Below are 56,530 nucleotides of genomic sequence, written 5' to 3' on the forward strand. Positions count from 1 at the left end.
CCGGGGGCTGCTGTGGCCAGGCTGCGGATCAGCTGGGGAGCAGGATGTGCTCCAGAAAGTAGGTGATGGAGTCCCAGTGCTTCCAGAGGAAGAAGAGGAAGAGGACGAGCAGGGCGGTGCTGAGGATGCGCATGCGGGTCTTCATGAGCGGGGTGATGAAGTTGGCGATGGTGGAGACGAAGACGAGCAGCACGGCCATCAGGGCCAGGATGACGTTGATGAACTTGCCCAGCAGCGCCCGGGCGTTGGCGTTCTCCACCCCTTCCAGCTGCACCACTTGCTGCTGCTGCTGCTGCAGCTCCAGCTTGGTCACCCGTGTCAGGCAGGACTCCACCGCCTCCTGCAAGGGACAAGCACATCAGGGCTGGCCAGTGGCTCCAAGGGATGTCCTACAAGAGCTTTCAGTGCTCGGAGACCTCACTGCTCCAAAATCTTGCTTGCCCAGCCCCAACAGGCAACTGCTTCAGCTGGGAAGGGGTTTCCCTCTACAAACCCTTGGCCCATGCCACGTGCACAGCATGTCCCGTCCCGCTTGTGCTGGGGTGCTGGGAGTACCTACTGACCCAAACTGGGACAGCGGGGACTACATGTTGGCCCAACCGTGGCTCGTAACAGCCCAGCACTGTAGCCATCTACCCAGAGCTTTCCCTGCCCTGAGCACCTGGGGACGTGCTGGGGCACTGGCAGGGTTTTTGGGACATGGATTAGTTACCTGCTTCTTGCTGTGACAGCATCAAAGAGAGGTGCTACTTCATCTGCAAGGTGCCTGAGAAAGGCATCCACCTTGCCCACCCACCCTCCCAGCCTAGGGGCCCTCCCTCACCCCATAGGATGAAGGGTGCAGTGGGGCAGGGGGGGGTTGAAGCCCTTGTGCCCTGTACCTGGATGTCCCGTGCCCTCTCGTAGGACTGGTAGGCCACCTTCTCCTCCATGCTGGCCAGCTCCTGCTTCAGGTTGGTCATTTCATTCTGGTGAAGCTCGGTGAGGTCATTCAGCTGCTCCTCCAGACGCTCGTACCTGTGCATGTGGGGTGGAGGGGCGCTGGGGTAGGCAGGTCCCCCCGTGCACCCCCCCTGCCCTCCTCCTGACACTGGAGAAACCGCCCGGGCCCTCCAACCCCTCCCCAGCACGGGGCTGAGGTTCGTTATGGCTGACTCTCCAGGGGTCTGGTGGCAGGGATGGCAGCTCCCCATGTCCCTGGCAAGCAAGGCTTAGCTGGACAAGCCCAAGATGGTGGCCTCACGGTCCCCAAAGAGCCACCCTGGGTTGACATGTGCTGCCACCCGCCTGTCCCTACCTGTACCGCTCCTCTTGCAAGCACTGCGTCATGTAGGTGTAGTCCCGTTGAAGTTGGGCCTTGAGGTCCTCCATGGAGTCCTCCAGGTGTGACTGGCTGTCCTTGATCTCCCGGAGCTCCTCCAGGATGGTGTCGAAGTTATTGTGGTGGCTGTCCAGAGTGTTGGACTTGGGGCTCCCTAAGCCACCGGGTCCTGCCCCTGAGTTGCTGCCACCAGCCGAGCCGGAGGTGGCACTGGAGCACTCGTCATCGCTGCCGTACTTGGGGCTGGAGACCAGGGTGGCACTGCCGCTGAGAGCCCGCGAAGCCTCCTCCGGGTGCCCGTCATCCAACGTGTCCTTCAGGTGGGCAATGTTGTCTGCACTGCCAAACTTGTTCCGGATAAGGCTTGCAAACTCCCGGGGCTTGGAGACCACAGCAGTGTGGGTGGCCTGGGACAGCCCCGAGAGCCCTCCCTTGACACCCTCCACCACGCCGCCGCCGAAGCCGCTGATGCTGGAGCGAACGTTGGCACCCACATCCTTAAGACCCTGGTGCATGTCCCGAAAGACATCCTTGGGCTGCCGGGAAGGGCCGTTCTGCTCGATCTCCTTCAGCTTCTTGTGGTAGTGCTCCAGCTTCTTGTGCAGCTGCGCGATGGTCTGCGCCGACTTCTGGTTCTTCTTCTCGAAAACCTGCTTGATACGGGAGGCCTGCTGCTTGTCCGCGTTGTTGGCCAGCTTCAGGTACTCGGCCACGTTGTCATCTCGAGCCTCCTGCTCAATCTTGATCTGCTCGGTGATCTTGAGGATCTTCTGGTGCAGGTGCTCGATGGCGGCTTTCGTCCTGTGAGGGTCAGGGGTGCCGTCGGGGACGTCCAGGCAGACGCTGCCGTCGGCATCGCCGTGCCCGGCGGTGGAGGGCAGGCTGAGAGCTGTCACGTCGCCCTTGTCCAGCTGTGAGCAAAGAGAGAGGATGGTGATGCTCAGTGGAGGGATGCTCAACTCCCAGGTGGCCCCTGGGGAAGGGGCAGGAGGGGAACGGGGTGGGGGCGGCCGCACGCAGAGGGGACACAGGGATGCAAGAGCTGGGCAGGGCCATAGTTGCTCAGAGCAATAGCAAGAAGAGGTTTTCTTTTCTGGCTGGTTAAGCATTACTGCTGGCATCCCTGGAGTAAACCAGTTGGAGGGTTTATCATCAGGGTTTAGGGGCTTGTTTTGGCCACTTGCTTTCAGCAGAAGCAGCCACACCAGGAGCCAGACCCTGACTTTCCACCCAGGCTCCAAGCCAGGCCCTGCCTCCTGCTCTCCAACCCAGGTCCTGCCTCGTGCTCTCCATCCCAGGCTCTGCCTCATGCTCTCCAACCCAGGCCCTGCCTCGTGCTCTCCATCCCAGGCTCTGCCTTGTGCTCTCCAACCCAGGTCCTGTCTCATGCTCTCCAACCCAGATCCTGTCTCATGTTCTCCATCCCAGGCTCTGCCTCATGTTCTCCATCCCAGGCTCTGCCTCATGTTCTCCATCCCAGGCTCTACCTCGTGCTCTCCATCCCAGGTCCTGCCTCATGCTCTCCATCCCAGGCCCTGCCTTGTCCTCTCCAACCCAGACATGCCATTTTGCCACTTGAAAAAGAAATATTTTTAAAAAAATCACAAAATCTATGCAGTTGCTGGGTTTTATACGCAGATCCTTATGCAAATCTCAGTGGTTGTATAAATGGCTCCTGGCTTCTAATTAAGAGCTGCTTGAAAGTTAAATACTGTTGGCAGACCTGAATAATTTCTAATTTCCATCCCACTTTCCCCGAATGACCCTTTAATAGGCCTAATGCTGCGAGATCATTACTTCAGAGTGTGTTATCACCAGGAAATGCCTTGTGTGAGGGAGGGAGGAATGTTCTCAAGATGCTGCTTATAAACACTCCCATCTGCAGCAGGTCCCGTGGGGGGCTCGGAGAGGCAGGGGCAGATGCTGCCCTCCTGTTATTTACTTGGATCTGCTTTTCCCCTGGTGCTGCCATCCTGCCAGGAGCCCGGGGGTGTTGGGGGCTAATTGGGGGTGGGTCTCAGCCACCTTGAGAGGCAAAAGTAGAGGACCACGAGCTCAGTGGGAGCATTCTCCATCCCCCTCTCCAGGTTTTCCTTCTCTTGCTGTTGCTGTGCTGTGGGGCAGGGGCTGGAGGATGGGAGCGAAGGGGAAACCAGCAGCCCCCCAGCCCCCCAGGTGAATGTGGGGCAGAGCTGGGAGATGGATCAGCAGATCAGCACTTAAAAAAAAAGACATAAAAAGTAACTCCACAGCTTCTTTGGGCATTTTTGGGCATTTTTAGGCCCTGCTGCCAGGCTGGCAGTGGCTGTGCAGCCCCTCTGGGCTCTGAGCCTTTACTGAAGGGCTTTACTGGGGTTTCTTATCACATCAGAAGCAGCAGGAAACAGTCTTTTCGCCCTGATGAACAACTCTCCATACCCTAAGGGACACACTGGCTATGGCAAAGGAAAAGGCAGCCCTGGGGACACCGAACTGGGAAACCCCAACTGGGCCAGCGAAGGGGAGAAGCTGCTCAAACTTTCTGCCCAACAGGGAAAGGTTTGGGAATCTCCCAGACTATTGGATTTATCTGTATGTTGGGAGGGCAGGATGGGTGCTGAGCAGCACGATCTGATGCTGCCCATCCCTGCTGATGGGGCTGGGGAAGAAATCCTCTCCCCTGCACCGCTGAAAGCTCTGTGCTCTCAGACACAGGGCACGCTGGAGGAAAGCTGCATCAGGTTATTGCTTCCAAAACAACAACGAAAATAAAAGACAATACTGATCTGCAGAGCATTACCAGACACTGCTAAACCCCAGCAAGCCTCAGCGACTGTGCGGCGGATTTAACCGGGGGATTAGTACAAGCCACACTTTCCCTACATGCTGAAACCACGAGCCATCAAAATGAGAGCACTGTTTTCCAGCACTTGTTTTCCAGGCAGGCTTGGAGGGCTGATGTGGGATGCAGGAGGAATGCAGGGCACAGGGAGAAAAATTATTCTTATCGAGTTCAACCCAGGAGAGCTGAGATATGCAAAAGGCTCAGGCTAATAAGCTGAGCAAACAGTACTTAGAGGGGCATGGCTGGGCACAATTATGCAACGCTGGTTTATATCCCACTGCAGGTTTGGTGGAAGGAAAGCCTGGGTGGCAGGTGAGGAGCTCAGGGCCCAGCAGCTCGCTCGTGTCCCCGGCGCAGGGCTGCGTCTCCCGGCACACCCAGCACTGGGAGGGATTTAAACCCCTTAGTAGGAATTACAGCAAAGTTCAGAATAAAACTCTTGAGACACTTACTCATGCCCTGAACTATGCTGCTCCCCGTGCCCTATAGCCTGAGAGGATGCGCAGTGGATGAGCTAATGTCGCAGACACCCCAAGCCAGGACTTGCGCTACGAAGGGTGACTGTGGTTCCCAGCTGAAACACAACATGGGGACAGAACAGCTCTGGGATGGGCTGTACACACCTTCTACCACGGAAAAAATAAGTCCCACTGAGCTGTTGAGGGATGCTGGCAGGTAGGATGGATGCTGGGGGGTAGGACAGATGCTGGCGGGTAGGACGGATGCTGGCGGGTAGGACAGATGCTGGCAGGTAGGATGGATGCAAGGAGCTGCTGCACTGATCTGGCAGCATGGTGAGCAACGTGCTCCAGGGCCTCAGTGGCTGTGGAAAGCCTCAGCCCGCAGAGCAATGGAGGTGGGCAGTGGGTGTGGGGAGGTTGCTTTTGGGGCAGTCACTGGGTGTGGGTGCTTCTGTGGCCCCGCTTTCTCAGAGCACTTCATCAGCATAGAGCATCCATCCTGTGAGCTGGGGACTGCATTTAGCCCAGCATCACAGGGGATGCTCTGGGTGTCCCCGGTCCCATCCCCATCCCCACGTGCGTTTGCAGCCCCGTGCCTCCCGGAGCGGAGCTGCTATTCCCACCAGACCTCGTTACCCACCCCAGGCGTTGAAAATAGATGCAGGAACCCTGACTCACAATTCCCACCCTCCTTTCAAGCCTGTAGCAGAGACGTGAAGCGGGCAGCCTCCCTGTGCCCCCCGACACCCTGCCTGCTGCCCCTGGATGGACAGACAGGGCTGGAAACAACCACCTCTGCTCATTTACCTGCCGGAGAACAGTTCTTACATAAGGCAGGGAAGCACACTCAGGGTTTCAGCTCACAGCAGAGCTTCCCACCCTGTGCGGGCACGGATCGCACCGATGGGGTTCATTCACCGAGCATCAGGAACAGAGGTACCAAAAGCCCATCATCCTCATCCTCCCCACGGTCTTATCCCAACCCCGATGACTGCTGATGGGACCTACCTCCATCGCGGGCAGGGCTCTGGTCCCTCAGGGCTACTTGGTGTGGGCTGCTCGGCCGTGTCCCCGCCGCGGCACGGAGCCCGGCAGCGCTGCGCGGGCAGCGCTGGCTGCCATGGCAGGGTGCCTGGCAGGGGAAAGCGGCAGCTGACAGCAGCGAAGTTTCGAGGGAGCCGCGGGGAGGGAGGGAGGGAAGGAAGGAGGGAGGAGGAGGAGGAGATCCTTCTGGCCTCCGGTACCTCCCAGGCGTGCAGGGACTGAGCGCAGCGTTGGGGACTGATGGGTGCAGAAGGGATTGTCGACTCAGGAAATCTGCCGGAGCTGTTTACAGCTCTCAGCGACTGGAGCTTTCAGGGATGTAATGCAACTCCCCCCCCACCCCCCCCTTGCCCGCCCCTCGTCCCCGTGGCGGGATATTCGCACGCCTCCAGCCCCACACGCTGCCTGTGCCCTGACACAGGGGGTCAGGGTGGGTCTTTGTCATCTGCTGTGTCACATACCAGGACATAAAGCCCAGGAGAGGCTGGGGAGGCACGTGTAAAGCAAAACCCTGGCTGGGCTGACACATGGCAGAAATACAGGAGCAGGGCACCCCAAGTGGGCTACAAGCTGGAACCTTGTGTCAGGACCAGATAGTGTCTGGGCTGCACCCTGGGACAGACCCAGGTCCAGCTAAAGGAGCTCACTCCATGGGGAGTGATGAGGAAGGTGGCACTGACCTGATCCCGCCACGCATGGCAATTGCATCCAGCTGACTGCCCAGAAACGAGTGTTTGGTACTTCACATGCAGTTAAAGGATACTAAATGGGAGAGCGAAAAGCAAGTGGGGGTGACAAACAGCTCTGGTTCTGCAGAAGCCAGTGGCAGTCTGGAATCACCCTTGGGTGCTGCATTTATGCTGGAGCCAGAGGAGCTGGTGAGGGGTCAAAGTCCTGGGTGAGGAAGGAGACCTGGAGCTTGTGGTTGCCTTCAGCCCAAACCTGAGGGGCTGCCCAGAGCAGGGTTGATGTGGCCAGCACTGCAGGAGCAGGTAAAAGCGATGGGGTGAAGCAAAACTGAAGCCTGCAGCCTCATGCTGTGCCAGTCCAAAGCCCCCGACGTGCCTGGCTGATGCCAGGGCTGTTTGACACCTCAGACCAACTGTGACTGTGGACCAGAGCATCTGTGAGCTGCAAACGACGGGCTTAACGAGAAAGGTTCCTTTGCAGCTCCATGGTTTAATTCTTTTTTTTGAAAAAGGCAGCAAGACATCAATGGCTTATGAAGTATTTGCAGCCCATTGAATTGTACAGGCTGGACCGATGAGCTGATCGTGACCTAGATGCATGTTTAATGGGGAGGACCGTGCTGCTCCCACAGCTGGGACATGCCAAGTGCTGCTCAGCCTCGTGCTTCCCATCATCTCTCAGGCTGTCCCTACATCCCTCTGTACCCTGGGGGTGTACCCTGGGTGCAGTGCTGCACCTCTGAGCTGCCCCCACAGCCAGCACCTCCTGGATTTGGCAGCACAAAACCAACCTGACATGGCGTGGATGGATTTGAACAGTTTGGTTTGAGAGCTCCATGAGAGCACCAGCCCCAGGGCTTGGACCCCTCTGTATTCTGCAACCATGAGCTCCCCTAAGCCTCGCCCTGCATAGTGCCTTTGCAGCAGCAGCGAAGCCTTCCCTGCAGGAATGCTTCTCTTCCAGGAGCCACTGGCTCTGAGAGGTCTGGGGCAGGGGCTGCCTGCACTGCTGGGCTCTGGGAACACACATGGATGCAGATAAGCTGACCGGTGCGATGAGAGGAAACGGGCAGAGAAGCATCAGAACCCCCAGGACAGCGCCGGTGCTCACAGCCCTCTGTGCAGCTCTGGGTGCTGGGAATGAGGAGGCAGCGGCAGAGGAGGCAGAGCAGGAGCATCCCACCTGTCCCCCAGTCTGTCCTTTTGGGAGGACAGGATCTTGTGGGCAAAGGTCTCCCCTCCCCACCTGGCTGTGAGTTTGCGTGAGCAACCTCTGTGCGTGCCAGTGCCGAGCCCCTTCCCTGTGCCCATGGTCTGCGGGCTCTGGCAGGGGGCTGGGGTACCATCCCTACAGAAAGGCTTGGAGAAGAGCAGATTCCCATGCAAGTCAACCCCCCCAGGAGCAGAAACCAGCTGTGCCTACCGTACGGTGCCCAACTGTGCCAGGGAAGAGACTGGGCTCCCACTGAGCTGCCCCAGCAAGGGTGGATTTTGCATCCTGGCCAAGAACGGGGCTGTGGATGCCTCCAGGCATGACAACAGAGCAGATCAGCAAGGGAGGTTCCTCTTTGATTTAACATCTCCCACAGCATCACTTCTCCTTTTGGCAGGGGAGCCTGAGGTCACTTCCCATCGCTCTTCCGCCACCGCTGCAGGGCAGGAAAATTCCCCAGCCACATGAGACACTCTGGAAAACACCCTCACTGCCCCGAGCTCTGCTCTCCATTCCCCTCACTGAAAGCCCTGAAACCCATCTGCTCCTCACTCCGCTTCGGTGCTCTGACTTGGTCCAGCCAGCCTGCAGTTAGTTAACTGCAAAGGCCTCCCCAGCTCCCACCAGCTCACAGCCCCCCACAAACCCTGCCTGACCTCCCAGACTGTCCCTGGCCTTGGGGAAGGATGGAGGAACATGGATTTCCAAGGAGGAGGCTGAAGAAGTGAAGACCTGACCAACACCAGGACGCTCAGGGTGAGGCTCTGCAGGCACCCCTGCTGCAATGGGACCTGGAGAGGGACTTTTTCTTATTTATCGGGGTTCTCCAACAGCTCAATTTATAGGAAACCACCAGCTCTCAGCTCCCCAGTGTGAGGGGAAGGTTGGGGTTAGCAAATAATTGCAGAAGCAAAAACATCACCTATCAACGCCCAGGCAAAGCGAGGTGGAGCAGCAGTGCAGCATCTCCCCTCCCCAGGGCACGGCCTCCCTTCCACATGATGCAAAAAGCCTTCCTGGAGCAGGAGAAGGGGTTTTTTTACATGGAAATCACCCCAGAGGTTGGTGGTGGACTCCCCTTAGTCCTTAGCTCTGCTCGAGGAGACTCAGTCAGGTGCTTAGAACACAGCAGATATATCTTTCAGGCCTGCCAGAGGCCAAGTTGAAAATAAATAAACCTCCATGCCCACACACAGGGAATTCCTGGATGGACACAAACCCACAGCAGGTTCAGTGTGTGCCACTGGGGCTGGGTGTAGTGGGAACCCACAGGGCCTGAGCTTAGCAAGGAGAACCCCACACTGAAATATGAAAAAGAGGAAGGCCAGCCAAGCTGGGAAAGCTGCATAGGGATTACTGGGAGCCAGGACACCAATACAAGTGAGGAGGCACAAAGTCCAACGCTCCTCAACCTCACGTTCCTGAGAGCGTTTGGTGTCCAAAGCAAGTGGCTCCTTGGCTAAGACCTCAACCCCTGCACGTGGTGGCCACACAGAGCCCAGCAGCAGCCTGATGTTCCCTTGCTCCTCACCCCCCATTCCCAGACATCCTGAGTCCCTGCCTTGCCGGTGCCTAGGGCTGGAAGGAGAGCAGGTGAAGGTACTTACAAAGACACCCAGCAGAGAATTTAAGAGCAATATCCTTTTCCCAGGACAGGAGTCGGGAGGATGAGGTTCTGGCATGAGGATGCCCTGGTCACTCCTGCAAAGCGCCTGGCTGGTGCTCCGTGAGGCAGCCGGATCCTCTCCCTCTGCCATGGTGGTTAAGGAGAGGGACAGAGGACACTGGGATGTGTGTTTGCAGCGGAGGCACTACGAGGCTCTGAGGCAGCCAAGAACAAGCAGCACAGGCTGGTGAGTGGGGAGGGAGCCTGGGGGAGCAGGAACAGGCTGGGTGCTGCAGGGGCCCGTCCTGCTCCTCCAACTGTGCTGGGAAGAACAAACAGCCCTGCCAAGCGCTGCCTGGCCAGGCTGCCTTCCCAGTGATGCAGAGGAGGAACCAGCAGCCGCCACGACACCACGGTTCCCTGTCCCCAAACTGAGTTGGGTGATGCCACCACCCCACAGGGCTCTGTGGGGCAGCAGGCAAGGAGTGTGTTCCTGTGTGGGTATGGACAGATGGATCCCTGAGGTGCCAGGGATCCGTCCCCACTGTCTGTCCTGGGCTCAGGGGGGTCCTTGTGCCACTGTACCCATCCCCATCCTGTGGATCCTGGTGTTTCCTAATTCAACACCACATCCTCTGGGATGGAGACCATTCCGTGGGCTTGCAGGTCATTGGGAGGGACCCCTCCCTGGAGATGGTTCAATAACCATCCCTCATGAGTAAAGCTATTCGGGGCCCTTCCTACACTTGGAGAATCTTTGGAAAAATCCCCCCTGCTGTACTTGCCAGAGGGAGCAACCCCAGGAACTCCAGCAGTGGTCCTGGAGTTTCACTTGCTGAGTGACACAGCATTACAACCCCCAGCAGCACCCCAGCCCATGCTGCAGCCGGGTTCTGACACCTCAAGCAGGATGCTTGTGGGGCAGGGGCAGATTTTTGGCAGCTCCTGTCAGAAGGGTTTGGGGGGGGGAAGACAAGGAAGGGCAGAGCTGCAGCCACAGCGGGCGAGGAGTCACAAGGCCAGACCCTGCTTCACTCACCCTGACTCAGGATCCAAATCCTGCTCCCCGCTCCCCCCCATCTGCCTGCCCATGGGAGAGACGGCGGGGTGGACACAGACCCTCACTCCCCAAGTCCTGCCCTGTCCTCCTTGGGCATCCACCCCACGCACCAGCCTCCTGCTCGACCCAAATGGCCCAGGGGCGGGTGGCAAGGCGGCGTTCGCGGTGTCGGGGAGCGGGAGCTGCTGGTGGGCTGGGAACAACAGCCATATGTCAAGGAAGGCTGAGGAACACGATGTCTTTTGCTAGAGGGTGAATCAGTACGAGAGTCTGATATTCTTCTTCTCCTGAATTAATTAAGAAGCAATCGTGAGGATCTTTGTCTTCACAGCTATTATCTGCTGCTTCCAAAGCTGCTCCTTGGAGCACCGTCCCGATGGGAGTGAGGGAGCGAGCTCCCACCACCACCACCCTGTGCTCACAGACTCTCACTGCCCTGCGACATGCTGGAGATGGAGGCAGAGAGGTGGGAGCCGACCTGGCCACAAGGATTCTCCCACCTCCAGTTTCGGGATGCCCGCTGGGGGCTCAGTTTGCAGCTGAGGTCAGAAGTAACCCCCAAAAACCCCTTGGCACTTGTAGGGTCTCCACACGCTGGTGCTCCCTGGCTTACCCCCTCAGGACCCTGCCTGGATACCCAGAAAATGCCCAGCCATGGGGCTGCATGGAGGGCAGCTCTACACCACCGCTCCCTCCTTTGCCATCACCACCAGCCTATTTTAGCTCCTTCCACTGGGATTTTAACACCAGCACTCACCCAGAGTCTGGGTGGGAGGGGAGCATGTGCTTTGCCTCTGACAGCAAGCCCTCCTGAAGAGGTGTGAGAGACTTCACAAACGTGTGGTAGTGTTTGCTCTGGTTTCCAGCTGGGGAAACTGAGGCAGAGAGTGTGGGGAAACCCCTTGCCCGGGTTAGATGGGGGGACAGCAACCGAAAGCATCAAGACTGGAAGGTCCTGTGTCCCCTTAGCTTGTACCAGCTCCTTGGGGGGCTCCCAAGTGCTCAGCACCTCCAAAGCACGCTGACTGCTCAGCTCAGGCTTTTGGGTTCAGGATTTCTGGCCCCAGCTCCACCTTTAGCTTCAAAGGCAGCAAAGCATCACCAGCACCCAGCCATCCGAGCCGCCCCAGCGTGCCCAGCCAGCTTCCCTTGCCCCCCACCACGTCCTCACCCACCGTAGGGAGAAAGGATACTCCAGAAGCTCAGTGGAGCAAACCCGGCTTCCTACCGGCAAGCCCCCAGCCCCGGGGCATCTCCCCTCGGCGGCGGAGCTGGGCTGGGGCTGCTCAGCAGCCCGACGGGCCACGCCGACCCTGAATCATCATGGCCAGCTTGTGCACAGCCCCCATCCCTGTCCCTGTCCCCGTCGCCGATGAGTTCTGGGTAACCGGAGCCGTAGGAGGCGAGTTTGGGGAGTGGAAGGGTGGGGGGGGGTGACGTCCCCGCCCTGAAACCGAAGGAGGTCAGATGCCGCGGGGCCAGAGGGAGCCAGGGCCAGGCTGGACACTCTGTGGCCACACAGCAGATGCCGGAGCCGGGGAGACGAACCTTTCCTGACAGCCCCGAGCTGGCGCGGGGAGCGCCGAGCTGCCCCGCAGCCTCCCGGCCCCAGCTCGCCCAAACCCCGCCGTGCCCAGGGACCGCAGCTGCCCCCGGGGTGATGCCGCTGGTTCCTCCCCGCTGCCGGTAAATCCCTCTCGCCCCGATATAGTCACTGACCCAGCAGGCAGCTAAATTTAGCGAGATGAAGCCCGGGCTGTGTGCGGCGGGCTGGTGCCCTTGAGGCAGCAGGGCTGTGAGGGGGGCTGTAAGCACAGGGTGTGGTGTCCCCCCCTCCGCAAGGCAGAGCCCTAGGACCACAGACTCCTGCAGAGTCTGGGCTGGCGGCTGGGGGGCAGAGATGGGCACAGGGAAATGGTGTGCTCGGGCTCTGCGGATAAGCCAGCCTGGCCTGCAAACCCAAAGCCAAGACACGGCATGAAGCCCCCCCCAGCTCCCCCCGTCCCTCCCCTGTGTCTCACGGGAGAAGCATCTGGCCTGGGCGGGGGCGGGGGGGGGTGGAGAAGGGGCACGGAGCGGGGTGCGGGCAGCGGCGGCAGCTGGTGCCGTCACTTGCCGAGGGATGCCGAGGGCAGGCGGACGGCCAGTCCGGGCAGGGGCCGCCCCCTCGGCCTCCTCGGCTGGGTGTCGCCCCCGGGGCTGAGCACTTGCACTCGTGACACTTGTGAGCGGATCCCTCTGCGATGCCGGGGCGAAGCCGGCGGGCGGCGCGGTAACGCTGCCCTCTAACGGCCGCCGGCCCCGCGTCCAGCCCGCTCGCACCGGCGCCCGTCCGCCCCCCCGCCGCGGCTCGGTGAGGGTCGCGGGGCTCACCTGGACATGGACCATCCCGCAGCCCCCGCAGGCGTCCGCGCAGCCCCCCGGCAGCACCAGGCACAGAACCCCGCGGCCGCCCCGGTCCAGCTCCGGCCGCCCCGGGGGGGACGAGGGTCCCCCCGGGATGCTCTGCTCAGCTGACCCCGCCGTCGCGGAGGATCGGGGTCCACGGGGAGACCCCCACAGCCGCTGCTGCTGGGGCCTGGGCGGCTGTGCCAGCCGGTAAAGCCCGTCTGCCCGCCTCTCCCTCGGGGTGCTGGCGGGTCACCAGGAGGAGATTAGGGAGATAAAGGAGAAGGATCTCCAGCAGCTCCATCGCCACGCGCGGTCCAGGCCCCATCCACGCCACTGCCACCACCACCACCATCACACGTGCTACCTCATGTGAAACACCGAGTGCTCCCTTGGACACACCGACACCAACGTCCACCCCAAACACAGCGCGTCGCTTCGGCTGAGCACCCACCCGAGCCACGCGCGACGGGACGCACGGGACAGCGGCTGCCTGAAATCCAGCAGCATTCCTGGCCACTGGTACTCACAGCCCTGGAGAAGCCACTCCCCAGACCACCCGATGGGCTCAGCAGCGAGCAGAGATCTGTGTTAGGGCAGGGCAGAGAGCACAGTCCTTCCCCAGGCAGCGCCAGGGCACCGCGCAGCACCGGGGCACACATCTGTCCTATTGCACCATGAGTCCCAGCCAGAACCAGTGCCGAACACCCCCACACCAGAGCCCCACTCGCCTCCTCCAGCCACCCTGTCTGCAGCACTCTGGCTCATGGGGGGACTTAGGGGGTACAGGGAGCGGGGTGAACTATGTGTCCCTGGCCTCAGTGGGGCTGAGGGTGCCCCAGTACCGGTGGGGACTGCTGGGCAAGGAACTGGTGCAGGTGATGGTGGGGAAGGGAAAACTGCAGGAACCTGAGTAAGAAAAAAAGAAAGGGGGGGAAAAAAATAATCAATAGTGTGAAATTTTTTGGGGAAGAATGGCTCTTTGGCAGGGGTCCTGTGCACCCCCTGCGTGGTGCCTTCTGAACTGAGGGTGAAATGGGGAGGGGGGAAAGGTGCTTCACCCTGGTGTGACAGGATGGAGATGATGGGGCCTTGGGCAACCTTGTGTAGCTCCAGGCCTGGAGGTTGGTGGCCCTGCCTGTGGCAGGGGGTTGGAGCTCTGTGATCCTTGGGGTCCCTTCCAACCCAGACCAGTCTGGGATTCTATGGCTGGCGCAAAGCCGCGGTGCAAACCCGCCTGCTGCGGCCCGGCAGAGCCGTGTCAGCTGCGCTCCAGGCCAGGGCATGGCAGGACCAGCCCTGCCTGCAGAAGAGGAGCTGCTGTGCTGTGGGCAGGAGGCCGGGTTTCCCGAGGGCTATGGAAAAATAATACGGCATGAGAATATGGCAGAGCTCTGGTTTCTCTAAACAGGTTACTTTTCCACTGCCCGACAAAGGCCCCGGTATCGCTTCTCTCCTTATTACTCTTTGTGTCATATGCAGTTAATTATTCATCCCCTTTCTGAGCTCTTTGTGCTGCTCCATGAGCAGACCCGGCCCCGGCGGCTCTCGCCTCTCTCCGGGTGCTTCTGTCCCGCTGCGAGCTGCTTTGGCTCAAAGCTCTGGCCGTAACCGCAGAGGGCTCAGTGGGACCAGGCTCCTGGCAAGGCTGAAGCCACAGCCCAGATGGAAGAAATTTTGGCCACAGATACTTGATCTAACAACCCATGGGTCCTGCTCAGGCACTCAGTCCGGGAGCAGCACGTTGGCAGGGAAAACAGGGACTGCCAGGGAAGGCTCAGAGTGCCCCTATTTGCAGGAAGGGAGGACCTGGGCATCTATTTCTTGCAAATCTGCTGATACAGTGACGTGTATTTATCCTCTGGGACCAGATTCCCACGTCCCAGCGGCCGTGTCCCTGCAGGGCTGTGGCAGGGGAGCAGCACCAGCCCCTGCTGCAAGCTGTGAGCATCAGTGTCAGCTCGGTGCTGAACCCGCCAAGCAGTGAAAACAGAAAGAAAAAGTATCTGGTTGATCCTCTTTCCATTAGCTCAGAGGGCAACAGAAGTCTCCAGGTCAGATTTCCCTCTCGCAGACTCGGTGCCAAGGAGAGAGGAGCGGTTGGGTGGGGGTTGGCACGTGGGAAGTGTCACCCCCAGGTCCTGTGCCCGCTGGGTCCCACTGCTTGAGGGGAAACGTTGAACCTGGCACCCCCACTGCTATCCCACTCTGCCCAGCCATTGCCACCCTAATAAACAGCTATTCCTGTCAAAGCCACACAGACACCCACCCAAGAGCCCCCCATGGGGTGTCGGAGCCTGCCCCCCACCCCAGCCCTGCTGCTTTGCTAACTCACTGCTGGAATTTTCAGGGGGAAGGGAAGGGAAAAGGGAAAAGGGAAAAGGGAAAAGGGAAAAGGGAAAAGGGAAAAGGGAAAAGGGAAAAGGGAAAAGGGAAAAGGGAAAAGGGAAAAGGGAAAAGGGAAAAGGGAAAAGGGAAAAGGGAAAAGGGAAAGGGAAAGGAAAGGAAAGGAAAGGAAAGGAAAGGAAAGGAAAGGAAAGGAAAGGAAAGGAAAGGAAAGGAAAGGAAAGGAAAGGAAAGGAAAGGAAAGGAAAGGAAAGGAAAGGAAAGGAAAGGAAAGGAAAGGAAAGGAAAGGAAAGGAAAGGAAAGGAAAGGAAAGGAAAGGTGCATGTAGCCCTCGGGGCTACAGAGCGTGGGTTTCGAGTGTGACACCCCTGAGCTCTGAAAGACAAGGAGAGAAGCTGACACAGAGTCCCACCAGCACCCAAAGTCCCACCAGCACCAGGAGCACCTCTCCCCGCTCGCACCGTGCCCCCAGTGTGCTGTGCTGCTGCGCTAATCTCTGCTGCTTCATAATTCACGTGGCTAAACGCTAGATGGAAACGCTGTCCCCGCTCTTCGCCCTGCACAGAGCAGTTTGCACATCTCCTTGGATGGGACCATTCTGCAGCTGCCCAGCCAAGCCCTTGCAGACACCCAGAGCTGAGCTGCCTGGGACTCTCCAACACTGCGCTGGGGATTCCACCCAACTGGCATCAGGACCCTTCCCCTCTCCCTCAAATCCCGATGGGATTCTGGGAATCGGAGCAGCGCATCGTCCCTGTGAGAGAAGCATCAGCCCCAGCAGCCCCTGGACCCAACTTGTTCCTAGACAGGGGTTGTCATCCACTGTCCCGTGTGCCCAGAGCCACCAGCACCGCCCTGAGGGACAATCTTCTGACAGCGTTTTGGGGTGCTCTGCACCCAGTCCTGCCCAGGCACCCCAACATGGGCTCATGTCCCCCCCTCCTCTAGCTGCCCCAGGAAGCCCCCCCGGCGCAGCCCCACCTTATCAGCCAGGCACTCGGTGTCCTCGGTGAGCAGGTAGACGGCCCCGCTTTCAGCCAGGAGGATGGCAGTGTCGGTGGTGGAGGAGGACCTGGGGCGGCCCTGGTGCTGATGCAGGATGGCGGTGAGGCTGCTGTCCTGGGGGGCTTTGCGGACGAGGTGAGGGCTGCCTTTCTGGGGGTCCAGCGAGCCGCTCTTGGCCCGCCGGCTGCCGCTGTGCAGGCTGGTGCCGCGCTTGATGGAGGGGCGGGAGCGGATCTGCTGCAGCACCCGGTTGAAGGCGGTGGGACGCGCTGGGAGGTCGTGCAGGGACATGGCGTAGGAGACGCGGTGCATCTCTGGGGAACGCTCCTTCTCGTCAGGGGAGTCGTGGTCGGACGTGCCGTAGTGCGGCGGCAGCGAGTCCTGCGAGTTCTGGTGCTCCCGCTCCCGCGACCGCCGGCGGCTGTGGAAAAGGTGCTTCAGGCCATGGCCAAACATGGACCCTTCGGACAGCTGCTGGATTTTCTGCAGGAGAGGAGAGAAAACAGCCTTGTTACTGCCAGGAAGGGATGGTGTCACCCCGCTTCGGCACAAACGGCGCTGGCGGATGGTGCCCATCAACCGCAACGGGAAGCTCAAGGGCTCAGAGAGCTTCTGGAGGGCGCTGGGGACCCCATGCCATTCCCAATGGATCTGCCAAGGTGAAGGAGCCCTGCTGTGCTCACTGCACTTTATACCCACAGAATTTTTAAACGTTAGTGGCCATTTGATGGCGTGGTGGCTTGAGACAGCTCCAGCAGCAGTCCCCACGCCAAGGGAGGTCTCTGCTGAGTGACAGATAAACCCTGGAAGTAGCAGGAGCAGCAGAAAGACCCTTTGCAGAGACCCTGACCCTGCAGGCAATGGGCACAGAGCAGCCTTTTCCTTAGCTAGAAGAATCAGGGTTATTCCCACCCATGGAGCCTCGACCACCGATGTGCTGCCAAGAGCCATCCGCTCTTCAAGACGTGCTCCGGGAAGGGTCAGGGAGGGCTTTTCCCCAGGGGATCTCACTCGACCTCTGAGCACAGCACAGACTGGCCTGGCCTTGCTTACAGGGGTGAAACCACAGCTTGTGGCCCAGTGCCACCAAATCCAGTCCCTGCTGGGCAGTGACTGGTTCCCAGCAGGAGATGGGGGTCACGCTGTTCCCCCCAGGTCCCCCCCGCATCTCCCTCTCCCAGGGAGCTACGGGATTCGTGTTCCCACAGAGCACACGGCTCCTGGGAGCCGGGGTGCACGCCGGCCGCGCTCGCAGCGCAGTCATGCAATATGGATGGTGGAACAGATCGTGCTCTTGATTACAGCCGGGTCAGCCCAGAGCTGTTTCCCTGCAGCCACTGGAACAACCAGATTTGCATCCACGAGAGATTTTGGCTGGGTGCCCTCTGCAATCCCCTGCGCGTGGCTGACCGGGGAGCAGCGGCGTGGGCAGCAACTTCCAGAGGCTGCAAAGGGCTCAGCAGATCCCAGATCCTCGATCCAGGCAGCAAGTAAATGATCCTGGGACATGGGAAGCTCCTCTCACTGCCTGAAGCAGCCTCAGCTGCTGGGAACCTGGCAGGGGACAAGGCACAAGTCTCTAGTTTGGAGCTGAGCTGAGGATGCTGGTCCTGACCCTGCTGACGTTCGGGGGTGTTTCACCACAGATTTAGGAGCTGGGGCTCTCCCCAGGGATGCTGGTACCCGTAACCACGGCGCGTGATGCTGCTTGAACACCAGCACGAAGCGGGCTGAGGACTGCGAGCTACTGGCAGCCCCAGCAGACACTCATCAAAAGCCCTGGCTCTTAGCAAAGCAGTGACATTTGAGACATGGCTCCCAGGAAGGAGCATTTCATAGGAAGGACTCTATTTCCCAAACCTGCCCTGGGCATTGAAGCCACAAGGTCCAAATCCATCCAGGCCCAATCCTCATCGCATCTGCAGGACTGACAAGGAAGCGGCGACAGGATCCTGTGGCTCTGAACACCACAGGCAAAACCCCTTTAATCCTCCTGCTACCTGCTCACCATGAAAATTCCTGCCCTTTTGGGTTTGGTTTCTTTTTTTCCTGAGAAATATATAATAAATCTACGGTGCCAAATTGCTACTTCAGGAAATTGTGATTTAAATTTTATTCTATTTATAGAGTCTCTATGGAAACAGAGAGAGCGTTAGAGAGGTAATAACTATAAACTCACAGATTTCTACTGCCGAGGGCACAGCGTACCCTCAGATGTGTGGTTAGCCCTTGAGAAGGTCCAAGTGAGAAGAAATGACCGATTCCTCCCTTCAGGATAAAGAAAAAGAAATAAAGGCAAAGCCAGCAACAAAGGAGAGGATGTCTTCCAGCACCAGCGTGGAGATGGAAACCAGCCCCCATAGGGGATTCTCAGCCCAACAGCTCGATCTGATAGAACTTAAATCTTTTAAACAAAACCCAGACCTGCTCCTTGGGTTCTTTCCAAGCTCTTCCTTTCCTGGGCTCAGTGGGTAGGGCTCCCAGCAGGATGGCAAGGGATCCACGTGGGAAAAAGTGGCAGGAAGAGGAATCCCATCCTTACCGTCCTGGGTTTGAACCCCACGTGATGGATGGATGGATGGATGGATGGATGGATGGATGGATGGATGGATGGTGTGCCGAGCTAAAGGCTGGTCTGCAAAGAGCTGCCGGGAGCGGTGCCAGCCAGCCAGCCATTCCGTGATGCCTATTGCAGTGCAGAGAGTTTGCTGATGTAAAAACTCTGTTTTCTTATGTTACGCCGGGATATTTCTGTGCCTCCAAAGCAGAGGGATTGTTTTTGGCATGAAAAACTCCTCGTGGCTCAGAACACAGCGTCTGCACGGGCTATTTTGGAACAGCTGTTGCTTAATAACTGAGGCGATGGATACAGGGATTAATTGCTCAGTGTAGACAGCGTAAAGCAGTGAGATTAATAATTTAAAAAATAAGCTTTATTTCTTTTGTCTTTTTCGACAGGGACTTGTTTGCATGGGCTTTGGAGGAGCAGCTCCTGCACCACGTCCCCTGTAGTGGATGTGCTCTTGCTGGTTGTGGCAGTGCCAAGCCCAAGGCACAGAGTTTGGCTCAGCACAGCTCTGGGCTGACCACAGTCACATCTCCTGCCTCTTTTTTGTGTCTTTATCCACTGATGGAAAGTCATAGCTGAAGTGGGAGAAGTCAGGAGGCTGGATGAACCCCTCTGTACCCACCCCACAGAGCCCAGCCCGGTGGGGACACCATGGGGACAAGCTGTGTCCAACCAAGAGCTAAAAAACCCTATTTTAACCCAAACCAACAGATCCTGCAGGAACAAAGTGACTCAGGTCACTGTTCTGTCTGGGCTGCTGCTCTGTGGGAACAGCCCGTGGGGAAGGCTGTGGCAGGGGTTGTGCCTCCTCCTTGGCTGTGTCGGGCTCCCCAGGGCTGGTGTTCCTGCTGCTGCCTGATGGCCCCACGGTCTGAAACCTCCCTGTGTCTCACTGATGAGTGATCTGGTTCTGCCCTGACATCCAAACCTCTGCCTTGGCTTTCGGACTCACAAGGAGGGGATCTTGTTGCTATGACCTTATAGCACAAACACATGCTGTGAAGTCCTGCTCTATTATTATTATTGTTGTTGTTGTTGTTGTTATTATTATTATTATTATTATTATTGTTGCTATTATTATTGCTATTATTATTGCTATTATTACTATTATTATCATTACTACTATATTAATTATTTATATCCCTGGACCACCCACAGGCTCCAGACAAGACTCTGCATCCCTTTGGAGGCATTGCAGAAACACAGTGAAAGACTGTCCTGTCCCACCCCATCCTGGTCTGTCCCATCCCCATCCCTACCTCACCCCATCACACAGCACTCCATATTTAAGGTGTGGGGGGAACCATTCCATGACCAGACAGGGAACGAGCCCCACAGCAGCTCACAGCCCCACAAACAGCAGCTGGACCCCAGCAGATCCCGCTCAACCCCACACAGAGTTTCTATCCCTCCTGCTGCTTTTTATGGCTGATCGTCCTATGGGTCCCCAGTACGGGGGTCCTGCCACCACCCCACACCCCATTGCTGGCACCCAGGCTGGGCAACAAGGATACAGCTGTCCCCTGAGGGTGCCAGCCAGCCCAGTTGCCCCTGGCAGCTCAATCTCACACCAGCATCCTGAGCCCCCGCCAAGGAAAACGTGTAGATGCTCTAAAATGGAAAAGAAAGCACTTCCCCCCCCACGCACTTCTCTTCCCAGGGACAGGATGAGAGAACAAACATGTGACAAACGTTAGTCATGTTGTTAAATGCACGACCAAAAGGCTGTAGTGACACACAGCTCCTCAAACGCTCCCTGGAATAACACCCCTGGGGCCAGCACCGACTGCCCATGTGTGTGTGTGTGGGGGGGAGCCTGCAGACCCCTGCCAGCTCCCCACCTTGGGTGGTATTTGCAGAGAGAGATCTCTGCTGTTGGTGCCCAGAGGAGCCCGACGTGCTCCTGGGAGAATAACACAGCGAGTGGCAGCCCACGACTGCTTCTCCCATGGCTGTCACCTCTGCATCTCCTGAGCTGGCTGCAGGGATGCTGAGAGCTGAAATTTGGTGGGAAGCGAGGACAGGGATCCCAAGGGGTCAGATCTGGGGAGGTGCTGGGACTGTAGGCAGCTGGGCAGGGCATGCTTGGCCTCACCCTAACATGACAGTGTGTCTGCTTCCCAAGGGGAAGCATCGCACAGCTCCTGGGAGGGCAGTGCCCTGGCCTCAGCTCTTACCCCTCCATTGCTCCTGGCACAAACTTTGGGGAAACACACTGTCCTTCTGGCTGCACTCTGCCCCAGAGGATGCTCTCCTCTCCCTGGGGGGGGGCTCCAGGGGGTCCCAGCGTGCAGCTTCACTGCGGTGACAGTGGGGACCCACCCGGGTCCCTGCCAGCAGCTTTTGATGAGTGATGCCCAGGGGAGATGATGGATGCAGCAGCTCCAGGGACTGTGCTGCTCCTGCTCGAGCTGCTTGACAACAGCTCCATCCCACTATCCGCAGGGGAGCCGGCTCACCTTGGCTGTGTCCTTTCAAGACCAAAATATGCCTGGAAAATTGTTCGTGGGAGGGATTAAATATAAATGTACCTGAGGGTTTAGAACAGGGGCTAGTGACCTTTATGGAGAGGAAGAGTCCTCTGCATCCTCCCTGCAGCGAGCAGCCTGCACAGGCACCACCATGGCAGGTGTGTGGGGGGGTTCTGAACCACATAAAGTGTCTCCAGCCCCAGCCCATCCCCTTGTAGTGAGGGGCCTTCAGAAAACCAAACTAGCTGAGTGGGTTTTGCCTGCTGGGTTAATGGGAGGTTAATGCTTCCCCCTGGTGCGGTGCCAACCCCGTGGCTCAGGGCAGGATCTGCACATCCCATGGTGGGACCTCCCCTTGCTTCTCAACCCCCTCCTCTCCAGCACCAAAAGCCTGGGGGAAGGTTTCCATCTGTGAAAGTGGGGCTTGGATCAGGCCCTGGGAAGAGGGGAGGGTCTGTGCCTCTGGACTCCAGCTGATCTTGGCTTTTGGGTTCAAGGATGGAAAGGAGGGAGCCATGAAGACCAAGATCATGAAACTGGAGATGGAAATTATGTCAGGCTTCAACATTCAGCCCTGCTTGGGTAAACAGGGAGACCCAGGGAAAACAGCTCTGAGATGCCTGGGGCATGCAGGAGTGGGATGGAGCAGTGCACACCTTGATGGTGGGATGCCACCGACACTGGATGGATGTCTCCATCTGCAGGGTTCTGTATGGACCAGTCACTCTGCTGCAGAGCACAGAAATCCCTGCCACCCAACTCATTCTTGAGCAGAACTCTGTGTCACACATCTGTTTTGCTCCTTGCCAGAACTTCTTTCTTTGCTTTTTCTTATTCATTTTTCCCCCCTGATGGATCCCTTGCTCTCAGAGGAGCTGGACTGGGGGAACAGAGAGCTGCTCCAGCAAAGGAGCTGGACTGGGGGAATGGAAAGCTGCTCCAGCAAAGGAGCTGGACTGGGGGAATGGAGAGCTGCTCCAGCAAAGGAGCTGGACTGGGGGAATGGAGAGCTGCCACGGATCTGCCCGGGTTAGGGGATGGAGATGACACAAGGCAGCCTGCTGTTTCTAGGTTGCCAGCTCAAATCCATCTTCAGCTGGCAGTGAGTTAAAAGTTTACATCTGATGCTTGTTCACTGTCCACGGGGAGATGAATCTGTGGGTCTTGGGGTGTGGCAACACACCAGTCTGGGGACAGCGGAGGGGTGAAGGACCAGCTTGTTTGAACCCACCCCCCTACCATGGTGAATGCAGAGCAGGGAGAGCAGCCCCAGAAGGAGTTCTGGGCAGGAAAACTTTAAGATTTTATTAATGATGCCACTAATTGTAGTGACAGGAGGAGACGTGGCTGAGTCGGTGGTGTCTGTGGCAGGGCCAGGCAGAGCGCCCAGCTCTGTGGCGGAAACTGTGGGCAGCACCGAGGTGCAGGATTCCCTGTGCTCTGCCTGGAGAAGCAGGTTTGAGGAGCTGCTCCTCGTGGGCAATTAATTGCCGAGCTACAAATGTGTTAAAAGGTGAGCATGGGGAAGCCAACCTGCATTAGGGCATCGTCCTCACATCAATAAAATCAATGGGCGTTTGGCCACTGCTGCTGCTGTGAGCTGGGCTGGGCTGTGGGCAGACTGAGCTTCAGCCCGGAGCTGGATGTGCCAACCCAGGAGCTGTCCCCATGGTGAGCTGGGGCTCCTTTTGCCCCATGTCCCCCCTACTTTCTGGTGGAGATGGGATGGAGAGCAGCTGCGGGATGATGCGAATGAGAAGCACTGCCTTGGCCAAGCCAAGCCCACTCGAGGTCAGGGTGTCCCACCCCAGCAAGCCTGAGCACCACATCCCCAGGGACATGCCTTCCACTAGCATGGGGCTCTCCCCTCCAGATGCTTTTAGGGTGGCAGCAAAGCCAAAACAGCCTCAGGAGCTGGAGCTGCTGCTCCACTGTCAAGGAGAAGGTGCTGTGTGTTGCTGCAAGTGGCGTCCTGCAGCCACGGGGCTTCTTGTGCTTTGAGCAGCCAAGTTCTACAGGAACAGGGGTTGTACCTCCTGGCTGCTTTTCTGGGAGGGATGAGCGCAGGCATGGCAGCAGCCTGGCAGTCCCAATTTCTGCATGACCTTGACTGTGCCAGTAAGACCTTCGAGGTCAAGCAGCAGGCTGGGGTGCTCCACAATGAGGGTCCCTGACCTGGGTGCCAAGTTGCCCTTGGGTGACCAGGGGCATTTTCTACTTTTGCCCAGGTTTTGTTTTGAAACCAAAGGACAGAAGTGGCATGTCCATACCACAGTGGCACAACATGGCCTTTGGTAACACTGCCATGAGCACTCTCTGCCCATGGCTGTAATGTGCTGCAGCACCTGAAAACACCAAAGTTACCAGCTGGGAATTCACCTTTCAAACTAAAACCCCGCTGTGTCCGTGCCAGAGGCACCCTGTTGAACAGCCAGGGGGGTCAGAGCCGCTCTGCTTTCAAACCCAAGGGGAATTTCTGCCCAATTTCAACCGGGGCCGCCCTGTCCTGCCTGCTTACATCCCTGCCCACGAGCAGGACCGATTCCCTTCCCTCCCGCAGCGCTGCAGTGCCGCCTAACTTGTTTTCCTCATTAACCGGACACAGCCCGAAGGCACTGGAGGAGCCCCAGGGCCGTTTTTACACCGGCACTTCCCGCTGCCGCAGCGCTAATCCTGCCGGCGTGGCTGGTGTCCCCCGAGCATCTCCCCGACGCTCAGCGCTGGGGTGATCCCGGACGTTATTTACTGAGCTCTGCTCAGCCCCTCTGCAGGGGAACAGCCCTGTTACCTCTAAAAAGCCCACTCTGTTGACAGCAGCCCACCCCGGGCCTGCCCCAGGGTGGGACCCTCACGCCCGCAGCCCGCCTGGCATGGGCGGGTGGTGCCACCAGGGTCCTCCCTCCTCTCCCACGGCTGTCCTGTTATTACTGTTGCTTTTGGTGGCTGTGCTGCAGCAGGGCCACGGCCTGGGCAGTGCCCAGCGCGGTGCTGCATGCCTGTGCGAGCCTACCAGGAGGCATCACGAACCTGGGAGGTGACCCACACCCCAGGGGCATCCCCTCCCCTGGGAGCATCCCCAGTGCGGGCTCATCCCCAATCTGGGAGCATCCCGACCCGGGACCTCTTCATCCCAGGAGCATCCCCATCCCAGGAGCATCCTCGTTGCAAGCGCATCCTCATCCAGGCGCGCCCTCATCCCAGGCACGTCCCCATCCTGCCATCATCCCCATCCCAGGGCCATCCTCATCCAGGGAGCATCCCCATCCCGGGGCCGTCCTCAGATCCTCCAAGGTCACACCTGTAGCAGCGCAGGGACCAAGGTTCGGGGACGGTGGTACCCCACCAAAGCGCGCATCCCACCGCTAACCTCGCAGGGGGCTCGCCATCCCGGTAACCCCTGCGGCCACGCCATCGCCTGCTTGCCCCGCAGGTAACCCCGCTGTCAACCCCAGGGGGTCCTCACCCTCCCGGTGACCCCGCTTGCCCCGTTTCCAACCCATCGGCACCCCCCGTCCCGCTGCCGCCCCGGCTCACCTTCAGGTCGGGGGGCTTGGTGCGCGGCGGCGGGACAGCGCCCGCCTCGGGGGGGGCCGCCGCCTCCCCGGGCTTGGCTTCCATGGCGGCGGGGCCGGGCGGCTCCCCCGCGACGCCGGGGTCCTCCTCGGCTTGCTGCTGCAGCTCGTCCGACCGGCACCGCTTCATACCGGCGCGCCGGTGCCCCCGGGGAGGCGGGGGCGCTTACGGCCGCCGCGCCGGCGGCGGGCAGCGCCCGGGGGGCCGCTGCGGGGCCCGTGGGCTGCGCGCCCCCGCCCCGCCCGCACCCGCCCCGCCGTGCCCGGGCCGGGCGGCGGCTCCGCGCCGCGGCGGCTCCGCGCCCGCCGGCATCGGCATCGGCATCCCCGCCGCCGCCGCCGCCGCCGCCGCCGGGGCTTGAGCGGCGGCAGCCTCGGCCAATGGCGGCGCGCGGTGGGCGGGGCCGGCGGCGGTGATTGGCTGCGGCGCGGAGCCGTGGCGGCGCGCGGGGCTGCCGGGCCGGTCCGCGCGCCCCGCCCGGCCCCGCCGCCCCTGTCCCCGCGCGATCGCGGATTAAACGTTCGTTTGTTTCTTTCGTCTATTTTTCGCCTCTCGCCGGGACCCGCCGTCTGCCCGGGCCGAAGCGCCGCCGTCGCTCCGCCTCGCCGCGGCCGACGGGGAAGGCTCCGCCGCCCCACCCGCCTCTCATTGCCCGGGGAGGCCCGGGAGCGGTTGGCAACCGCGGGCGGGCGGCCCTGCGCGCCGGGAGCCACCCCGGGTGGCCGCGCGGGACTACAATTCCCAGGAGGCTCCGCGGCACTAGCGCTCCCGGCGCGCTTGGCTCCCGGGACCGCCAAGCCGCCTCCCCCTTCCCCCGCGGCGCCGCGATAAAGGTTCCGCCCCGTGCGCGGCGCCGCTGAGCTGAGGCGCTGTCCCAGGAGGAGGGCGGTGGCGGGGGAAGGGGAGGCGGGAGGGGGGGTGGTGGGGGGGTAGGGAGAGGCGGGGACAGCCCGTCCGCCGGGGCCGCGCTCCGCTCCCTCCGGGAGGGGCGGAGAGGCCGAGAGCGGCAGCCCTGGCCGCGGCCAGGGGAGGAGGAGGGGATAGCGGGACGGACGCGGGGGACATGGAGGGCGAAGCGGCCTTTGCTTGGCGGGGTCCCGGCGGGGGCGGCGCGGTGATCCGGGAGCTGTGCCGCTCCTTCGGCCACTGCAACCGGCACCTGGCGCGGCTGCGGCACAACCTGCGCGAGACCGAGAAGTTCTTCCGCGACGTCAAGTACTCCCAGGGGAACCCCTTCTCCTCAGCGACCGCCCGGGAGGGCCTGTCCCCCGGGCCTGGGGATGCGGCCTGGCGGGACGCGCCCGGCGGTGAGGCGGGGACCGGGGAAAGGGAGCAGGGCCTGCCGGGGAGGCCCGGGGAGGTGGGAGGTGGGGGGGGGAACGAGGGGCTTGGGGGGTGAGGGGGGGGCTGCGGGTAGCGCGGTGGGGAGGTGGGAGGGCTGCGGGGGGCTGGGGGAGGCTATGTGGGGCCTTGCCATGGACGGGGTGCGTGGCCGCGGGGAGTTTGGCAGCCTTGGGGGCGCGGGAGGCGTTGTGGGGTGAAGGGCCGGGGCGTTGAGGGGTGACGAGGGCCCCTCTCGCCCACCCCCGCGGCTTTGGGAAGCGTTGGGGCGGGGGTTAGGGAGATGCGGCACCCGGGACCGGGTGCTTTGCGGGGCTGGAGCCTCTGGCAGTGCGTGTGTGGCAGAGCTGGGGCTGCATTGGTCAGCTCTATCCCCTTGTGCCGCTGTTGACAAACACTGCTGCCGGTGGGGGCCCTCCTGCCGTGTGCCGGGTTCTCTTCTCCTTAAGACTGTCTTGTGAGAGGAGCCCAGCGTGACGTTCAACATCTATAAAGATCTTCTTTATTCATTTCCAAACGGCTCATGAGTCATCTCTGTTGGCTACTCGTCCAGGATACTTGTCCATGCTTGTCTTGTGCTCTCAGCTCTCCTTCGAAAGTTGACGTGCTGTTGAGCTCTCCAGCCAGGCCCGGTGAAGCCGGCAGTGCTCCCCACGGGCTGTCAGGATGGAGGCAAACAGCTCCATCGAAGCCCCATGTCTCTGTTTCTATCTTTCTGTGACTGCTGAGAAGTGAGATCAGGCTGGCTGCACGTGTTCTTCTCGGTCTCCGTGCCGTTTGAATGGTAGCACTCCACCAGAGCTGCTCTTCTCTTTGGCTCCATCTTGTAAAACCTCTCTAATCCAGTTGTATCTTCAGAAATCTGCTTGCAGGGCTTTGTGGGTGTGGGTACATCATTGAGGAAATACTCCTTGGATCCAGATTTCACCAAGCATCCTGCTTGTTCCTAGCACGGAGCACTTAACACCTTCTAGTTTTCAATCACCCCCACTGACCCAGTTTGACTTCACTACTGCATGCCTTGTGGGCTTCAGGGCATGGCTGCCTGCTTTAGAGCTTGTTCACACACACTAATGACAGCACAGACTCCTGGTCCAGACCAAGGAGGTTGTATGACATTTACTGGTCTTAAAAAACACACCTTCAGTTGATAGTTCTCCAACTGGTGAAGTGGTGGCATGTCCCAGGTGGGGCAGAGAGCAAGTGAGTAAATCTCTGTGCTGGGAGGTGGGAAGTGGTGGTGGCAGCAGCTTGGAGTGTGGAAAGAGGAAGGGAGAGGACGAAGAGCAGGGCTTGCCAAAGTAATGGAGGCTGGCAGTCTTCTGAAATGAGTCAGCTGCAAAATAACTGTGAACCACTGATTATTATTTATTTTAGGGTGCAAGAAGACACAAGCCTTTGCCCAAAACCCAGAGCTGTGGTATTTTTATCTTTGAATAACCACCTCTGGATAGAGCTTCTTGTTTCCCTAAAATTTCAATGGGATTCTCCATTTCTAGTCCTGTCTGAAATGTGTCAGCTGGTGATAAAGCTTTGTTCCCCTGTCTTACATGGGGAGATGGTTGGAAGGGTCAGAGGATTTAAGGAGCACATCCCTCCCTGCCTTCCAACAGCTTATTCCTAGAATCTGCCTTACAGCTGGTGGGTGGCAAAGCAGGAGGGATTTTGACTGGAGAGTTGGGCAGGTTTGGCTGTGCTGTGCAGTGTGTTTGGGCACGAATGGGAATGTTGTGTGAAGTACAAAGGCACTGGGACATGAAATGGTTGGGGGCACTTAACTGCCTACAGCTCAAGTGGAAAAATAAACCCTGAAAGTAAATTTAGATGTCTTGGAAACAAAACAAAAGGTGAAGGGCTTTGCTTTTGAGACACCTGCAGAGGTAGTGTAATGACATAGAAGGGTAACTCGCCCTCTGAATCAACACAACTCAAGCAACTGAAAGTACAGCCTGGGTTGCTCTGTCCAAAAGCAGCCCTGAGGATCTGCAGAGTAGTAGCTGCTGACCTTACAGGCAAGCTGTGTCAGGCATGGTTGGGTACTTGGAGGGGCAAACATGTATGTGCTTTAACATCCCACCTTCCCCCTCTGCTTAGGATGGTGTCAGGCAGCATCTGCTGACAAAGGATTATCATTGACCCTCTCTGGCCTTAGTGCCAGGCTTACTCCTCATAGTAAGAGAAAGAAAACAACTTCAAGGGGTGTGTGTGGGGAAATACTTTCCTTCCAGCTACTTTTTATGGGGGGAAGGAGAAAGTCTTGCTTGTGCTGTCTGTGTCTCTGAAGTGGTCAACAAAATATTGTCTGTTCTCTAGGTCGACTTTGGCTTTTTAGGGATGAGTTAAAATACTGTGAGAATCCTGTAGCTGTAGTGTGCAGGGGTCTGTCAGGGTTGTGTTTGTGGGGGTGTTGGTCAGTGTGCTTTTTGATGTTCTCTAGGCAGCAAACCTTGATTAGGGACTCAGTGTCATAGAATCATTGGATGGTTTGGGCTGGAAGGGACCTTAAAGATCATCAGGTTCCAACCTCCTTGCCGTGAGCAGGGACACCTTTGCCAGCCCAGGCTGCTCAGGTAGCAGATTTTACTAAAATATGTAAAGAAACAAAGAAAAAAAACCCCAGCCCCAGCACTCCTGCATTCCACTGACTGTAGCTGTTTTCAGGTCATTTCATGCACAGAATGAAGAGCTCTGTGACCCAGGGACCTGGGGTTTTTTGATGGTTCTTTTGCTTTATTTTTGAAACTTTGGTAAACTGAGCTGTGCCTCTTGTCTGCATCTCCACAGCATCTCTGGTTTGGAGTCAGTGGCCGTGGTGTTACCCTGAGTGTGTGCTGTGGGACTTGGTATCTTGGTGACTCTCCATTCCTAAATGTATTTCCCAGGGGCTGGATGTAGTAACCAGAGGGTTTGGAGGAGTTTTCATCTTGATGCTGTGTTTACTGAGAGTATAGATCCTGGTTAAAATGTGACACTGCTGCTGTGATCCTCAGAGGGTTGGGACTCCTATTGTGCTGTTAAGTGTGTCAACAAAAGAAGATGGGTTATAGGACTGGGTAAGGTGTGGAGAGGTGGTCAGGAAGGTACTTGTGAAATAACTCCTCAAATAGATGTGTGTGGGGGCACTTGATAACAAACTTAAGGTAAGCAGAGGGCAAAGCTTGGCTGTGCAGACCACAGGGGCTGCTAACGTAGGAACAGCTGCTCCTCCAGAAACTTAGAATCACAGAATGGTCAGGGCTGGAAGGGACCTTAAAGATCATCCAGTCCCACTCCCTGCAGTGGGCAGAGACACCTCTCACCAGCCCAGGGGGCAGCCACCATGTCCCTGTGCAGCCTGTGCCAGGGCCTCACCACCCTTGTAGTGAAGAAAACTCAAACAGATATGCAAGGAGAAAGAATCAGAGAATCACAGGGGCTGGAAGGGACCTGGAGAGCTCCTGGGGTCCAACCCCCCTGCCAAAGCAGCTCCCCAGCTCATATTGCACAGGGCGGCGTCCAGACGGGGCTGGAATCTCTCCAGAGATGGAGACTCCACACCCCCTGGGCAGCCTGTCCCAGGGCTCCCTCACCCTCACTGGGGAAAAGTTCTTCCCCATCTTGGTGTGGAACTCCCTGTGCTCCAACTTGCAGCCACTGCCCCTTGTCCTGTCCCCACAGACACTGAAAAGGGGCTGCCCATTTCCCCCTGCATCCCATACTGAAGATATTTATAACCATTAACAAGGTCCCCCCTTAGTCTTCTTCTCTCCAGGCTGAACAGCCCCAGCTCCCTCAGCCTTTCCTCCCAGGGGAGATGCTCCAGGCCCTTCAGCATCTCTGTAGCCTCCTCTGGACTCTCTCCAGGAGATCCCTGTCTGTTTGATCCCAGGGAGCCCAGAACTGGACACAACACTCCAGGTGGGGCCTGAGCAGGGCAGAGCAGAGGGGGAGGATCCCCTCCTGTGACCTGCTGCCCACACTCCTCCTGATGCCCCCAGGATCCCACTGGCTCTCTCAGCCACCAGGGCACTTCTTATGCTGGTATATCGTGTGTTACCCTGGAATTAACACCCCCATGCTGATGGATGTGTGGTGGAAGGAAACTTGGCTTGTGTATCTGTGTGTTAAACATGAGGCTCCCAGTGGTCACAGCACGCTGCAAGCCACCGCCAGCACCACGGAAGTGCAGGGGTCTCTATGAAAGGTCTCAGTATTTGCAATAAGGAGTAGGAGGGTCTGGCCTCAGGCACCGTTGTCTGCGTGGATTATTGAGAATAGGAAGACAAGTGTAGTTGGCCTAACTTGAAAAGGGGCTGAGTAAATGCTTAGGGCTTCTATAGATTCTATAAATTAAACTGAAGGTTCTTCTGCCGAGTGTTCAGACTGAATTTGGAGATGTCTTGGTGAGAGGCATCCTTGTTCTTTCACAGGCCTCTTTTCATCAAAGGGACCTTAACAGGATGCACGCGCTTCAGGACTCCCCAGCAGCCACTGTTTTGAAGTGTTCATCACATGTCTCCAAAGGATTCGCTCTGGGGACACAGGGAGCAGTGTAGCGCTGGCTGCAGATCCTCAGGAGAGGTCCTGTCCCAGAGACAGGCATGGGAGTGTCCCTGTGTCTCTTCATGGGACAGAACAACCCCCTGCAGCGCTACAGGCTGGGGGAGACTGGCTGGAGAGCTGTCAGGCAGAGAAGGACCTGGGGGTGTTGGGTGGCTGCAGGCTGAACATGAGCCAGATGTGCCCAGGGGCCAGGAAGGCCAATGGCATCCTGGCTTGTGTCAGGAACAGTGTGGCCAGTAGGTCTGGGGAGGGGATTGTGCCCCTGCACTGGGCATTGGTGAGGCTGCACCTCGAGTGCTGGGTCCAGTTCTGGGCTCCTCACCATCAGAAGGACATGGAGGTCCTGGAGCGAGTCCAGAGAAGGGCAACCAGGCTGGGGAAGGGGCTGGAGGGCAAATCCTCTGAGGAGCAGCTGAGGGAGCTGGGGGTGTTCAGCCTGGAGAAGAGGAGGCTGCTGTAAGATCTCCCTGCATCTCTTCTCCAGGCTGAACAACCCCCGCTCTCTCAGCCTGTCCTCATAGGAGAGGTGCTCCAGCCTTCTAATAATCTTCATGGCCTCCTCTGGACCCACTGCAACAGTTCCATGTCCCTCTTATGTACTTTATGCAGTGTAGAATATGAGTAATAGCTCATGAGCTTGAGACCTCAAGGCCACTGTAAGATGCCCAGGGGTAGATACGTGCAAGGGGTGGGACTGTGCCATGGTTTGGGTGCTGTGGTGGTGCAGCAGGTTACTTGTCATAGGGCTGTTGGTGCTGGCTCTGGCTTTGTACATCATGTACTTGGGATGTTGCAGTGTGATGCCCTGACACTGAATGTGACACTGATTGTAACGGATCCGTTAGTGATACGGGTTGTAGTAACCCTGCTGGTCTCAGGGAGGCTGTGCATGAGAAGGGAAAAGCTGTTGTAAAGCTGTAGTATTTACATCTCCCTTCCACGCTTCAATAACTTCAGCCAAGCTGCTGTATTCCAATCCTTCTGTGCTGATGTTGGGGACCTGTAAATACAGAGGCCACCCAGTCTGAGGAGAGGGTGGCCTCTGCCTGGACTTTTTCTCCTCAAAAGCCTGCATGGAGAAGGCTTGGTGGCCTGTGCAGTGCCTTCTGAATTGCTGTTTTTCATGCTTGGGAGCTGAAGATGGAGCCTGAATTCCCCTGGAAGTTTTCAATAGATGTAAGCAGATCAAAGAAATTCATTATCTTGTAGATGAAGGCTTAAATGTGCTATTTGTGGGGGGTTGCTGGGTTTTTTCTAATCTTTTGTGAGCTGCTAGCCAGATTGTGCCCTCCAGTCACTTGATGTGACCGCTGTGCTATGGTTGTGGATCTTGAAAGGCTTGTTTAAGAAACAGTTAGGACAAGTCACGCTTCAAGCACTGATGTTTCCCTTAAACCAGCTGTTTGGCAAAGGTTATGGTGGGGGGGAATCAGTGTCCTAGACTGTGTGGGGCTGAGGGGTTGAAAGGACTTCTGATGGAGAGATCTGCTCTAGAAATCTTATTGCCAGACTCCAGATTTGAAGGAAAGGTAAATTGTAGGCAAGATGTTAAACCCTAAACTGGATCTAAGACACAACCAATTACATGTGGCCTGGCTCCCAACTTGAATTATTTTAATTAAAATAGAGGAATGACTGCTATCAGAATGAGGACTAGGCTAGCCTTTGTAAGTTATCTTTAATGTGGCTAGTAGTGGTGAGGAGTGTCTGGGTATATGAGAGTATCTTGTTTTCTTGGGGCTTGAGATGCTGAAACAATTTTGGATGCCAGGATGTGACTCATTAAAAGAATGTTAATAGCCCTGGTGAAACAGGAGCTTCCCTGTGCAGCTCCACCGTGCTGGGTTTGAGTCTATCTTTAAACTGTTGGTTTGCCTGGTGTCAGGGCAATCCTCCTTGTTTATAGCTCTTGGATTTGGCAGTTCCTTTGGGAACTGGTGTCTCCATTTGCCATTTCGTTCCTGGGTGCCATCTGCCTTGAGATGTGGGAACAGGGGCCAGCTCTGGCTGCTGTTTTGTGCTGGTTGGGGATGGTGCTGGAGAGCAGCAGATGGGAATTTGTTTGTATCCTTATTTTTTTTTGTACTACCAGAACTATTCTGTTGCTGTGCATAAGGTACCACAAAGCTTCTCAGCCTTCAGCTTCGATGACTGAGCGTGGGAAAAGCTGGTTATTTACGACTTGTAAAAGAATACAGAAGCTAAAATCAGTGCTGAGAAAATGAGTGTAGTAAGGCAGACACTGGGAGTTGTGGCAACATGGACCAAGAATTCAAAGGGGACATTAGTGGGATGGTACAACTGATGCTTCAGGTCGGAGCTGGGTAAGGACAGTGATTACAGGGGGGTCCTGCTACTCTGGAGAAGGTACAGATGTTGAGTAATTTCCTTTTGCAGCTTAAATGTTGCTCTTAAAATCAGTAAATGTATCTGGTAAGCCCTTCAGTTCAGCTCTGTAGGTTAGGGAAGATGTCAGTGTGGTCAGAGGAGCCAAGCCTTTTCTTGCTGTGCTCTAGGAGCTGTCTGGCTGCCACCAGAGTGTCTTCCCCTGAGCTCACCTCTCCCCAGGCTGTGAAAGCACAACAGCTTCCTTAGGTGCTGTGGTTGTATGTCCATCATAGGGAGCTGCTGGCATGTCTCAGCAAGGAATTTTCCAGGAATACCATTCCTTGAGGCTGGAGAGGAGGATCTGCAGCTTTAATGTCAATGTGCTGAGTCTGGCCACCAAGCTTGTGCAGAAATGCTCTTGGGATTTGGTAGATAACAAAGTATTTGACACTTCAAAGGTGTGCAGGGGGAGCTGTCACTGATTGAGTTAATTTCTGATACGTGACAGGAAAGAGCTGTACAGCCCAGCCATCCACGTTTGGGGAGAGGTGGCCTTAGTGACCCATTGGGTGTCCTTGACCTCAGGAGCTCTGTGAAACACAATCCCATCCCAAGGCAAAACTAACCCTTGATTTTTGACCTTGACAGATGCTTCCTATTGGCCTTGAGGGCCACCCATGACTCTTGCACTAACCTGCTGAGCCAAGCTCTCTGTGAACACTCCCCAGTGAAACTGGTGGGGAGAACAGTAACAACTTGTCCTAACGGCTGTGTGGGAATCAGTCCACTGTGGACCTCTGTGTTGGTGCAGAAGTGCTGAATTGCTGACCCTAGTTTGAGGATTAGTTGGAAATTCTTCATGCTCTGTGGGTTTCTTGGTGGGGGGGTTGGGGGGGCAGCAATGTCTGAACTTTTGGGTTCAGCTGGCTTAGGGATACGAGACTTACTCTTCAGCCAACCTGTTCTAACACGGTCTGTCCTCAATTTTAGGGCAGAATCTCATTTCCTTCCCTCACCATGAGGAAGAGCATCTCCAGCGGACTGTGAGCTGGCACCCTTGCCTTCTGATCCTTGGCCAGAACTGTAATGCCAAATGCCAGCTACTCAACATCCTGCTGGGTGAGAAGCTGCTCCCCACCACCAAGATCAGCAACGAGGAGAATTGTAAGAGGCGCCGGATCCGTTTCACGCACGGGACGCAAACCCGGATTAGCCTGGCGCTGCCTGAGCAGTATGAACTGGTCCATATGATGGCAGCCCACCGGGGGCACTGGGACACCATACCAGAGGAGGACTTAGAAATTCATGGGGACAGCGAAGATCCTGCTCACCGGATAGCAGAGCTGGAGGTCATGCTGCCGTACACACTACTAAAGGTAACTAGGTGTCCATGTACCTTCCTCATAGCGAACTTAAGATGTAGCTTTTGTGGTCCAGAATAAAGCTGATGGTGTAAACTCTCAAGCACAGGATTTTTTTTTAATTAATGAGAAGCTGGAAGGCTGGGGTTAGGATTTTAATTGGCTATTGCTGTCTGTGCTGGCGTGCTTTTGTTTCAGTGTCGGCTCTTCACGTTATCCTTCCTCTGCAATGGTGCCATCCAGCTCAGGAGACAAACTTACTCAGATATACCAAGTGTCATCTTAAATTTTTACTCCAGTTTCAAGGTCATTCAGAGTTAGCTGTCTGACAGTAGCTGCCGTAGAAGGATAGGTACTTTATTATCTCTGTCCTCAAGAACTTGTTGTCAGGAATAAAAGTATCTTAATTCCAACATCTGATAAAATGACCTGACCTCAGGTGAGGGGGCAGCTTTTTAATTCCTGTGGTGCCAGTGGAAAATGAAGGTGTTAAGAAGGTGGGAGCCTGTTCTCAGAGCTGTTCCTACTGTTGTTAGTATCATGCTTTATGGCTTTCCTTTCCCTCATTCCTGTGTTCCTGTTGTGCAAGTGTTGGTGGCAGTTTGGTTTTCAGCAGATCTCTTGAGAGGTGAGGGCTGTGTTGCATAGCTGCTTAGAGCCTTTATTACTGAGTGTGGTACCTCTGGAGCATCGTGTTTGGCACCTGAATATCTGGAATGGATAATTCTTAAATGTGGATTGCTTAAGTGTAAAGAACACGGTCTGTTGTCACATGAGTAAGGGTTTGAACTTCCAAGTAATTCTTCTCTGGGCATCTGAATCGGGATATGATGGTAAATAGGCAGAAAATGAAGCCCTGGTCTGTCTTCATCAGTTTGAAAACCCAGCCTAGCTAAACTGAAGCCTACCCTGACACGCTGAGCCGTGGTGACGCTGCGTTGGGGTGTGTTTGTGGCTCCCACACTGGCTGAAAGAGAACGGTGTTTGCATAAACTGTGTGTGAGGCATCCATTGCTTTCCCAGAGAGACCAGATCAGCTGCTGGTCCTGCAAAGTAAGTGCCTGTTCTGGATCTTCTGCTTGTAAAATCCTGCCTTGCTAGCCATAAAAGAGTATTTTAGCTTCACATTTCTCTTCCTTGGTTCCATTTTTGCACGGGCCAGTTGAGACACACTGCAGTTTACAACCGTCTTTCAGATTTCTCATGTGAGTGACAAAGCTCTCTCTGTCTGGCATCAGTTATATTTAGGACACTTAGATGAAAACAGCTACTCAGATTAATTTGAAAAGGGTTGCTGAAATAAAAAGCTCTTCCAGAGAGAAGAGGGGAGGGTGAATCACAGCGAGCTTCAGATGGAGTCAAAGGATTCCTTGCGTGAATTCAAGGGGCTAAAGGAAGAGCAACGTTTTCTAACGGCTGATGGGAAAGCATTCTGTGTTCAACAGGGGGTTGGGCTGGGATAGGATCACTTCCTATTCATTTACAGTAGTCTGCTTTGCTGAGGGACCTGTGCTGGGTTTATCTCCACCCTTCCAGCTAATGCATGGTCTCCACCTCTGCTCAGCAGATACCAAGACAGTGAAGCTGTTGAAGTAAATACCTTCCAGTCGTGGATACGACTTCTGGAGCTGGTGGGATGTATGTCTAGAGCTGTAAAGGATGGGGGTTTTTGGACAGTACCCAAAGTTGCATGTCTGTAGAACTGCTCTGAAGGAACTTCTGCTTCTTCTGAACTTGTGAAACAAAACTGTCAGTGTAATAATTGCATGTTTGGTGACATGATGTTCAGTACAGATCCTAAGGATTTAAATTTGCCCAGGAATCAAATAATTTGGTGGAGCTCAGCACCTTTTGTGCAGAGGGGGAAGGAAATTTTACTCCTCCTGTTACCTAAGTACCTCATTTGGGAGGGGTTCTCCCCACCCCCACAGCAGAGCACTCACAGTAGTACTGTGTTTCACAATAACCTTACGTTCCAGGTAGTCAAACACCTTACTAGGTGTTTCTTCTAGAAGATGAGAATTTTGTTTGTGTACTTCTGTGAATGAAATCCCACTCATTCCCCATAGTGAGGACACTCACCTAGCAGGTTGGTATCCATCAGAGGAACTGCTGGGAACTTCAGGACCTGGGAGCAGCACAGCTGGGCTCGAGCACCTAGCGTGCAGGCTGCTGTTATGCAGTGCTGGATCATGCTATTTGCCTGCTACCTCTGAACTCATTGAATCATAGACTGTGTTAGGTGGGAAGGGACCTTTAGAGGCCACCCAGTCCCACCCTGCAGTGAGCAGGGACATCTTCACTGGATCGGGTCACTCAGAGCCCCATCCAGCCTGACCTGATTGTCTCCAGGGATGGGGCCTCCTCCACCTCTCTGGGCACCCTGTGCCAGGGACCCACCACCCTCAGAGGGAAGAGCTTTTTCCTGATGCCCAACCTAAACCTCCCCTTTTCCAGTTCAACCCATCCCCTCGTCCCATCGCTCCGTGCCCTCAGGAACAGCTCTTCCCCAGCTTTCTTATAAGTATCTTCAGGGACTGGAAGGTGCTGTAAGGTCCCCCCAGATCCTTCTCTTCTCCAGGCTGAACCAGCCCAGCTCTCCCAGCCTGGCTTCACAGGAGAGGTGCTCCAGCCCTTGGATCATGTTTGTGGCCTCCTCTGGACACGCTGCAACAGGTCCATGTCCTTCTTGTGCTGAGGACTCCAGAGCTGTACCCAGCGCTCCAGGTGAGGTCTCTGCAGAGCAGAGGGGACAATCCCCTCTCTCCATCTGCTGCCCACACTCCTTGGGATGCAGCCAGGATGGGGTTGGCTTTCTGAGCTGCAGATGCACATTGGTGGCTCATGTCCAGCTTCTCACCCACGAGTCCCCCCAAGTCCTTTTCCTCAGGGCTGCTTTACAGTGTGTCATCTCCTGAGCTGCAGGGAGAACGGGGGTTGTCCCATCCCAGGGGCAGGACCCTGCTCTTGGCTTTGTTGAACCTTGTGGGGTTCCCCTGGGCCCACTTCTCCAGCCTGTCCAGGTCCCTCTGGATGGCATCCTGTCCCTCTGGCAGGTTAACCTCACCACCCAGCTTGGTGCCATCAACTCATTGGCAATTACTTTGGTAAAGAAAGGTTCAGTTCTCTGTGAGTTAACAGTATCCAAAGAATAACTAAACAGGGCTTTGAGTTTGGAGATAAATTCAGTACAAGTGTAGAATATGCCACTCTTTAATCCTGATCTGCCTGTGGAGCACCTGAAGTTTGTTGTTTGTCTTTCTCCTGCAGCCTGATGTTCAGTTTGCTTTTCTGTGTTACTGAGGGATGTCTTCATCAAAGCATGTTCCACAGAGAAGGGGGTGAGGAAGGGGGAGCCAAAGATGTCATTTGCAGGGGTCAGCTGTGGTGGCAGCACTGCCTTGTACTCGTGGGTATGTGAATCAGGTATTTTTAAATGTAAACGAGCAGGGAAGGAAAAACTTGGGCAAAGCTGCTCTATCCCTTGGGGATCACAGTGCACAGGAATGCATGTAGGTCATGGGGAATAATCCAGCTAGCTAGACAGATTGTTAGATTTAGAGTGGGAGGAAATAGTTGGCTCTTTCCCTAAAGCTTATCAGTTCTGCTTGGAAGCTGAAATGGACTTCTCTGAAGTATTGGCTTTCATCTGGATGGTGCTGCTGACCAGGAGAAGGGTAACAGGGCTGAAAGTTTCCTTTTGCCTGCCTTTGTCTTGCTTTGTGCTTCATGAGTCACAACCTGAATAGTTCTCACCAGGACTTCACAGGATCACAGAATGATGAGGTTGGAAGAGACCTTTAAGATCATGGAGTCCAACTGTCCCTGTCCTGTGCTGACCCAGATCCCTCAGCACCTCATCTACCTGCCTGTTAAACCCACCCAGGGGTGGGGACTCAGCCCCCTCCCTGGGCAGCCTGTGCCAGGCCCTGACAACTCTGCCAGGGAAGAACTTTTCCCTCCCATCTGCTCTGACCCTGCCCTGGGGCAGCTTGAGCCCATTGCCCCTTGTCCCATCTCCTGTCCCCTGGCTGAAGAGACCGTCGCCCACCTCTCTGCACCCTCCTGGCAGGGCAGGGGAGGTGGGGAGAAGGTCTCCCCTCAGCCTCCTCTTCTCCAGGCTGAACACCCCCAGCTCCCTCAGCTGCTCCTCAGAGGATTTGCCCTCCAGCCCCTTCCCCAGCCTGGTTGCCCTTCTCTTGACTTGCTCCAGGACCTCAATGTCCTTCTGATGGTGAGGAGCCCAGAACTGGACCCAGCACTCGAGGTGCAGCCTCACCAGTGCCCAGTACAAATAAGATCATGGAATCCAGCTGTTCCTGTCTTTCCCTCTTGGAGGGAAAGGAAAATTGTCAGCTGCTCTGACAAAGCATTAAGATGAAGGAAGCAACACAAGGTGGCTCTATGAGCTCTAACAGAAGAACCCAATTTGTTTGGGTTTATTGTTGCATTTTTCCCAAGTACTAGAGCAGTGATTCAAGTGGTGAATTAGTAGTTGTTCCAAGTAGTGAAGAATGTGCTTAAGTACCTCCTGGCTGGTTACTTTAATGCACATCCTGCTTTAAACGTGGAGGAACGTGCCCCAGTCTCTTTCCTGAGAGTGTTTCTAGTGTGTTTGGCTGTGGTGTTAATACAGGAAGCTGAAAAGCTTGCATGTTGCCTGAGGCATTTGCCTTTCCACATAACATCAGTTTACTTTGGGGTATGCTGAGGTTTTCCTGCTGCATACCAGCATCCTGTACCTGGACCGGTCTTCCCCTGTCCCCTTGCACTGGTATAACAGGCTGGAAGATGGTGAAAATGCCAGGACCACACAATTATTCTTCCAGCCATGGGAAACCTGTTCTCCATCTGTAGCTTTGCTGGCTTAGCAATGTATCTTTTACAGGGGCAGAGTCCATGGTCAAAAAAAGAGCATCACTTGGTGAGTGAGTACACCTCATGTGCCTTCTCAGGCTGGCCCTTCCAGCAGAGGGAAAGGGAAAGGTCCCTGGAGAAGTGGGGTGCAGAGTCACTGCACAAAATCAAAGTGATGCTGTTCTGTGAAGGACAGAGGTGTTTGCTGGAGGCCAGAGGAGGAGTAGCTCAGTTTTCTTACCTGGGATTCTCTAGATTACAGTTACTGAACTTCTGACTTGGGACCCCATGGGAACTGAATAAACCAGCAAGAATTCAGAGAGATAATGGGAGGAATGTGTGTATGTGTGTGTGTGGGAAAACCAGTTCTAAGTAGAATTTAGGGGTATATATCTTAGATTAATAGGGAAGCAATCGAATTAGCTCACATATGTAATAAATGTAGGAACTGTCAGACTTCAGTGATTCACAGGCTATTCCTGGAAGGCAGAGTGTTTAAATTGGCTTAGAAAAAAAAAAGTCTGAGCTGGGCCTTCAATCATAAGCTGCTTGGTAGGAGTTTGGGTAAAAATCTGACTAAATTGGGTTAGGTTCTCAGCACCTCAGTTAAAGAAACAGAGTGATTAAACAGCCCCAAGCCTAGCAAAATAGGATGAGCTCCCCTTGGGATCCAGCAAATAAATTCTCTGTACCTGCCTTGGAAATGAGGAATTATCTGTTGACTTAGTGACACTGCAGGTTTCAGTGGTGCCCAGAGGCATGTAGTGAGCCTCCACTTGTCTTATGGTAGGTCAAGACCTACTTGATCCTTGATTTTATCCTTTGTTCTGGGGGGAGGGATGCAGTGCTGGGGCTGGCACTGCCAGTCTGGGGACACAGATGGACGTGTGGCGTGGCTGTGTGGTTTCTCCTTTAAGCTGTCCTGCTGTATTGCTGCTGACAGCACCCCCCATGTGTTGTATTTTCAGTGGGAGAGTTGTACCTGCATACCTGATGTCGGATTGGGATTTGGGAAGCTTTGATATTTTCAAAAGGGGCTGTTTAGTTGAAGAAAACATGAATGGAGTCACTTGACAGCTGTTCCATGCTTACAGCCCTGTCGGAAGCGTTCAAGTGTGTTTGTAGCTGTGTGACCTTGGGAGACCCAGCTGAAAAATTTCAGGAACCCACTGTGAGTCATGGGTATTCCCCATATAGGAAGACTTGATCCCTGATAGTATGAGGCTGCATAGGCAATGTTTAAACTTCTGTAGGATTTAAAAAAAGGCAAGAAATGTTGTAGTGCTCGTTGGAAAAGCCTCTATGGAAACAGAAGGACCGGTTGCTCACGCTGTATTTGGTTGTCTGTGTTGGTTTTCTCCCTGTCTCCTAGAGACAGCACTGGCTTCCTCCTTTGTTTACAGTCGCTGGCGTTGAGTCATCTGTCCTGGTGAATCTTGTGGTGCTGCACATCCCCTTCTGCTCAGCCTCCTGTGCCAGACAGGTTTGGGTTTGGTGCCCGAGGTCCCAGGGCAGTAATGGCTGCCTGGAGGCTCTAAGGGCAGGTGGGCAAGTCGTTCATTTTTCTGGTGATTGGAGTTCTTAATCATAGAATCCCAGCCTCGGCTGGGTTGGGAGGGGACTCCAAGGATCACAGAGCTCCAACCCCCCCTGCCACAGGCAGGGCCACCAACCTCCAGGCCTGGAGCTACACAAGGTTGCCCAGGGCCCCATCCAACCTGGCCTTGAACACCCCCAGGGACAGGGCACCCACCCCCTCTCTGGGCAGCCTGTTCCAGCCCCTCACCACTCTCTCTGTAAAGATCTTCCCTCTAATACCTCATCTAACCCTTCCTCCTTCAGCTTCACTCCATCCCCCTTGTCCTGCCAGTCTCTGCACTTTAACAAGCCCATTCCCCTCCTGTTCCTCTGCTCCCTTCAGGGACTGGAAGGCTGCAATGAGGTCTCCCCACAGCCTTCTCTTCTCCAGGCTGACCCAGCCCAGCTCCCTCAGCCTCTCTCCGTAGGGGAGCTGCTCCAGCCCTCTGAGCATCTCCGTGGCTCTTCTGACCCCTCTCCAACAGCTCTACATCTTTCTTGTCCTGGGGCCCCAGCTCTGGACACAGGACTCCAGCTGGGGCCTCAATCGTCCTATGTTACAAGTTGGGAAGGTGGCACTCAAATCCCCTTCAAAGCCCTGGATGTTTCCTTTCCCTGTTCTGGCCTATCCAAAGGTGAATCCCTTGGAAGGGAAAGGAGCAAGACTCAGAACTGTCCCTTTTCTGCAGGGTTAATGAGAAGTGATGTCAGCAGCAGCATATGACCAAAGCAGTGAAACTCTGTAGTAAGGAAATCAGTAAATAAGACATCTCTCAGGTTTTGGTTGGATGTGAAGAAAGTCATAACAAAGCTTGTTGCAACCATCTGTTCCTCCTCCTCTCTCCTTTGGCACTGAACACTCTGGAATCAGTTATCATGCTGCCTTTGTTTTGGCAGTAGTGGCTAGTGTAGTACTTCCTCCTCTTGGAATCTACATGGAAAACCAACAGCATGGACATCTCATAGAGCTGAGGATCTGCTAAACATCAGTAGGAGAGGTGGTTACGAAATGGGGCAGCTCTAGGGTGCTGGATAACGGCTATTCAGCGTTGTGTAGCACTTGTTCTGGGCTAGGCTGAAACTCAAAGGCATTTGGTATGAAGGAAGAGTTTTGGTGTCAGTGGGCACTAATCTCTGTGGCTGCATCCCTGGGAGAGGGCTGTCTCAGCCTTGCAGGTGGGCTGTGTACCAAAGTGTGATGCTGTAAGTAACTGTTCTAAAGGGTTTGACTGTCCCAGGGTCTGCACTCTGTGAACTAAGTGCAATCTGTGTGTGTGTCTGTCATTAAAATGAGTGGAACAAATCCATTTTATTTTTTATTTCCTGACTTGCTAGGAGGTGGATGTGGTGGTGGCACCATGTCGAGGATTCCAGTCAGCTGAAGCCACCTTGGGAGAGTACGTGAACCAGGTCTTGCCTGTCGTCATCTTCGCCATCAGCGAGGCTGAGCTCTCTTCCTCCGACGAGAAGGAGCTGCGTGACATCAAAGCCAAATTCTCTCTGCCCATCTTCTTCTTCAAAGTGCCAGAATCGGGAGTGGAGCTGATCTCACCCAAAAAACCTGAGAATGAGAAATCCTCCCTTTACTACCAGCTGATGGACTTGGAGTACCTGAGTACCAACCACTGCAGCTGTGGGGCGCCCGCTCCGGATGCTGATGCCCAGAGCATGTTGGTGGAGCAGCTGGAGAAGCTCCGTCTCCTGAGCACTTTTTCCAGGCAGGTGCTTCAGAAGCATCTGGTGGAGGCAGCCACCAGTTTAAACGAGGTGCACTGCCGCTGCCTCAACATCTTCATCAACCAGGCCTTCGACATGCAGCGGGACCTGCAGATCACCCCCAAGAGACTGGAGTACACCCGCAAGAAGGAGAACGAGCTCTACGAGTCGCTGATGAACATTGCCAACCGCAAGCAAGAGGAGATGAAGGACATGATCATAGAGACTCTCAGCAATATGAAAGAGGAGCTCTTGGAGGATGCTGCTAATATGGAATTCAAAGGTAACTCCTGGCAGGAGAGTGATGGGAACGCTGAGGGTTAGGGGTGTTGAAGGAGAGTGGTGGAGTAAGGGACAGTTGAATGGCAGTGACTTCACAAGCAAAATCAGAACTGATATGCAGAGGACTTGTCTGTAGTGTCTCCTGGCCTTAACATAGAAGCCTGAACATGTTATGTCTTGACTTCTGAATGTAGACTTTTAGCCCCAGAGCTTCTTGGACAGTTCTGGCTTAGAGAAGTAGAATAACCTGCTTAAATTCCTTCTTCTACTGAAGAAAATAACACTCTCAACTTCACCTCAGTGGTTGTGTTGAGACTTGGGAATAAATCTGCCCTAAGAGGAAAAAAAAAAAGGTGTTTGAGTTCTAGGCTTGATTTATACTTTCTGCTTGATTTCTCTGCCTGAGAGAGGTTTGCACAAGACTTGGGTATAGAGCCTCCTGAAATGTAATCCTTTTGGATAGGTAAACTTATCCTCTGAAAAAAAAACAAACCCAACACAACATCTTGTGCTCCTGGGGCCCATCTTGGCACCTAGTGTGTGTTTTTTGGCAAAGGGGAGAATTCTCACCACATCTTCTCCTACCAGAGCTTCCAGGAGCAGACAAGCTGGAAGCAGACAGAACGATGTGTCAACTGTGGGGGGTGAGAGGCTGTCCACGTTTTGGCTGCAGGAGTATGTGGTCTGACACAAACATGGAAGTGAAGCTTTGCAGATTGTTACTTCACAGCTCTCTTCTCTGCTTGCTTGCCATCAGAGCTGCTTCTGTTTGAAGGAAATCCAGTTCACTGGGTTGATGGGGAAAGGTTTTTCTATTTAAAATGAAATCAGAAAGAACTCTAGTCTACGGGTTTAGAAGGGAGGGGCTGAGTCACTGAACTGGGATGGATTTAAGAGCTGGGCAGATGAGCTGCTCAGGGATGTGGGTTAGTAGAGGACAGGAGCGGTTGGACTTGATCTCAAAGGTCTTTTCCAACCCAGTGATTCTGAGAGTCTGAACATCCAGCAGTGTGTATGGATTGCAGCAAGGCCTGGAATGATTTCCTGATCTGTATTTCTTTTGGTAGAAAGTCAGCTCTGTGCTCTTGCCTTTTAATTTTTGAGATGTAGTAGCTACAAAATGCTTGTGCAGAGCCTGTTGGGTGTGAGAGTTGAGTGTCCTGTGAATTCAAATGCCAGGGAATGGAAGCAAACATCAGAATATTTCCTACCCTGGCCAGAGGTGACTTTTAGCTTGCTGGAAACTGAAGTACCAGACGTGCACTGTTGAAGCCACTCTAACACTGGAGTACTTTCTATCACAGAATACTGAAGGTCTGTAGGGTTGGCTTTGGGACCTCTGTAAATGTCAAATGCAAAACTGGCATTGTAGCACTAGACATACAGGCTGTCCTTTGCAGCAGTCAGTGGATGTGTTCTGTGGTTTGTGGGTTTCTTGGTATGGCTTAGAACCCAAACCCCAGAGTGTTTCTGTCAGTGGGGTCTAAAGGAATGAACCTCTGAAGGAGCAAACCAGCGTTTGGAGCAGAAGCTGGCTGGGGGCTGTAGCTCCTTTGTGAAACCCTCAAAGCAGCTCTTGGTAGCCCTTGTTGCAAGTGGCACATGGAGTATAAGATGCCTGTTTTCTTTTGTGCAGATATCATCATTCCTGAGAATGGGGAACCTGTTAGTTCCAAGGACATCAAGTGTTGCATTAAGCAAATTCAGGAACTGATTATTTCTCGATTAAACCAAGCAGTTGCTAACAAGCTAATTAGTTCCGTGGACTATCTGAGGGAGAGCTTTGTAGGGACTCTGGAGAGATGCCTGAAGAGCCTGGAGGAGTCTTGGGAGGTTTCAGTACACCCTGCAAGGAGCGTGGAGAAGTCAAAGGATGCTTCTGTACACATCACGAGCAATTATCTCAAACAGGTACCGTGGCTTAAATGGCTGCCTAGAATATTCTTAATTGTCCTTATCCTGCTCCAGCAAAGGTGGGAGGAGACTGAGAGGCTCAGTAAAATTAGAGGAGCACAGCCCTGGTGTATGTGTGGGTCTGGTGTCATGAAGGGAGGTGCTAAAACCAGGAAGCAGTTACTTCCAGGCCTAGGATTTGCCTTTCCTAAGTCTGAGTAATCAGATTACAGCCCAGAAACACTTAGGAGCTTTATGCAGTGAATTGAACCAAGTGAATCACAAAACATGCTTTACTGGGTCCATTATTTTAATCTTCAGAGGGTCTAGCAAAGTTTATAGAGACTGTAGCTTGCAAAATTCCCATACTTCCATCTTCCCCTTGCTCTCCAGATACTAAACGCAGCCTATCATGTTGAAGTCACTTTCCACTCTGGCTCAACAGTAACCAGGATGCTGTGGGAACAGATCAAACAGGTATGAGCATCTTTATCATCACTTCAGCTCTAGTAAATGGGTCTTTTGGAGGAGAGTAATGTGAATCCTCACAACTGCTCTCTACATTTGCACTCTGGGTACACACAATGTGAAGCTGCTGCCCCTTCACTCAGCACAAAGGCTGTGTATAGTTTATTCCCGGTGATGATGATATTTAATTTAGAGCAAATACCTCTTTAGTGCTTTCCTTCTGTTCTGAAATGGCAAGGGAATGGTGGGCAGTGTTCTGAAATTCTTGCTTATGTTTGGGTAAGTGATTATTTGTTTGGGTTTGGGGGTTTCTTGTGGAATTTTTTGTTGGTTTGTTTTTGCAGTGTGTCTTGATTCGGGTCAATTCACTCTTCTCCTTCCAAAGCAGAGCAGATTTCCTCAGGTCTTTCTTTTAAATTTCTGTCTATTAAAGCACTCATCTCTCTGAAGTTTCTGCTCTGAGCTGTTATGACCTTCATTGCCTTCTCCCTCTTGAGATTCCCTGTATGCATGTGGTGAGAGGAATGAGATTTTTTTCCCAAATAGTTAGAGGCTGAGTGGTAACAAACCTTCAGGTTCTTCCTTCAGTCTGGGAGAAAGATCTGGACTGGGGGTGCAGCAGCTGGATTTCTGTGGCTTTTAATTAAGGGTGGGGCAGGGCACCTTAATCACCCAGCCATTTGAGGGCAGTGGTGTGTACTGACACCTCAGATTTCTGCAGCACATCTGTCTGCAAAAATCTGCTTCGCTCTTCCCAGTCTCTGCATTGCTGCTGCCTGTGCTTTCAACCTGCTCTGGTTTGCCAAGCTCTGCCTGTCCAGCTAGGCATCCTCTTGTCAGGCACATGAGGCTGGTTGGCTTGTAGGAGTCAACTGAGCAGATATCCCAAAAAAATCACATCTCCTCTTTAGCATGTGTCCAACAACATTGGCTTCCATACCTGTAACTCTGTCAGCAGCTCCTGTAAGGTAATTAGTTAGCCCAGCTCTGTGTGCAGGTGACTCTGCATTATTACACCAGAACTAAGCAGGCTGAGTAAATTGACTGACCCTTTTCTTGTGCTAGTGCCTTAAATCTTCTTTCTTGGTGTTTGTTTTTTCCTAGATAATCCAGCGGATTACATGGGTCAGCCCACCTGCCATCACCAGTGACTGGAAGAGGAAGGTTGCTCAGGATGCTATCGAGAGCCTCAGCGCCTCCAAGTTAGCCAAGAGCATCTGCAGCCAGTTCAGGACCAGGCTGAACAGTTCCCATGAGGCTTTTGCAGCTTCCCTGCGCCAGGTGTGTGGAGCTCTTCAGAAGGAAGGCTTGTTTTGTACGTTGCCACTTGTGGAAAGAGGATTTTTAATTGCAGAAATAGCTAAAAGAGCAGCTGGTGCAGTCAGTGCTGCTGCTCTGTAGGTGGAGGTGGCAGAGCTGATGTGAGTGTCCTTACACAACGTCCCATTTTTAAACTAGGTGTGTTTTTAAGCAGGGCTCTACTCACTTGTGCAAGGACCCTCAACCTCATTAAACTGGGGGCTTCAAGCCAGGCAGGATTATTGTGTGTGTGTGACAAGGGTAGGACAAGGGGGAATGGATTAAAGCTAAAGGAGGGGAGGTTTAAATTAGATATTAGGAGGAAGTTTTTTACAGAGAGAGTAGTGAGGGGCTGGAACAGGCTGCCCAGAGAGGTGGTGGGTGCCTGTGGTGGTTTAGCCCTGGCTGGAGGCCAGATGCCCACCAAAGTCAGTCTATTACTCCCCTTCTTAGTTGGACAAGGAGAAAATATATATTAAGAGGCTCAGGAGACAAAATAAGGACAGGGAGAGATCATTCTGTCAGCAATGATATGGTCAAAACAGACTCAACACAAAGTGAAGAAGGGAGAAACTACTCTACTTTATTACACTACAAAGAACAGTGGAAAAAAAAACGGAGTTGGGAGCACGACCAGATCTTAAAACAAACACAACCAGATCTTAAAACACTTTCCCCCCACCACTCCCTCCTTAGCAGACTTTAGTCAGGATTTTGCTCCCTTCTTCCCCCCCAGCTCACAGTACAGGGGGTGGGGCAGGGACTGGGGAAAATGGGATTCTTGGTTACTTCTTCAGGAGCTGTTTTCCTTTTCCAGATCTTAAAACACCTCTAACGTTCCTCCCTGCTCCCTTCTTAGCAGACTTCACTCTAGTCATGATTTCACTCCCTTCTTCCCCCCGCTCCCAGCACAGGGGGACAGGGACTGGGAGATGGGGGCCTCGCTCAGTCCCTTGCAAGTTGGTTTCCTTCTCGGCTGGGGCAGGGGAGGGGGTGTGTGGGCATTCATTCCACACCCTCCCCCTGCTGCACCGTGGGGTCTGACCCACAGAAGACAGTCCTCCACGAACTTTTCCAGCATGAATCCTTTCCCACGGGGCTTTATCTCTTTATCACAGTGTCTCTCAGTCCCAGTCCTCCACAGGATCACAAGCCTCCCCCCAGCAAACCTGTTCCGATGCAAATATTTCTCTCTCCTCTCTGTGTCTCTGATTCTCCTCATGGCTGCAAGTGCTGACAGGGGCTTGTTCCAATGTAGGGTCACAGCATCTTCTCTGTCTCCACCTGTTCCATCCAGCGTGGAGCCCCTCCACGGGCTGCAGGTGGGGTCTGGGCCTTTTCCATGGGTTTCTCCAGGGGCTGCAGGGGCATCTTTCTCTCCAGCACCTGGGCTGTCTCCTCCCCTGTCCTGTCCCAGCCTTGGTGTCTGCACAGCTCGTTACATCTTCTCGCTCCCTTCTCCAGTGGCAAAATGCAGCTACTTCCGGGTTGTTTTCTCCTCTCTGTGATTCTCAGAGGTGCTCTGATTATCTCCAGCCACGACTTTGGCCTTGAATTGCCTATTGTTTACATTTTTGGGGGCTGGCAGAGCATTCCAGCAGCCACTTTCTGCAGCTTCTGGTCTTTCTCTCAGCACCCAGCTACGCAAAACTGCGACAGTGCCCCATCCCTGGGGGTGTTCAAGGCCAGGTTGGATGGGGCCCTGGGCAACCTTGTGTAGCTCCAGGCCTGGAGGTTGGTGTCCCTGCCTGTGGTAGGGTGGTTGGAGCTCTGTGATCCTTGGGGTCCCTTCCAACCCAGACCAGTCTGTAATTCTATGATTCTGTGGTCTCTTTTAGTTAGAAGATGGCCATTCTGGCAGGCTGGAGAAGACAGAAGACCTGTGGCTGAAGGTGCGGAAGGATCACGCTCCTCGGCTTGCACGACTCTCGCTGGAGAGCAGGTCCCTCCAGGATGTGCTGTTACATGGTGAGCGTTGCAGTTGATGCTCTCTGTATTATGCTCTGCTCCCTCCTCCTGCAGCAGGCAGTGGGTGTAAAGGAGTAGGAGGGGTGTTTTGCTTTTCCCCTCGTGTGCTTCAGCCAGCTTCCATGTGACACGTACCGAGTACCTTGAGTTTGCAGCGGCTGGCCCGGGAAAAGCGCTGTGCTGCCAGCTGGGTAGAGGCTGGGAAGCAATAAACATCTCTTTGTGTCTGACTAACTCACAGTTGTACCTTACAGGCAAGCCAAAGCTGGGCCGTGAGCTGGGCCGAGGGCAGTACGGCGTGGTCTATCTGTGTGACAGCTGGGGAGGCCACTTCCCATGTGCACTGAAATCGGTTGTTCCTCCAGATGAGAAGCACTGGAATGACCTTGCACTTGAGTTTCACTACATGAGGTGTGTATCCTAAAGCGCTTCTCTCGTTCCTCGTGCATCTCCTGACTTCACCGTTGCAAACAGATGGTGTTTGCATAGGCAGAACCTTGCTTGCTGTAGTCCTGCTGTGCAGTCAGTGACTTGACTGCATGAAATGCTGAAGTGGGTTTCAACCAAAGGCAGGACAGCTTGCTGGTGCCACTGCCAAAGCAGGCACAGCACGGTAAGCAGACATCCTCCTTAATCTGATTCTCTGGTGTCTAAGCTAACCAAATGCCTGCTATTTTTCAGAGTAAATTAGAATTAATAGAACATGATAGAAAACAATTCTTCTCCCCTGACTTCTGGTGTTGAATCATCCCTCCTTTCCCAATCTGTCCTCTCTGAATTCACAAAGGAAAAGGCTGGGTCAGTACTGCACAAAACAGAGCTGGCTTTCAATAAGCTTCTGCAGGCAGGTGCTGTGCTGCAGACAGCTGAAATAAAGGTGAGAGTACCAAAGAAATACTGTTAATAGGCTTGCTTGAGTTTAATTGGGTCAGACGGCTGTATGTCGTTACGGTCCTCAGAACTGTGGCGTGCTGTGAATCCCTACTGATGGGCAAAAGGGGTAGGCTTATTGTACTGTACTGAAGCTTTTCATCTACAGGGTGAGGCTTGGCTCCTGGGGTGGAGGGCAGGATGTAAAAATGAACCCCTCTCTGTCCTGAACTCTCCTAGGTCTCTGCAGACGCACGAGCGGCTCGTACATCTCCATGGTTCTGTGATAGATTATGGCTATGGAGGAGGCTCCAGCATCGCTGTCTTACTGATAATGGAGCGGTTGCACAGAGATCTCTATACAGGACTAAAGGTACCAACAGCATCTGTGTATGTATAGATCAGTTTAGTTATATATAAACGTTAAAATATCCACACCTAAATATCTATTAACCTGTCAAGGCCAGAAGTGCTCTAGTCTTCAATGTTTTTGGCAAATAGGAGTAAGCAAAAGTAACTTCCACTTGGAGAAATTGAATCTCTGTGTGTTTATTCCTCAGGCTGGGCTAGAATTAGAAACACGGTTACAGATCGCCTTGGATGTAGTTGAAGGGATCCGTTATCTTCACAGTCAGGGGCTTGTGCACCGGGATATCAAACTTAAAAACGTCTTGGTAAGGAACACTTTGGTATCCAGCTAATCCTGAAGTCTTGGGAGTCCCTTTCAGCAGGAGGGAGGAGCAGGATGTGAGGGAAGTAATTCTTCATACAGAGTCTTGTAATTTGTGGTATTGTTAGCTGAAGGAGCCTTGCAGTGGGGTTTCCCTAACTTGTTTTCAGGCAGAAAGCCGAGGGGAGAGGGAGCTGTAGAGTCACTTCTCTTGAAGGTGGGGAGCTCGAGCTAGAAATGGGAACAGGAGGTCCTACTTGTATTAAACCCCAACCACACCCTCTCTGCAGAAGACAAGCGAAGGCATGTCTTGTTATTGAGCTTAACCAGGTAAATGTCCAAGAGCAGCCAAGTAATCGGAGCAACTCACCTAAGAACAAGTGCCAGACCCTTCAAACAAGCAGGGTTTAAACCTTACTGTTAGAATGGGGTACTGAAGCTGAGAAGTATGGTTACCAGTGGCCTGTCTATGGATTCTTCTACAGCTTGACAAAAAGAATCGAGCCAAAATCACTGACTTGGGGTTCTGCAAACCAGAAGCCATGATGTCTGGCAGCATTGTAGGCACACCCATTCACATGGCTCCTGAGCTCTTTACAGGTATGCTTGTTGACTGACTCTGCTGCTGTCTCACTCTGGCTTGAATTTTGAAGGCCATTACTTTGAATTAGTATCTCCACTTGCTTATGGGGAACAATAATTAATTTAAATCAGACTGCCTGCTTAGAACACACAATATATATTTTTTTTTCTGTATGTTGTCTCAGTCTTAAATCTTTGGTTACTCAAAAGAGAACTGTGGGATTCAGAGCTTTGCTAAAGTGATTAATACTCATGCAAGTTAAATCATTAGTTACCAGAAGCTGGGAATTCTTGGCATTTATAAGCAAATGCTTCAGAAAGTACCCCTTTTTTTTTTGTCTAGATACCAAGTAAGGAATTTCCAAGCTGTTACTAACACGTGTTCACTGTGCATTGTGCTTCTGGCAGGCAGACTAGCTAAGTTTTTTCCTGAGCATCTTACAGTCATACTGAGTGGTTCTTACTGTGCTTCTCAGCGTCCTGTTGGTCTGAGATGCCATCCCTGCTTGGTCACTGTCAGATTGAAGCAACCTTATTTGTGTTTAATGTAGAAAATACTATTCAGGTGGTTCTCACTACTGTCAGGGAAATAAATACTCAAGACTAGCAGGCTAGAGCTGGACCTTAGAGGTGGGTGTTGACTCAGCCCTTACTGTGTGCTCCATCTTTTCTTATGTAGTGGGTTAGGAATGAGTAAATGCTGAACTGCTGGACTAGAGGCTGATGTTAGCTCCATTAGGTTCCTGGGCTAGTGGCAGAGCCAGAGTGAACTGATAATCTTCAAATGTTGGTGGTTAAAGCATTGAAACATGCCCTAGCACCTCTGTGGTGGTCCATGGGCCTTGGCTTGGGACCTGCTGGTACAGGTTAGGGCTATAAATCCCCCTCAAATGGAAGGCCTTAACATTTATCCCTCTGTCTTTGGCAATGACTCCTGATGTATAACCAGGCTTCACCTAGCAGTGGAGTCATTGTCATTGCCATTGTCTTCTGAGAATGAACCTGTGGGTTTAGTTTGAGAAAGTGGACCAGTGAACTTAGTTCTGGGACTGCTCAGTTTCCAGAGATGAAGGTCTTTGCCCTGCTGATCAAATGTGCTTCTGTCACAGGAAAGTACGATAACTCCGTGGATGTTTACGCATTTGGCATTCTGTTTTGGTACATTTGTTCGGGACATGTGAAGTTACCAGAGGCTTTTGAGAGATGTGCAAGCAAAGATCACCTTTGGAACAATGTCAGAAGAGGTATGGGCACCTTATTTTGAACTCTGTTCATACCTTCTGTGTGAGTAAAACTTGAGGAAATCAGTTTTTAACCTCTTGTCACTGAGAGAATCACAGAATCACCAGGTTGGAAAAGACCTTTGAAGATCATCAAGTCCAACCATTCCCATCCTAAGCTAAACCACCTCCCTGGGCAGCCTGTTCCAGGCCCTGACAACTCTTTCAGTAAAAATTTTTTTTCTAATATCTAATCTAAACCTGCCCTGGCCCAGCTTCATGCCATTTCCCTTGTCCCATCTCCCGTCCCCTGGCTGAAGAGACCATCGCCCACCTCTCTGCACCCTCCTGGCAGGGCAGTGGAGGGGTGAGGTCTCCCCTCAGCCTCCTCTTCTCCAGGCTGAACACCCCCAGCTCCCTCAGCTGCTCCTCAGAGGATCTGCCCTCCAGAGGTAAAAATATAAGTTGTATTGCTTCATCAACAGGCTAAAGAGTAACATTTACCTAGATAAAGTTGAATGTGCTCTACTGAAAATGTGACTGAAATCAGCAGGGGTAAGGAAGGGCTCTTAGCTCACCACCTCCTTGCCATAGCATCACAGGAGCCCTGCTAGCACGCTGCCTAAACTGTGCAAAGCAGTACAGCACTCCCCCTGTAAACCAGAGCCTGAACCAGGCAGGCAGGCCTGATTCCCTGAGGAATGTCTAATCCCTTGCAGCTCCTGGAAGCTGTTTTTCTGTACACTGCAGTACTTAACACGCAGCGTGCTGAGGAAGCTGGATGAGTAAACCACACTGATGGCTTTTCCCCAAAACACCCACTTACTCTGCTGCCCGTGTGGTGTAGCTCTGTGTTTAGAGGTGCCTTAATCCTTCGTGCTGCGTCAGAGTACCAGAATGCTTTACTACTTTGTGTCTGCATAAATCTCTTCCCTTCTCATGTGAAAAAGATTAACTCAGCCAAGCTGGTCTCATACTGGGTCAGAAGGCTGCCCTCACGGCCTGTTCTCATGTTCAGCTTGCTCCCAAAGGCACTGGTGGGAGTGTGTGTGGGGGGAATTGTTTTTTTACAGGGGAGGCTACTCCTTTTGTTCCCAAATTCTTGCAAAAAGGAGACTCCAGTGAAACTGAACATGCCAGGCATCCTCTGGGAGCATGCATGATCTCCTGAGCGACATCAGCAATGCTCCCAGTGGCAGCACTGGAGCATAGGCCTTTCTCTGACCCTAGACAGTCCACTCAGTCATTTCAGCCTGCAGTGAGCATCAGACCAAGCTCCCCTCAGCTCTGATGGGTGCTGATGGTAACTGGGTCCCTCTCCCTTTTCCAGGAGTTCGCCCGGAGCGTCTTCCGGTGTTTGATGAGGAATGCTGGCAGCTGATGGAAGCCTGCTGGGATGGAGACTCCTCCCAGCGCCCTCTCTTAGGGATTGTTCAACCTATGCTGCAGGGGATCATGGACAGGCTCTGCAAGTCGAGCTCCGAGCACCCAAATAAAGGGTTGGACGACTCTACTTGAAAAGGAAACACAGAAGAACTTTGAATTGTGGGAGAGTTCTGAACCCCCAACTCTGCAGATGGCTTCTCCAGATGTAGCTCTTTGTGGCTAACATGAGTGGGACAGGTAATAGCGACCAGAAGATTGATCACAGAGGTGAGACCTTGGGGACATTCCATCCTGAATAGTGGCCAGAGAAATCTTCCCCTGGTGCACCCCGCTGATGCTAGTTACCCTGCTGCAGCTTTTGTTCTGGAGTTGTGCAATTGAGATAAGACACTCCGTGCCCTTGAACTGAAAGGGATTTTTTGCCAGTCCCACACAAATACCAATCAAAAGAAAAGCACCTTGTGTGTTCCAGGCAGCGTCTGTGTCGCTGGGAGTTGGTCACAACAGTCTTTACCTAGTAAAGTAAAACCCCTTCCTATTAATTGATGGTCCTGGGTGGCCTCTGGTCCACACACAACTACCCTGCTCACATAGCGATTGGCACCCGTTTCAGTGTGGTCAAAAGAGAAAGCAGAGGCTGTAGGCTGGGAGGTGTTCAGAAGCCAAGAGCATCTACCTGTAGTAGCTTCTCACAGCACTCATCAAGATGTTTACATTGACAGGAGCGAAGCTTCCGTGTTTTACCTAAGGGGGGATCCCCACGTTATAAGCTATTTATCTCCTCTGTATCCTTCACCTCTTATTTCTGTAAACAAACACTCATTTTTCCTGGTCATTCTGCTTCCTAATAGTGATTTGAATGTCTGGAGAAACCTGACCTTTCCCAGTCTTCTGGTAAAATGGAAGACTGCTCAGAGATCACCTATTGGAATGCCAAAAGTCATTACCACTAATGACTGTCCATGGGGAAAATGCCAATTCATTTTAATTAAATTTGGGGCTGGAATTAGTTGTAAAGGCAATGACAGTTTTAAAGTGTGCTGACTATGACAGACATATTTTTTTAAAAAAAGAAATGGTTTCTTCAGCTGCTTTTTTTAAGTCACATGCTTGGTGAGAGCATCCTTGAGGGAAAGCAGGTCATTCATTCTTCTCCAGTAGCTGTGGGCTGTGACTGTGTCCGTTCATCTGATCGTTTCATTCTGGGGTCTCTGATTAGGCTGTATTGAGAAAAATAAAGATGGGAGGGAAGGGAGGGAGGGGAGGTGGGGGGAATCCTTCCAAGGAAGAGGTGGCCAGTGGTGCTGCTGCCCTCTCCAGGGCGTGTTGCTTGGGAGAACCCTGACCTTGCCTTTCACATTTCTGGGGCAAGGTTAGTTGATCTTAACATTAAATACCTACGGGGGGTGGAGGCTGAGAGAGAAAACGCACCTTCTTTACTACATAAGGAACTCCTGAGTTACTACATAAGCAAATACTGAGTTGGCAAGTTCTCCCTGGGTTTCCTGTTGCTCCCAGCTGCAGGGGACGGGCAGGCAGTGGCTTTGTTTCCCAGGAAAGCTGGCATGCTGCAGCCAAAGCAGCGTAGGCGTGTGGAGTTACTGCACCTCGCTGCTGGAACTCACTGCCTGGTACGCAGCAAAGTTACAACCAGTAGTCTGCCTGTTAAAACAGCTTGAACAAAGGAAAGGGATACATAACCCTGCAGTATTAGTTTAGTTTAAATCTTCCTTTCTTTGTGCAATAAACAGAATTAATGCTTTTTTATATATATATATAAAAAAAAAGACTGGTTTTTTACTTACCTGCACGTGTGGGTGTTGTTGTGGTCTGTGATGGCATTAACAGATGGTCCTACACAGCCACAGCCTTGCCAGCTGCCTAGCTGGAGCTGTGCAGCACCTGAGAAGCCCCACACGTGCAGAAGAACGAATCCTTGCCCAGAGTAGACTCGTTAGGTGTCTCACTGCCTCAGCTGCACGCTCACACCACCCATGACACTAACAGTATTAACTCTGTTCTGCTGTGTGTGGTGGTTAGAACCTTATTTAAAACTAGGGGAGTCAAGGTCAGTCTCTTGCAATTAATAGAAGTAGCTTCTGTAAATAATAATAAATGTATTAATAAAATTTCAATCTCTGTATATGCAGTTCCTGAGGTGTCTTGTATAGCTCTTCCCAGCACTTTGCTGATGGTTGGTTGTAGTCACTTGATGTCTTATGTGCTGGGGAACCTGCTGTCCCAGGGAGCCTGCTTTGGCAGGGGGGTTGGACTCAGTCTCTGGAGGTCCCTTCCAACCCCTACAATTGTTAGTAGTTTCCCTTTGGTTCATCTCTTTGCCTGTAGATCTGCAGGCTTCCCCACACTCACTGCAGCTCCTTCTCTGCATTTATTCCCCCTCCCCTCCTTGGAGCTGAAGTCTGCCTGACTGAACTTGTTCAGGGAGGAGGCTGGTAACAAGTGCTGTCCCCTGGGGGTCTGGCTTGGGACCAGTGCTCTTTAACATCCTTATCAATGACATTGATGATGGAATTGAGTGCACCCTCAGCAAGGGGCTGATGACACTGAGCTGAGCAGGGGCGTTGACACAGCAGGACAGGAAGCCACCCCCAGGGATCTTGTCAGGCTGGAAAGCTGAGCCCAGCTGAACTGAAGGAGGTTCAATGCTGCCAAGTGTCAGGTCTTGTGCCTGGGCCTGAGGAGTCCCAGGGTTGATACAACCTTGCTCTGCATTTCAGACCCTCCCAGCCTGCTTTCAGCCTTTCCTACACATGGGCTGAGCTGGGAGAAAGGGGCAGAGAGGAGCAAGCAGCCAGGGGCTGTGGCTTTCATAGAATCATGTGGTTGGAAAAGACCTTTGAGATTGAGTCCAACCACTCCTGTCCTCTACTAACCCACATCCCTGAGCACCTCATCTACCCATCTGTTAAACATATCCAGGATCAGCGACTCAACCCCTGCCCTGGGCAGCCTGTGCCAGTGCCCAATAACCCTTTCAGGGAAGAACTTTTTCCCAATGTCTGAACTGACCCTGCCCTGGCGCAGCTTGAGCCCATTCCCCTCATCCCATCATCTGTTGCCTGGACAAAGAGACCCAACTCCCACCTCTCTGCACCCTCCTGGCAGGTCAGTGTAGGGGTGGGGAGAAGGTCTCCCCTCAGCCTCCTCTTCTCCAGGCTCAACACTACCCCCAGCTCCCTCAGCTGCTCCTCAGAGGATTTGCCCTCCAGCCCCTTCCCCAGCCTGGTTGCCCTTCTCTGGACTCGCTCCAGGACCTCAATGTCCTCCTGATGGTGAGGAGCCCAGAACTGGACCCAGCACTCGAGGTGCAGCCTCCCCAGTGCCCAGTCCAGGGGCACAATCACTTTCCTAGATCTACTGCCCACACTATTTCTGATACAAGCCAGGATGCCATTGGCCTTCCTGGACCCCTGGGCACACTGCTGATACAGCTCTCCAGCCGCTCTGCCCCAGCCTGTAGCGCTGTGTGGGGCTGTTACATCCCAAGCACAGCACTCTGCCCTCGGCCTTGTTGAGCCTCATCCCGTTGGTCTCAGCCCATCACTCCAGCCTGCCAGGTCCCTCTGAAGAGCCTCCC

General features: G+C 54.1%; 2 protein-coding genes across 4 annotated transcripts in view; one reads left to right on the top strand and one right to left on the bottom strand.

Annotated features, from left to right (window-relative positions):
• The window catches only part of TMCC2 (transmembrane and coiled-coil domain family 2), a 16,567-nt gene extending 131 nt beyond the window's left edge, over positions 1 to 16,436 (bottom strand). Inside the window, exons 1-5 of one of the 3 annotated variants that reach the window (XM_084276068.1) lie at positions 15,935 to 16,436; positions 9,160 to 9,333; positions 1,298 to 2,232; positions 882 to 1,017; positions 1 to 340 (exon numbers count right to left, since the gene is read on the bottom strand). The exon at positions 1 to 340 is cut by the window's left edge and continues 131 nt beyond it. In XM_084276068.1, coding sequence (XP_084132194.1) covers positions 29 to 340; positions 882 to 1,017; positions 1,298 to 2,232; positions 9,160 to 9,333; positions 15,935 to 16,414 — 2,037 coding nt within the window. In that variant the 5' untranslated portion in view covers positions 16,415 to 16,436 and the 3' untranslated portion in view covers positions 1 to 28. Of the gene's footprint in view, positions 341 to 881; positions 1,018 to 1,297; positions 2,233 to 7,762; positions 7,983 to 9,159; positions 9,334 to 15,934 lie in introns of those variants that run through there. The other 2 variants (XM_084276066.1, XM_084276067.1) reach the window with 2 other exon arrangements.
• Positions 16,437 to 25,610: 9,174 nt separating this feature from the next.
• On the top strand, positions 25,611 to 53,148 carry DSTYK (dual serine/threonine and tyrosine protein kinase). The gene is made up of 13 exons (XM_084275764.1): positions 25,611 to 25,878; positions 33,773 to 34,158; positions 41,914 to 42,577; positions 44,213 to 44,487; positions 44,863 to 44,946; positions 46,042 to 46,218; positions 48,075 to 48,204; positions 48,459 to 48,615; positions 49,315 to 49,447; positions 49,635 to 49,748; positions 50,230 to 50,344; positions 51,436 to 51,570; positions 52,877 to 53,148. Exons 1-13 carry the CDS (start codon positions 25,635 to 25,637, stop codon positions 53,062 to 53,064), a joined length of 2,802 nt encoding a protein of 933 aa, XP_084131890.1. The 5' UTR covers positions 25,611 to 25,634; the 3' UTR covers positions 53,065 to 53,148.
• The last annotated feature ends 3,382 nt before the right edge of the window (positions 53,149 to 56,530 follow it).

Source organism: Gallinula chloropus, assembly GCF_964237585.1.
Source record: "Gallinula chloropus genome assembly, chromosome: 27".
In the NCBI taxonomy this organism is placed as follows: Eukaryota; Metazoa; Chordata; class Aves; order Gruiformes; family Rallidae; genus Gallinula; species Gallinula chloropus.

Bases quoted from the DNA above. Each gene is read 5' to 3' on its own strand.
- DSTYK (XM_084275764.1), top strand. From the start codon at position 25,635: ATGGAGGGCGAAGCGGCCTTTGCTTGGCGGGGTCCCGGCGGGGGCGGC. The intron at 34,159-41,913 runs GTAACTAGGTGT...CTGACTTGCTAG, and splicing joins TGCCGTACACACTACTAAAG to GAGGTGGATGTGGTGGTGGC. The intron at 46,219-48,074 runs GTGTGTGGAGCT...GGTCTCTTTTAG, and splicing joins TTGCAGCTTCCCTGCGCCAG to TTAGAAGATGGCCATTCTGG.